Here is a 66,855-nt window from a genome sequence, read left to right on the forward strand (position 1 = left end):
TTGCCGGTGCCAATTAAACTTAATTTGGATGCAGAAAAAAAGGCAAAGCAGCTGATGAATTGTTAAATAGGGAGAAAGGTTCTATTGTATCTAATGTGCAACGAAGCTAAAATAACGTACACAGTTAAACATAATATTAATTTTAGAAGGTTGAAAATTTACCAAATTTTTCATGTTATTTTACCTTAATTTATTTGAAATAAGTAAGTTACAGTTACAAAATGAGATGTCTGGAATAATAAAGATTCAGGTTGGCCATACAACAAAACCATTTACAGTCCAGACTCGATTATCCATGGGACTTCGGATAATCGAATCACGAGCAAAGAAATTTTGTTTTCCTATTTTTTTTTATTTTCTTTCTTTAACATCAAATTCCGGTTTTGCGTTTCCATTTTAGTAAAATTTGAAGAGTGAATGCCTATTAAATTTAAAAATGCATTTTTTCGATATTTCATCATCGCCATTGTGGCCGCCATCTTGGGTTTGATAATTCTAAAAACACTTTAGAGATGTTTAGGGGTCATGCTTAAGATGGTAATTCGATGATGGGTCATTCTCCGCCAACTCACACAGCAGTTGCTCGACCCCTCTTGAATTTGCGTGAAACTTTGACCTAAGGGTTAACTTTTGTCCCTGATCACGAATCTGCAGTTTGTTTTTTGATTTCTTGAACATGCGAAAAAAGACGTGTTTTTCAACAATTTGCAGCCTGAATAGGTGATAAGATAGAAATTTGGTGTCAAAGGGACTTTTATGTATTATTGGACGCCCGATTTGATGGCGTTTTCAAAATTCAAAATTCAAAAAACGTATATTTTATCAAAAACACGATTTTTTTTTTAAACTCTGCCATTTTCCGTTACTCAACTGTACAAATGTTTGGAACATGTAATTTTAAGGCAAATTTAATGAACTTTTTGAATCTTCAATAACGCAGAAGGGTCATTTTTTTCATTCCGAACAAAATTACAAGAACAATTACAAAAAAAATGAAACATAAACATAAGGGGTTTATGGCGATTTTACGAAAGAAAAGTTTTAAACACAATTATAATGCATTTTCCTGCGTTGATATTAAGTATGTTTGAAGTCGTTTAAAAATATTTCGATTTTTTGGAAAATTACGATGCGCAGATTTTTTTCGTAGAAAAAAATGGCAATGTTAAAAACATTGAATTGGAAAACAACTGGACTAGTATTCAATGCGTTTTAAACCCATTTTTTCACTCAAGTATTGAAATTGTGGCTAATAATTTGTAAAAAATGTGTGCAAACCTAACTTTTCAAATTTTCTTCAATTGTGATTTGAAATTTCACAAAAAAAATAAAATGAGTTTTTTTATTACACATTATTTTTTGCATGCACTCGGTTCATTTTGGTTTGTTTTTGTTTACGTTTGTCTGCTTTTTAAGTAGGCTACAGCCCAGTTATCGAGGGCCCAGTTACCGAACAAGTACTGTACTGCCCATGTTCGCATAAATGTCCCATATGCAAAAACAGCAACTTGAGAAAAACGCATTTGAAGTTTGTCCCACACATAAGGCTACGTGTTAAGTTTTCACGAAAAAACTGGATTTCCTCCCGATTTCTAGAACAAAGTACTGGATGTTATAGGCTCTTTAGAAAGAGCACACGATTTTGAACCAAACTGCATCAATAACTCAAAAGTGATGAAAATGCATATGGGACATTTATGCGATCATGGGCAGTGTATTAATTAGATTTATAAGCGATTTTGTACGATTTTTCAGTAGCACAAATTACTTCAAATTTGGTCGATTTTTCTCGTGGGCCAAAGAACTCTAGGAAAACTCCATTAAGGTGTTACATACATGTAGAAAATCAAAAAAAAACATATTACATAAAATTTACTAAATCCACTAAAAGATGATTTCAATCACTCTCGAAAGTTTCATGAAGATATTTCGTGACTAAACTGAGTAAAAGACGATTTATGTTCACAATTTTGCCATGCGCAAAGCGAACTGTCAAACTTTGTGAACGTTTTTCTCTAAACACCGAGTTGATTTACGGGTGCCACGATATTTGAGATGTGATGGACCAAATTGGCTGAAATTTGGGGTGAAGACTCCCAAGACATATCCCGTGTGCATGACGAAGCCCGATTTCGAAATTTTGATTTTAAAAAAATACAAAAATCAAATACTAACGATTTTTTATATATGGGTGCAAATTTTAAAATTACCCTCTCCGATCCTCCTCAAATTTGGCAGTGCTGTTGATACTATCGAAACATGCAAGAATCCCGAATTTCATCCAAATCGGACCACCCCCTCCATTTTTGTACCTCCCCAAAAAATCGACTTTTTGGCGATTTTTGAGCGAAACCCTTATCTTCAAACGACGATAACTCAGTAACCACATATCTTAGAAGGATGGTCTTAGACTCAATTTTGAAGGAAATTGGACGTAGAATCCATTTCCGAGATCAAAATTTTGAAAAATTTATTTTTTCTACCTGTATTGCGCAATTGAAAACTTTAAACGGCCGTATCTCAAAACACCCCATCTTATTTTTTTTATTTGACCTCACCATCGTGTTCCCCGGCCAATTTTACATAAGAATCACTTATCGACAAAAAGGAATATGTTTCGTTCCAGAGATATCGAATTTTAAAGTTTTGAGTATTTGAGATTACCTACATTAGCTTTATTCGCCGCATATACTAGAAGCACTCAGGAACGCTTTTCAATATTTACTACCTGGTGTTGTGGAAAATGATTATTTTTTTTTATAATTTCACGCAATTTTCAAATAGCTAATATCTTACCTTAATCAATCATTTTTTGTTCAAGGAATATTTATTGGGTTATTTTGTATGTACCGTTTTTTACGAGTTGCTAACCGTTTTAGAGTACCCCCGAGGCCATGACTAGGGCCTTTGTCATGAGCGGTAGCAAAATAGTGCCATTCAGCAAAAACCCCAAAATCTGCTTTATGTTTCAAAAGATGGATCATATTAAATTGATTTTTATATTGTTGCTCCATTTTATCAATGGATGATTTTGGTCAAGGTACATTTGGCAGCCGTATTGTGTTCCAAGAATCCGAAATGATAGAAGAAAAAAAGGTGCAGGTGGTTATGTTACACATGACCAGTATGACAAAGAACTTTGAAAGATGATTGTTGAAATTTCGATTAGAATGTCCGGTCCAAATTTCCCCATGATTCTCTTATAATTAACGTCCTATCGAACTAAGGGGACGGAAATTGCAAGTGGAGCTTAAATAGAAATCGAGGTGAAATCAATTGACTTTCCTTCACCACTCGAAAGTTACCAAGATGCGGGAATGTTTTTGCAAGGCTGTTGCAAGCAATCGGCGACAGTAAAGGAAATTTGAACAGCAGACATTAAAACTGCCCTTTACAGGGCTCTAATTGATTACGAGATAGTTATTCTAAATTTCCAGAACAGATTTTCGCAGTGGCACAAAAAAAATGTGCGTCGCAGTAATCTATTTATTACTTCCTGCCTAATAAGCAATTTATTTTAACTGCTTAACTTCAGATAATGGCCAAATGCAACTTTTTATGTCCAGTATCAAAAATCATAAAGTTTGATACCCATATTGCCCCAACTCTTACGGTTCGGCAAATGTCCCCCCCATCGGAACATCCCCGGGGCCTCCGGCAACTTCGGATTGTGGCCACTACTGCCGAAATGTCAAATTTCATGTCCAGTATCAAAAATCATAAAGTTTGATACCCATATTGCCCTAACTCTTACGGTCCGGCAAATGTCCCCCCTTCGGAACATCCGCGGGGCCTCCGGCCACTCCGGATTGTGGACACTACTGCCGAAATATCAAATTTCATGTCCAGTATCAAAAACCATAAAGTTTGATACCCATATTGCCCTAACTCTTACGGTCCGGCAAATGTCCCCCCATCGGAACATCCGCGGGGCCTCCGGCCACTCTGGATTGTGGCCACTACTGCCGAAATGTCAAATTGCATGTCCAGTATCAAAAATCATAAAGTTTGATACCCATATTGCCCTAACTCTTACGGTCCGGCAAATGTCCCCCCATCGGAACATCCGCGGGGCCTCCGGCCACTCTGGATTGTGGCCACTGCTGCCGAAATGTCAAATTGCATGTCCAGTATCAAAAATCATAAAGTTTGATACCCATATTGCCCTAACTCTTACGGTCCGGCAAATGTCCCCCCATCGGAACATCCGCGGGGCCTCCGGCCACTCTGGATTGTGGCCACTGCTGCCGAAATGTCAAATTGCATGTCCAGTATCAAAAATCATAAAGTTTGATACCCATATTGCCCTAACTCTTACGGTCCGGCAAATGTCCCCCCTTTGGAACATCCGCGGGGCCTCCGGCCACTCCGGATTGTGGACACTACTGCCGAAATGTCAAATTTCATGTCCAGTATCAAAAATCATAAAGTTTGATACCCATATTGCCCTAACTCTTACGGTCCGGCAAATGTCCCCCCATCGGAACATCCGCGGGGCCTCCGGCCACTCTGGATTGTGGCCACTACTGCCGAAATGTCAAATTTCATGTCCAGTATCAAAAACCATAAAGTTTGATACCCATATTGCCCTAACTCTTACGGTCCGGCAAATGTCCCCCCATCGGAACATCCGCGGGGCCTCCGGCCACTCTGGATTGTGGCCACTGCTGCCGAAATGTCAAATTGCATGTCCAGTATCAAAAATCATAAAGTTTGATACCCATATTGCCCTAACTCTTACGGTCCGGCAAATGTCCCCCCATCGGAACATCCGCGGGGCCTCCGGCCACTCCAGTCCAGGTGGTGGCCAGTTCCAATGATCGACTCCCGCGACTGGCATGTCTTAGCTGGTCCTTGCCTCCAAGCCATCTGCTCCCGGACCTCCAGGCCGTCTGCTACCGGGCCACCAGGCCATCTGCTTCTGATGTGTTCTCGTCGACGTCCAGCAATAGAATGAATTTTCGGGACCGACCGAGCCGAGTTTTGTTGGCTCGTCGACGATCCGAAAATTATGAGGTGGAGTGGGGGTGATTTTAGATACATCAATCTCACGTCTCTCGATTGACTGATTGGGAAACGTTCGCTCATCCAACCAGCGTGCACCAAAAAGAGGGGAAATTTGCCGAAAGGGGAATTCGTCACGTAACGTTTTCGCTTCGCGAAAATTTTGGATTGACACCACGTATAGAAACCTTAGGACAAAGTTCTTTGTCAAAAAACATTATTGTTCGGACGGTGTCTAAATCATCGCTAATAAATTTTGGGAACTAGCTGAACTTTGTGATTTGCTTACATTTTTTAGTTTTATACCTTCCAGAAATCCTTTTCCTACTCCTCGTGATCGTTCTTCACGAGAATACAACGTATACGTATACAGTGTTATACAGTTAATTTTGCCCAATTTGCTAATGATTATTTGGGATGAAATCTTATTCCAATAAATTATCAGGTAGCAGTTATTGAACAGCGCTCATGAGTGCTTCTAGCAGATGCGGCGAATGAAGCTAATGTAGGTAGGTAATCTCAAATTCTCAAAACTTTAAAATTCGATATCTCTGGAACGAAACATATTCCTTTCTGTCGATAAGTCGATGTAAAATTGGCCGGGGAACACGATGGTGAGGTCAAATAAAAAAAATAAGATGGGGTGTTTTGAGATACGGCCGTTTAAAGTTTTCAATTGGGCAATACAGGTAGAAAAAATAAATTATTCAAAATTTTGATCTCGGAAATGGATTCTACGTCCAATTTCCTTCAAAATTGAGTCTAAGACCAACCTTCTAAGATATGTGGTTCCTGAGTTATCGTCGTTTGAAGATAGGGGTTTCGCTCAAAAATCGCCAAAAAGTCGTTTTTTTGGGGAGGTACAAAAATGGAGGGGGTGGTCCGATTTGGATGAAATTCGGGATTCTTGCATGTTTCGATAGTATCAACAGCCCTGTAAAATTTGAGCAGGATCGGAGAGGGTAATTTTCAAATGCTGTTCCGCTTCAGCTGGAATGACCCATATGAAAAACGTAAAAATATTTTTATCTTTTTCATTAAATTAAGTTTTTTTGAAAATCAGCCTTCGTCATGCACACAGGACTGGTTTAACGAGTCTTCACCAAAATTTTGAGCCGATTTGTTCAAAGCAGTGTTGAGATACCGTGGCACCCGTTTTTTTTTTAAAATTCTTACTTTATATAGCTAGGTATATGTATCTCAGCAACGATGCAACCAAATGTCTTTAAATTTATTTTGTTAACAGATGAAAATGTATATTTCAATACCCTGAAAACCGATTTAAAAAAAAAAGTTTAAATTTGTGCATTTTTGCCGATTCACATGTATGTAACTCCTTAAGGAAGAATTAATCAAGTTTTTGTAATTATCACCAGATATTTTTAAAAATTTTGATTCATTTTATCATATTTACGTTTAGTTTTACCGGAAACTTTTTTAACCTAAGGGTTGTACATAAACCTAATAGCCCTCAATGACATGGTGTTACAAATTTTTACTGTTTGTGGTTTATGGATGAACCTTAATAAGCATTACAGTGCCATCCCGTTTTTGGCATATTAACCTTTCATTATGTGTGTGGTTTAAGGGAATATTCATAAATCACGTAATGAACGAAATAGATGTTTTTTGTACCTTTAAAAAAATTAATTGATTTATGATAAAATATATTATTTGCACTACAAATAATTATATTTTGAGTAATAATTAATTGATTTATGTTTTAAAAGTATTACGAGACCAAACATATAAAATTAATATGGGAGTTGCAAAATCGGGAATTGTTGCAGAAATGTTTGCCAACTATTAGCAAATATATTTAAAATAAGCATTGATCTGGGACTATTTAGGGAACATTGACAATACCATTAAACAATTTTAGCTGTTTTCTCTTGCTTCTAACAACTTTCAAAAACCACTTTGGCCCAATGTCACCCCTTTGACTGTCGAGTTTCCTTTTGCCTGCATTTTAAAAATAAAATGAAGGAGAAAGAAAAGTAAGCAATCAACTGTGATAAAATGTTGTCAACTGTGGAACTGCCACACATCGCTGAATTGCGCCTGCAGATAGGCTACTGTGGCAGCATCAGAGTTTCTGATGCAGCCCAGGTTTCGATTGCCTATTTGCAATCATTGTAATTTTATTTGAAATTGCAAGACTACAGATAAATTGGGAGTTTTTAAAGATGGATTGAATAGAAATTTCCGGATAAAAATAAAACACGCCATTGTTATTTCTTGCTTCACACAAGGACAGGGACTAAAGCTAGAAATTTTATTTCAACAAAGCACAAAAGTTCACTGTTATGTGTACTGAATCAAATTCATCGCCATGCACAATTAAAAAAACGTAACGCACTTTTTTCACTTCAACTTCAAGTTCTTAATGTCGGGCAGCACGCTCTGCACGACGCGGGCCACGTCCAGCTTCACTCCGACGGGGTTCTCCTCGAGCAGCGTCGTTTTCGCTCCCCGGTACTCGACGTTGCGGAACGCGCTGAGCGGCGCCTTCGGTGGCTTCCACCCTCCGGGAGTTGGCGGCAGGGTCGTTCCACGGGTGATGAACAGGGTTCGCTGGTTGAGGGCGGCGGCGTTTATGGTGGTCAGGGGTTTTCCGTCGTCGGTTAGGATGTTGTAGGTTTGGTCGTTGAGGCCGAACAGGGTGTGGATTTCCTGGTGCAGACGTTCGAGGGTGAGCTGTTGGTTTGAGGGGGAGGTGAGGAGGATGGTGGCGGAGCGGGAGGGGGTTTGCTGGTAGCGCGGGGTGATTTTGTCGTCTAGGACGAGGTTGATCCAGGGGGAGGCGGGGATGGGGCGGTCTTCGGGGGTGCAGATTACGAGGTTCAGTTGGATGCCTTTGAGCTCTTGGGATTCTTCGATGAGGACGCGCTTGGCGGCCGCTTCGGGGCTGTACGGTAAGAAGGGGGACTTGACGGTGTTGACGATGAACTCCTGGTGGCTTTCGGCGACGCTCTTGATCTCACCGGGCTTGCTGACGGTGTAGTAGATGAGAACGGGGTCGGTTGGGATGAGTTTGGCCTTCTTTTTGAGCTTTTGGATGCGGTTGATGATTTCGCGGGCGACGCCCTCCTTCATGAGTTCCTCGTTGGGGGTCATGTCGAGCAGGACGAGCACGTCGTTGTCGCTGTGCGCTTCGTAGTTTTGGCCGCCGGCCTGTTGCTCGTCAAACTGGTAGATGAGGCGAAGTTCGTTCAGCTCGATGCGATGGCCGAGCACGGTGAAGAAGCCCGCCTTGAGCTGTTCGGCGATTTGGGCGTCGGTGAGGGCTTTTACCGCTTGGATGACCTGCTTGAAGTCGTTCTTGAGGCGCATTCCGAGGACTTTGTGGTCCGGTTCGGCCCGCAGCTTGACGCCGTACTTTTGCTTGTCCGAGCTGAGTGTGATGCTGCGCACGTTCAGCTCGCCGAGGATAAAGTTCTCGAGGGACTTGATGTCGTCGAGGTATTCCTTGCTCTGGTGGATGACGATGACCTCCGTCAACGGGTACTTGATGGGGACGGTTCTACGATCGCGCATGACGCGGCCCAACTCGACGACGGCCTGCATCCGAGAAACGGCACGCTCGATCGGCAGATTGATGTACTTCCTATTTGAAGTAGGCATCATCTGGAAGTGCACACTTCCCTCGATCTTCTCCACGTTCAACAGACGCAACCGCTGGAACATAAACTCCGTCAAGTACGGCGTAAACGGCGCCATCATCTGCACCATCGCCATCAGCACGTCGTACAGCGTGTCCAGCGCGTGGTAGCAATCCTCCACGCCAAACTCGCCCTTGATGCGCTTCCGGTTCATGCGCACGTACCAGTTGGTCAGCTGATCGATGAACTTGGTCAACCGCGGCACCACCGTGTACAAATGGTACGCCTTCATCTCCTTCGCCACAAACTCCAGCAGCGACTCCTTGAACGACGTTATCCACACGTCCATCACGTTCGTCGAGCGCTTGCTGGCGTGACGAGCCGCGTCGTACCGATAAACAACCTTGTCCTCCTTCTCGAACCGATCAATGTTCTGCAGCAGGAAGCGGAACGCGTTGAACCACGGCAGAAACACGTCCTTGATGATGTCCTTGACGCCGTCCTCCTTGAAGCTGAAACAGAACGAGACATCATTATTAGCAACGACTTCTAAGTGCATCTCCAGCGCTGGTGGCAAACATCGAAGCAATAAACTATTGTGTTTCATATGTTTATAGAACCTAATCAAAAAAATTCTGGATTTGCTCTCAGTTCTTCGAGATTTCACTTTGCTACCCGGAATTCAGCCTGTTTGCTACCGCATTAAATAGGGGGATGGCGTCGCTATTTTTAGACCACGTTTTCCAATTTTTCTCATCGAAACCGACTACTTTATCGACTTCATTTTGCTGGGCGAGATAGGACGCCGTCTATTTTTAGACGATGACTCAGCACTTTTCCACTCTGGCACGAAAAATCGAATCAAGCACGGAAAAAAAATCTAAATAAAAAAAATTGAAATTAAAATTTAAAAAAATAAAATTTTAAAAAAATAAAATTAAAAAAAATTTAAAAAAATATATTTTTTTTATTTTAAAAATCCATAAGATTTAAAAATTAAAAAAATAAATTAAATAACACATTTTCAAAACAATTAAAATGATTAAAAAAAATTAAAAACTAAAATAATCACAAAATTTAAAAAAAATAACAAAATTACAATAATAACAACATTTCAAAAAAAATTAAAAAGAATAAGAAATTAAGAAATCTAGATAAATTATCAAAAGGTCCTATATGCATTGGAAACTTATGACTCATAGGTTGTTTTGAGAATTTACTCTAAAATTATAAAAAAATAAAAAAAAACTTTAAAAAAATTAAATAATTACATTTTTTTATAGGACCTAGACTGCCCATGTTCGCATAAATGTCCCATATGCAAAAACAACAAGCTGAGAAAAACGCATTTGAAGTTTGTCCCACACATAAGGCTACGTGTTAAGTTTTCACGAAAAAACTGGATTTTCTCTTGATTTCTAGAACAAAGTACTGGATGTTATAGGCTCTTTTGAAAGAGCACACAATTTCGAACCAAACTGCATCAATAACTCAAAAAAATATGGGACATATATGCGATCAGGGGCAGTAGAAGTCTATAAATCGATAAATTAAATAAAAAACAAAAAAAAAATAGATTTTTAAAAATAAAAACAATAAATCCAAAATAAAAAAAGACAGCATTAAAAATAAATTTTCATCAAATTTAAACAGATTGAAAATCTATCATTTTAAAATCTAAGAGTTTCAGAAGTTTGATTTTTTTTTATTTTGAAGTTTCATATTTGTGAATTTTTTGATTTTTTTAATTTTTGGATTTCTAAAATTTAAATCTTTAAATTTTTTAAATTTTCGATTTTATGAATTTTTGACATTTCCAATTACTGAATTTTTGAATTTTTATTTTAAATTTTTAAATTTCTGATTTTTTTATTTTTAAATCTTTAGATTTTGGAATTTTTGGATTTCTGAATTTTTGAATTTCTGAATTTCTAAATTTTTGATTTGTTGACATTTTGAACTGCTGAATTTTTGAATTTTCATTTCAAATTTTTAAATTTTAGAATTTCTGAATTTTATTTTTTTTAATTTTTTGAATTTTTAAAATTTTAGAATTTTTCAATTTATGAATTTTTAAATTTTTTATTTTTGAATTTTTTACATTTTGAATTACAAATTTTTTGAATTTTTATTTTAAATTTGAAAATTTCTGAATTTTTGTCATTTTGAATTATTAAATTTTAGATTTTTTGAATTTTCATAATTTTTTTTTAAATTTTTATTAAAAAATTTAAAATTTCTGAATTTTATTTTTTTTAATTTCTTGGTTTTTAAATTTTAGGATTTCTGAATTTTTAATTTTTGAATTCATGAATTTCTGAATTTTTTAATTTTTAATTTAAGATTTTTGATTTTAGACATTTTGAATAACTGAATTTTTGACAAGCCTTAATTTCAACATTTCAATGGAAAAAGTTTTTCAAATGCATTATACACCTGCCCAAATGTTTTGCAATTATTAGTTTCCAAAATATCTATATATGTACTAACGAAATTTTCTTTTTGTCCGAAAAAAATTTTTTCGCGGTACTGTACATCGGAATTTCACAAAAATTCAAAATATTTTCATTTGATCCCAAACATGCTTAATATGATTTTAAACCCAGGAAAATGCATTTTAAATTGTTTTCAGTCGATTACACCTATATTTTTATTTAAATTTTGAAGTTTTTGGAAAAAAAATATTTTTTTGCCCCCTGATTTTTCGGGCCGATTTTAAAGGGGGGTGGAGGGGGGAGGGGGGCGACATAAACTTTAAAAAATATTTGCAACGGCCTTACTGAATTTTAAAATTTCTAAGTTTTTAAATTTTTTAAATTTTTCAATTTCTGAATTTTTAATTTTTGAATTTCTGGATTTTTCTATTTCTTAATTTTTGATTTTTTAACATTTTGAATTACTGAATTTTTGAATTTTCATTTTAAATTATAATTTTTTTGAATTTCTGAACTTTTAAATTTTAAATTTTTTGAATTTTTTTTAATTTTTTTTTAATTTATGATTTTTTTTAAGTTTAGTTTTTTTGAATTTTTTACATTTTGAATTACTAAATTTTTGAATTTCCATTAAAACTTTTAAAAATTTTATTAATTTTTTTTTTCAATTTTTTTTTTTGGATTTTTGGATTTCTGAATTTTTGAATTTATGAATTTCTGAATTTTTGAATTTTTTCAAATTCAAATTCGGTTTTATTGGTGAATAATCAGATACAATAAGTTCTTTTCAGGTACAAAACAGAGTTTTGGAGTTCCTTTCAGCTGTGTGCTACATCATAATCCATTTTGGAACAGTTATTGCTTGTAAATAAAGGTGTTGCCAAGAGTAAGAAAAATTAAGAAAAAAAACTTACTAAACAATTTTTGAATTTTTAAATTTTAGATTTTTAAATTTTTGAATTCCTATTTGAAATTTAAATTTTTTTGAATTTTTAATTTTTTTGAATTTTGTTCACTAACCAGAGCAGACATCCAAAAATCTCCGAAACACGCATTCAAAACTTTGCTCCCGGCTTGACGGTACTTGTCGGGTATCAGAAAATGCTTTGCTACGCGCGGTGTGAGACTCGATGGGCAAACTCGGGAGCAAATTTGGTAGGAATCAAATCAGGTAGCACATTGTTGAACTCCGGCCTTTTTCGAAAAATGAAATTCTTTTGAATTTTCAATAGGATTAAAAAGTTTTATAAACTTTTAGCATTTCTAGGCATGAATCGACGCATAATTATTGATTTTGCTCTCGGTATTCATAAGCCGAGTGCAATTTTGCACCCCGGCGCTGCAGATGCCCTAAAGAAACGCTCAAGATATCCAACTCACCGCAAATTCTCCGCGCGCACAACCGGCGAATTGATGAGGTACAGCCGCAGCGCGTCCGCCCCGTACTTGTGCACCACCTCCATCGGGTCCGGGTAGTTTTTCTTGCGCTTGCTCATCTTCTGCCCGTCGGCGGCCAGCACCAGTCCGGTGCAGTTCAGGTTCTTGAACGGGGGCTTGTTGAACAGGGCCGTCGAGATGACGAGCAGCGTGTAGAACCAACCGCGCGTCTGATCGATGCCCTCGGCGATAAAGTCCGCCGGGAAGTTGTTGGTCAGGAAGTCGGCGGCGTTCTCGAACGGGTAGTGATTCTGGGCGAACGGCATCGAGCCGGACTCGAACCAGCAGTCAAACACCTCGGAAATGCGCTTCAACGGGGGATTTCCCGGCACGGCCGACGGAATTTCGATGTGGTCGATGCTTTCGCGGTGCAGGTCTTCCACCTTGACGCCGGACAGCCGCTCGAGCTCCTCGATGCTGCCGATGCAGACCAGCTCCTGGCCGTCGGCGGACATCCACAGCGGAATCGGAGTTCCCCAGTACCGGTTACGGCTGATGGCCCAATCGCGGGCGTCGCGAAGCCAATTTCCGAACCGCTTCTCCTTGACGTACTCCGGAACCCAGTACGTCTGCGAACTGCACGCCAGCAGCTGCTTGGTCATGTGCTCGACCCGCACGAACCACGACGGAACGGCACGGTAAATCAACGGCGTATCCGACCGCCAGCAGAACGGATAGTTGTGCTTCACCTGGCTCACCAGCACCAGCCGACCCTTCTCCTTCAACATCTTGATGATGTTCTTGTCGGCATCCTTGACGTACTGGCCCTGGAAATCGCTCACCGGATCGACAAACTTGCCGCTCGGATCAACCGGGCAAACAATCTCCTGATCCCGCGTAATAACGCCATTCGCCAAACAAACGCGGTAATCGTCCTCTCCAAAGTACGGCGCCTGGTGAACCACTCCCGTACCGGAATCCTCCGTAACGTACCCATCAACCAACACCCGGAACGCGACCTGCTCATACTTGCGGAAGTAATCAAACAGCGGCTCATACTTAACCCCAGCCAACTTGCTTCCCGCAAACCGCTCCAAAATCTCGTAATTCTCCGGCCCCTTCAGCATCGACTCAATGCGGCACTCCATCATCACGTACACCTTCCCCGTCTTCAGCTCCTTCACCTTGGCGTACCCAAGATCCGGATGCACGCAGCACGCCATATTCGACGGCAGCGTCCACGGCGTCGTCGTCCACCCAACCAACGCCGCCCCGTCCTTATCCCCCACAATCGGAAACGAAACAAAAACCGCCGGATCCGTCACCTCCTTATAGTTCTGCCCCGATTCAAAGTTACTCAGCGCCGTCGTACACGCCGTCGAGTACGGCATCACCTTTACCCCCTGATAAACCAACCCCTTCACGTACAGCTGCTTAAACACCCACCAGATCGACTCCATGTACCACGGATACAGCGTCTTGTAGTCGTTCTTAAAGTCGATCCACCGTCCCATCCGCCCAATGATCTCCTCCCACTCGTTCGCGTACCGCATCACAATCTTCCGGCACTCCCCATTGTACGCCTTGATGCCCATCCGGGCGACGTCCTCCGGCCCGCGGATGTTCAGCGTCTTGTCGATCTCGTACTCGACCGGCAGCCCGTGGCAGTCCCAGCCGAAGCGGCGCTCCACGTGGTAACCCTGCTGGTGGGCGTACCGCGTCACAATGTCCTTGACCGTCCCGGCCAGGATGTGGCCGTAGTGGGGCAGCCCGGTCGCGAACGGCGGACCATCGTAGAAGGTGTACCTGGGAGGGGAAGAAGGGAGAGTTTCACACGTTAATCAAGTGATTATTTGTTACGTTCTCTCGATTGCGAGATTCGTACTTGAAACTAACTGTCCGAAGGCTTGATTGTTGAGGCAATTGCAAACCTCTTTTTAACACCTTCGCTTCCATCCACCCCGGGGTTCGAACTGACGACCTTTGGGTTGTGAGTCGACCTAACCTCTAAGATTAGACCGGGGCCAACATTTACTTCCCCGTCCGACGGAAGGCGTGATCAAACAAAGCTCGTCGCGAACAATGCCACCGGGACCGTCTGAGATCGAACCCAGCCCGACTGGGTAAGAGGCAACCACGTTTAGCCCCTACACCACCGTTTCTGGTGGTGTTAATGTTTTTAGTGGATTTTTTTTAAGTTTTTTGCTTTTTTAGTATTTCAGTTTAATTTTTTAAGTTTTTTAAAAGTTTTTTAGTTTTTTTTTTTATTTTTCAAGTTTAAAATCTTGAAAAAAAATTAATTTTTCAAGTTTTTTAAGTTTTTCAAGTTTTTCAAGTTTTTCAAGCAATTCAAGTTTTTCAAGTTTTTCAAGTTTTTCAAGTTTTTCAAGTTTTTCAAGTTTTTCAAATTTTTCAAGTTTTTCAAGTTTTTCAAGTTTTTCAAGTTTTTCAAATTTTTCAAGTTTTTCAAGTTTTTCATGTTTTTCAAGTTTTTCAAGTCTATGAAGTTTTTTAAGTTTTTTTATGTTTTAAAAGCTTTTCAAGTTTATCATTTTTTTCAAATTTTTCAAGGTTATCAAGTTTTTCAAGTTTTTCAAGCATTTCAAGTTTTTCAAGTTTTTCAAGTTTTTCAAGTTTTTCAAGTTTTATAAGTTTTTCAAGTTTTTCAAGTTTTCCAAGTTTTTCAAGTTTTTCAAGTTTTGCAAGTTTTTCAAGTTTTTCAAGTTTTTCAAGTTTTTTAAGTTTTTCAAGTTTTTCAAGTTCTTCAAGCTTTTTAAATTTTTCATGTTTTTCAAGTTTTTCAAGTTTTTCAAGTTTTGCAAGTTTTTCAAGTTTTTCAAGTTTTTCAAGTTTTTCAAGCTTTTCAAGTTTTTCAAGTTTTTCAAGTTTTTCAAGTTTTTCAAGTTTTTCAAGTTTTTCAAGTTTTTCAAGTTTTTCAAGTTTTTCAAGTTTTTCGAGTTTTTCAAGTTTTTCAAGTTCTTCAAGTTTTTCAAGTTTTTCAAGTTTTTCAAGTTTTTCAAGTTTTTCAAGTTTTTTCAAGTTTTCAAGATTTCAAATTTTTCAAGATTATCAAGTTTTTCAAGGTCTTTAAGGTTTTTCAAGTTTTTCAAGTTTTTCAAGTTTTTCAAGTTATTCAAGTTTTTCAAGTTTTTCAAGTTTTTCAAGTTTTTCAAGTTTTTCAAGTTTTTCAAGTTTTTCAAGTTTTTCAAGTTTTTTCAAGTTTTCAAGATTTCAAATTTTTCAAGATTATCAAGTTTTTCAAGGTCTTTAAAGTTTTTCAAGTTTTTCAAGTTTTTCAAGTTTTTCAAGTTTTTCAAGTTTTTCAAGTTTTTCAAGTTTTTCAAGTTTTTCAAGTTTTTCAAGTTTTTCAAGTTTTTCAAGTTTTTCAAGTTTTCATTTTTTTTCAAGTTTTTCAAGTTTTTCAAGTTTTTCAAGTTTTTCGAGTTTTTCAAGTTTTTCAAGTTTTTCAAGTTTTTCAAGTTTTTCAAGTTTTTCAAGTTTTTCAAGTTTTTCGAGTTTTTCAAGTTTTTCAAGTTTTTCAAGTTTTTCAAGTTTTTCAAGTTTTTCAAGTTTTTCAAGTTTTTCAAGTTTTTCAAGTTTTTCAAGTTTTTCAAGTTTTTCAAGTTTTTCAAGTTTTTCAAGTTTTTCAAGTTTTTCAAGTTTTTCAAGTTTTTCAAGTTTTTCAAATTTTTCAAGTTTTTCAAGTTTTTCAAGTTTTTCAAATTTTTCAAGTTTTTCAAGTTTTTCATGTTTTTCAAGTTTTTCAAGTCTATGAAGTTTTTTAAGTTTTTTTATGTTTTAAAAGCTTTTCAAGTTTATCATTTTTTTCAAATTTTTCAAGGTTATCAAGTTTTTCAAGTTTTTCAAGCATTTCAAGTTTTTCAAGTTTTTCAAGTTTTTCAAGTTTTTCAAGTTTTATAAGTTTTTCAAGTTTTTCAAGTTTTTCAAGTTTTTCAAGTTTTGCAAGTTTTTCAAGTTTTTCAAGTTTTTCAAGTTTTTTAAGTTTTTCAAGTTTTTCAAGTTTTTTAAGTTTTTCAAGTTTTTCAAGTTCTTCAAGCTTTTTAAATTTTTCATGTTTTTCAAGTTTTTCAAGTTTTTCAAGTTTTGCAAGTTTTTCAAGTTTTTCAAGTTTTTCAAGTTTTTCAAGCTTTTCAAGTTTTTCAAGTTTTTCAAGTTTTTCAAGTTTTTCAAGTTTTTCAAGTTTTTCAAGTTTTTCAAGTTTTTCAAGTTTTTCAAGTTTTTCAAGTTTTTCAAGTTTTTCGAGTTTTTCAAGTTTTTCAAGTTCTTCAAGTTTTTCAAGTTTTTCAAGTTTTTCAAGTTTTTCAAGTTTTTCAAGTTTTTCAAGTTTTTTCAAGTTTTCAAGATTTCAAATTTTTCAAGATTATCAAGTTTTTCAAGGTCTTTAAGGTTTTTCAAGTTTTTCAAGTTTTTCAAGTTATTCAAGTTTTTCAAGTTTTTCAAGTTTTTCAAGTTTTTCAAGTTTTTCAAGTTTTTCAAGTTTTTCAAGTTTTTCAAGTTTTTCAAGTTTTTTCAAGTTTTCAAGATTTCAAATTTTTCAAGATTATCAAGTTTTTCAAGGTCTTTAAAGTTTTTCAAGTTTTTCAAGTTTTTCAAGTTTTTCAAGTTTTTCAAGTTTTTCAAGTTTTTCAAGTTTTTCAAGTTTTTCAAGTTTTTCAAGTTTTTCAAGTTTTTCAAGTTTTTCAAGTTTTTCAAGTTTTTCAAGTTTTCATTTTTTTTCAAGTTTTTCAAGTTTTTCAAGTTTTTCAAGTTTTTCAAGTTTTTCGAGTTTTTCAAGTTTTTCAAGTTTTTCAAGTTTTTCAAGTTTTTCAAGTTTTTCAAGTTTTTCAAGTTTTTCAAGTTTTTCAAGTTTTTCGAGTTTTTCAAGTTTTTCAAGTTTTTCAAGTTTTTCAAGTTTTTCAAGTTTTTCAAGTTTTTCAAGTTTTTCAAGTTTTTCAAGTTTTTCAAGTTTTTCAAGTTTTTCAAGTTTTTCAAGTTTTTCAAGTTTTTCAAGTTTTTCAAGTTTTTCAAGTTTTTCAAGTTTTTCAAGTTTTTCAAGTTTTTCAAGTTTTTCAAGTTTCTCAAGTTTTTCAAATTTTTCAAGTTTTTCAAGTTTTTTAAGTTTTTCAAGTTTTTCAAGTTTTTCAAGTTTTTCAAGTTTTTCAAGTTTTTCAAGTTTTTCATGTTTTATATGTTTTTTTAGTTATTTTTTTTATTTTTTTCAGTTTAGGCCGTTGCAAATATTTTTCAAAGTTTATGTCGCCCCCCCTTCAAAATCGGTTCGAAAAATCAGGGGGCAAAAAAATATTTTTTCAAAAAACTTCAAAATTTTAAAGGAAATAGAAGTCTAACCAACTGAAAACAATTAGAAATGCATTTTCCTGCGTTTAAAATCATATTTAGCATGTCTGGGATCGATCAAAAATATTTTCAATTTTTGTGGAATTCCAATGTACAGCACCGAAAAAAAAATCGGCGAAAAAAAATCTCTTCAATACTTGGATATTTTGAAAACTAATGATTGCAAAACAACTGGGCAGGTGTAAAATGCACTTTAAAACACTTTTTTCATTCAAATGTTGAGACCATGGCTTGTTATTTCAATTTTTATATTTTTTTTATTTTTTTGCCCCCCCTCCCCCCTCGACCCCGACCAGAGTCGAGGGACATAAACTTCAAAAAATATTTGCAACGGCCTTATTTTAAAAAAAAAATCAGTTTTTTTTCATTTTTTATGTATTTACAGTAAGTTTTTTTTAGTTTTCAAGTTTTTATGTTATTTTTTTAATATTTTATGCTTTCTAGTTTTTAATTTTTTTCAGTTTTTTTTATATTTTTTTTTTGTTTTTTAAGTAAGTTTTTTTTTACAGTTTTTATGTTATTTTTTTAATATTTTATGCTTTCTAGTTTAGTAGTTTAGATTTTTTTAATTTTATGTTTTGAGTTTGAAAATCCCAAATAGTAGTAGAGGAACAGCATCTAATTCCTGCGTGCCTCTAATGTTGCCATCAGAACTTAGGCATTTTAAACTGAAATCGAGTAATAAATAGCTCAATATGATTTGAGCAAGCAAGATTCTATCGAAAGTTTTGAAAAATTATTTGCTTAGTATTTTTTCAATTTTTTAGTTTTTAGATTTATAGATTTTCAGTTTGAATTTTATTTTATTTTTATTTTTAAGTTTTGATTCAGAAATCAAAAAAATTTCGCTACGTAAATTTTATGAAGTTTTTTTTTATTCTTTCAGTTTCAGCTTTTATTTGTTTTTTAGTTTTTTAGATTATTAGTTTTTTATGGTTTTTTTAAGGTTTTCAGTTTTAAGTTTGTTTTGTCTGTTGTCAGATTGTTCGACGCTTAAATTTGGGAAGTTTTTATTTTAAATTTTTAGTTTTGAAGTATAAAAGTAATTTAGTTTTTTAGCTGGCTGGATAATAAAAGTTTTTATTTTTTAAGTTTTTAAGTTATTTAAAATTTTATTTTTTAGTATTTCAGTATAAAAAGATTGTTAAAAAATAATACAAAGTTTACGAATTTCGAGTTTTTATGTTTTGAATAGTCCTGATCTATTCGAATCACAAATGAAGCACATTTCAAAGGGGCGGTACGACATTGCACTTACGATTATTCTCATTTAAACGCGCGTATGAGCAATGTCGTACCGCCACTTTCAAATGTTGCTCCAGAACTAGTTAAAATTTGGCTCTTTCTAAATCTACGCTAAGGTTTACCGAGTTGGATAGATACGACAAGTGCTGAAAAAAACAAGTTTTGCAACGAGTTGCTTACAACATTTTTGACAATTCCGAAAAACGCTTTTTGAATGAAATTTTATGTCATTGTGTTAAGTAAATTCACCGTTCAAAACAAAAAAAAAAATATTGAAAAATGTTACTTTTCGATACTAGTCCTGGCTTTTCAGCACCCATTGGTTGTGTGTTTGACCTAAAACATTAAAAATTTTAAGCCAAATGCAGTTTTTTATGCCTTGTTTTATTTAACTATTTATTTTTCAATACAATTTGTTGCAATTAAGAGCAAATGATTCAATTTGCTGTGAACTAAAACAAAGGAAATAATCAAAATAATAGATATCTAGGAACAATACTTCAACTTTTAACAAAAGAATCGATCCTGAAACTAGTAGCCATTCTGAATCCGGATGAAATAACTCGAAACTCATCCGCCCCAAAATGTTGTCCCTCAAAAAACAATCCAAAACTCACCTCGGCTTCCCCTTGGACTGCTTCAGGCACGCCTCGAACACCTTCTCGTCCTTCCAGTACTTGAGGACCTTTTCCTCTTCCGCCGGAAAGTTGATGGTCTCCGGCAGCCGGTGCAAATCCTCCGCCGTAATGTTTTCCATCGTCGCACTCACTCACCCACTGAACTGCGCCAAACTAAACTCACGAATTCCACTTCCAGCTGGTTAACGGGACGGGCCGCAAACTGATTCACCGGCAGCAAACACTCGACGCGTAATATTTACCGGGTAAATTCCAGATTACGATGGCTGGCCAAATCCACCATGCACATTTCATCAGCAAAACGAATGCACGAAGAGAACCGCAAAAAGTGACAGTTCTCGAGCCGTCTTTGCGCAAAGTGCCAGCGTTTACATTCCTGCCAGCCATGTGTTCGTTTTGGCCAGTGTTGGCAGATTTGCAGAAAAATAAACTATGCGTCGTATGCGTCAACATCATTCATAGTATGTAAACATTCACTGACACATCGGCCCATTTGCATTGTTTTGCTTAGTATGATTTGGCCTGAAGTTGAAATAGCATTTTAAATTCATGAAAGTATTTCATTCAGCTCAAGGAAAACAAGATTCATGTTTTTCTTCTTCTGCACGAAATGCAACAGCAAATAAATTAGCAGCCCTGCTTGGAGCCGGCAAACGAGCAAAAAGAGTGTGCGTGAAAGACGGGCGAAATTGACACGAACACAACTACACTGCAGCAGGGGAACCGTGTAAAAGGGAAGTGTCGTTTTTCAAAATGACGTATGAAAGTATTGTAAACGAGAATGCGAATAAAAGTTCCAAGTCTTTTTCATGAACGAATGGGAAATAATGAAAGGAACGAAAAATTAACCATTATTTGTCAATTCGACGCTAACCCTTCAAATAGCGCCATGTACATGATAGCCTTTGCGTGAGACATAGCCCAGAATATAACGCTATTTGAAACGATAGCGGTAAATTGTCAATGAACTTCATGTAATGAATGAGTGCGTGCGATTTCATTGCTTACAAGCACAAAAATAAGGCATATTTGAATCAAAAATTGTTAAATTGTTAAATTTGATGAATTTAAAAATAAGATTTATGTTGAATCGACCTAACTTCAAAGTATGTTTTTCTTACATGCAAACAAATCAAGCATGTTAGAATAAAAAAATATTACGAAAGAAAATTTTCGTCAATACTTAGATATTTAGGAAACTAATGATTGCAAAACAACTGGACAGGTGTATAATGAATTTCAAAACTCTTTTTCATTCAAATGTGAAAACCATGGCTCGTAAATTCAATTTTTAAACTTTTTTATTTTTTTTGGCCCTGCCCCTCGACTTTGGTCTGGTTTTTGCTTTTTGGTTGTTTTTAAATATCACTGACTCAATGCGGTTTAAAAAAAAACCCAAAAAGCAAAAAACTGGAAATTTGGTTTATTGGACCATTTCAAAAAAAAAAAAACTCCAGAAATGTGATCAGAAAAGGTTTTTCTTTGTCGTTGTACATAAATATTGAAATAGAGCTTTAGGACCATATTCTCTACAAAATCGGCCGAATTCGACCATTTTTTTTTATTTAGCTCACATTTTGTGGGGGCCATCCCTATGACCAAAGATGCTATTTTGTGTCATTGGTTCACCCACGCAAGTCGCCATACAATTTAGGCAGCTGCTCATACAAAAATGGCACGTAAATGTTCGAAAATCTGTAACTATTGAAGGAATTTTCTGATCAATTTAGTGTCTTCGGCGAAGTTGTAGGTATTGATGAGGACTATGCAGAAAAAAGCTAAACGGAGAAAAATGCTGATTTTTAAATACAGACCGATAAAGACTAAATTTCACAAAATCCGTTTTTTTTTTCGAGATTTTTTTTATATGTTTTAGGGGACAACAAAAACCCGCAACTTTTGAGTCATTGAAAAGTATGGTATAAATGTTGACGCCGAGTTATGATTTTTTCAAAAAATAGTGGTTTTTGGGAAAAAATCTAAATTTTATGCAAAACCAAATTTGACTCAATTTTTTTCATGTAAAATTGAATTTGCAATCGAAAAGTATTTTACAGATTTTTGATATCGTGCCTTGTTTTTAAGATAAAGCCACCGAATGATTAATTTCAGCGAAATATTTGCAGTTTGTCGATTTTTTAAAATAGTGACCAGGAGTGACCATTTCTGAAAATGTTTTTTTTTAAGTTCAGATTTTTTTTTATAAAATTGTCTAAAAGACCTTGGAGATTGGACCTCTGGTTGCTGAGATACAGCGGCTAAAAAAAACAAAAATATCTTAGCAAGTATTGACTCTTGCACTGTAACTTGGATTTGGCCCGCACTTTTCTCTCGCACTTTTGACAACAAGAGTTTGAAAAACTAGGCAACCAGTTGTTGTTTATTCACATTTCCAGTCGCATTTTCCACCAAACTGGACTTCCACACTTCAAAATTGCGATTGACAGCTGAAAAACAAACGAGTAACCTCGGCTCGCTTTGATCATTTTCAAGGTAATTTAAAAATTTCCAGGCCGGTTTCACAAATCGCAATACACTCAACCCCCGGTGGTTGGTCACTTTTTCGTTTGACACTTTTTTGTACCCCGTTGGTTGGTCAAAGTCAAACTAAAACGTGACAAACTGTCACTTTTTACACGGCGCTAACGCACACTATCAAAACAAACGTTTGAAAGTGTGTGTGAACTTCGCGTAAAAGGGGTGTCAAACTAAAAAGTGACCCCGTTCGTTTGACAACAGTTGGTGTCAAACCATCGGGGTTTGAGTGTAATGGTTCAATTTTCAATGTAGAAAAATTAAACATTAGGAAAATTTTATGATATTTTCGAAAAAAATATGTCGAACTTACATTTCAAATGGGCGTAATATTGAATGTATTGGGATTTTTTTGCAAAATTAAGCTAATTTTCCTCCTTTTTTATGTTTGTTTCCTCTTGGTTAAAATAACCAGAACATTATCAATGGAGATGGGGGCTTGTAATGAAGTTGTTAAATTTATGACAATGTTGGGCGGATATTTATCTCACCCATATTTGCGCCTGAATGTATGTCGTGTCTCGCTGGTGTTGCGATGAACGGAAAAAAGATGTGCTCTTATTTATTTGAATATTTTCAGCACGCCTTCAAACTTTACCGACGGGAACATGTTGACTGACTGGATATTATTTGTGCACTTTTTCGAGTAACGACGAACTGTTTGCGATGTGAGATTAAATACAAGCAAAAATAAATCTGAACAATGATGAATGATTCTCACGGTTGATAAGCGACTTTTGAACGAAGTTTGTTATCACTCAATGAGAAATCTTTAATAATGATGGTAAATTTTCTCAATTTTGTTGCTTTCGACTTCGTAAAATATATTGCAAAATTTCTTAATGTTTTTTTTTATTGATTGATTTTCTTTTTTTAAATACTGACACTTGAAAAATCCTCACAATCACGCAACAACCATCAACCACCTGGCTGATGATGAAGTGAAACTTCCGACTAATTAGAAACTTTCCCCACCCAAGGCGGCACAGTTTGCACTGTTTGCCCAAAAATTCTAATCAATTCATTGTTTGCCAGAGTCTGAAACACACTTCATCCGAACTCAAGAGCGGGCGAGCCGGCCTACCACACCGCCGATGTTTATTTAGCATAATTTTAATAGTTAAAATAAACAAGACAAAAGTTTCGTCCTTCATCCTTTCTTGCAACTCTTTTGTGTGGTGCCAGTAGGATTACAAATCTCGGGGTTCCATTTCACACGGAGTCGCTTCCTGTTGGAATTTCGAATGTTGTGGAGGTTGTGGTGTAGTATCCTAGTTTTGTTTTGGTACTGAAAGTTTTGTTAAAATAAAAAAAAAAGTTTCTAAATGAGTAAACATTCAAATTTGTAAAACATAATTTGTGTATAGTTTTATATTGAATTACTTAAAAAAAAAAAACAAAATGAAGCCAGTTACCCAACAAATAAGTCTATCTATAAGTAATGCATTTTAAATGGGGTTGCACCGGAATATTCATTGTATTTTTGGTTGTTGTTTAATTAAGTTTTTCAGTTGAATCTGAACTGTAGCAAAGTCTCACTTTCCTTCCCCCTTTTCAAGCCATTGTTTAATTGTGAAAAACTCACTCCACAGACAAACAGACGGAATAAAATAAAAAAAAAATTAGTCATCGTTTCACAAGAGCCATCTAGTTGTGAACGCGCACATCTGTGGTGAATTCAAGATTGCCGTGGTGAGTTTCTGACCCTTTTTCCCGTTAAATTGAAGGTTGATGAAGTTGGATATAGATTCACGTCTGTGCGCCTTTGTCCTCTCCCAATTTCCCAACCTTTTTCCCAAGGACTTGCTTTATTCGAGGACTGTGTCAAAAGCCATATTCATAATGGGCACCCAAACTACAAAATAAACATGCTGCGAAGAAAAACCAACCTTTGGATTCGTGTTTTTACACCGCATTTCCCGGTGTTTCTTCCGGAAAAAAGGGACGGGAAATTTCTGGAATTTGCGCCCTTTTGCTCAAAACTGGGGATGGGAGGGTTGAAGCGCAGATTATGAATAAATTATCACCTCAAGATTTACGGCAGCCAAGTGACGGTGTTGGCGGCGCAGTGCCGTTTATTTTAGTAAAGTTTTGTTGTTTTTTTTTTTCACGCTAGAAGCAGTTTGTAAGAAAAGTTACATGTCTTTAGTTGCACAAGGGCTTAAATTTTGAAAAACCGTGTATTTTTCAAGAGTGCCATTTCTGAATGAAAAACACTTTTTTAGTAGAATAAAACATCACAAAAATGACAAAAGTTAAACGACATCGCCAAAATACCACCGCAAAAAAACAACGACTGCCACGTCAATCAATGTTCATCAACCCCGGGGCGCGCGGAGAAGGTGGTTTCATCCAGAGCGCCCAGATTTGGGATTTCCCATCAATCCATGTTCCTCCCACCTAATCTGAAGGTTATAACGCGAAAGCAGACGAAGAACGGTGACGAAAAATTTTGGGCCATTTCGGTGGGAGTTTTGGGGCGTTATTTATGGAAAAATAAAAGCATTTTCACTAATGAAAATATCGATGGGTTTTATATGGGTGAAAAAGCGTACAGATTGATGGGGTCGATTTTTTGCTGAGTATTTTAATGTTTTGTCGTCTTTTCAGCGAACTTCTGTAAACTTTTCCTCAATAATTGATCAATAGCTTGAGAAATAAGTGAATTTAAATTCACAATTCACAATTCAGAAAAAAATAGAACTAGGAAAAACTTGGTTTTAAGAAAGAAAAGCATGCCTCAAAAATTTTCAACTATTTAAATTAATTCTGTTCTGGTCAAGTAATGAACAACTAAAAACACCAGTTGCCCAAATATTAAGCAAAAACCGCTAAAACGTCGTGTTTGTTAGAATTAAGTACCGATCAGATCGGAACGGAATCGACGTAACACCTTATAATGTGGCCCTCTTAAACCTTGCGGTTTCGTCAACGGATCCACAGGCGTGTATCGTTCTTTTTGCGACAAGACTCCGCCTCCCGGGTCTCCTAAGTGTGAAGGTATGGGCACGGGGAGAGGGCACCGAATACCTATATTTACACTTAGAATTTTTTTTTTGCGTCCGCCCCGGGATTCGAACCGGCGACCTCTGGATTGTGAGTCCAGTGCGCGGTCCGATTGATCCACACAGGCCGATCAGATCGTACTATCTTGCAAATGCGGCAAATTTCCAAAGGGAATTTTAGTCAGAGCCCGTTTTTTCACTCATGCATGCCCATCTAATGTTTACATTTTTGATACTAACTCGGAAACCTGGCAATCAAATTTAACCAAATGTTGGGACAATGCACAGAACGGTCAGCCAACAAAACATGTTTGTTATTGTTTACTTTGTGTGCTCTATTGATTGTTTATTCAAGGTCAAGCATTGAAACGTGTTTTTCGCAAAACGTCAAAAAGCTTAACGTTCACGTCGATTTGTCAGAAACAAAATTATTTAAAATAACTCTAAATTATTTTCGTTCGTCCAAACTCTTAAAAGCCATTTTGACCGTTATCTAGAGTGACATTGATATGTTTATGACTTTTTGCAAATTGAATTGAAAAATTTGAATTACATACAAAGTGACAGCTTAGAATCATTCTGAGCTAGGTAGAGAAGTGTTCAAAGTACTATAATAAGAAGTTTTAAATATTTTTATAATATTTATAAAGTTAGTTATTGACGAAGAACTTCATCTTAGGGCTCTATACAGGGTAGCAATCCAAAATTTCGCGAAGCAAAATGAAACGCTTTGGTTTCATCTTCCCCTCTCGGCAAATTTCCCCTCTGTGCGCTAACACGCTGGTTGGATGAACGAACGTTTCCCAATCAGTCAATATAGAGACGTGAGATTGATGTATCTAAAATCACCCCCACTCTACCTCATAATTTTCGGATCGTCGACGGGCAACAAGCGAATAAGGGGGTATAGGAGAATGGGTGAAAAAAGGCGGGGCATACGTCCCCGACCTAAATCAACAAAAAGCGGCTCGGTCAGTCCCGAAAATTCATTCTGTTGCTGGACGTCGACGAGTCAACATCAGGAGCAGATGGCCTGGAGGCATTGACACGCCAAGATATGCCAGCCGGGGACATTTGCGGAACCTTAAGAGTTGGGGCAATATGGGTATCAAACATTAGGGATTTTGAAACTGGACATGAAATTTGATATTTTACATGTACATGTTTTAAAAATATCAATCTTGAAACATAATTTACCAGTTAATAAATATTTTGTAAATAAATTTAAATCATTGCAATGTCACCCCAATTTAAAGTATGACTTCAAAAAATGAATGAACATAACAAATTTGTTATTTTTGTGAAACCATGTGGTCATTTTTCTAAATTTAGATATTTTTAATTGTAAAAATAATATTTTTTGAGTAATTGAAATCTTAGGAACAATAGCAGTTTGAAATTATCCATTCTAAAAATATTTCAATTGAAATCTAAATTTAAGCTCAAATATTTAAAGGGGTTACATACACGTAAAAAAATCTAAAAAAAAAAATCACAATTCAGAATATTTACTAAACTGCCCATGTTCGCATAAATGTCCCATATGCAAAAACAGCAAGCTGAGAAAAACGCATTTGAAGTTTGTCCCATACATAAGGCTACGTGTTAAGTTTTTGCGAAAAAACTGGATTTCCTCCTGATTTCTAGAACAAAGTACTGGATGTTATAGGCTCTTTTGAAAGAGCACACAATTTTGAACCAAACTGCATCAATAACTCGAAATCGATGAAAATGCATATGGGACATTTATGCGATCAGGGGCAGTAAAGCCTTTAAAAAAAAGATTCCATTTACTTCTAAATATTTCATGAAAATATTTCATGATTGAAGTGAGTGACAGACGAGTTAAGTTTGAAATTTTGCTTTGCGAAAAGCGGACTGTCTAACTTTATGAGTCCTAAGAGGTCACTTTTTCAAAACTTTATTTTCGTAAAATCGCGATAACTCGTGATGTTTATAAGCAAACCCCTTATGTTTACATATCAAAATTTTTTGTGATTGTCTGCTCTACAACTTTGTACAACATTGTTACACTCTAAAAAATAACCCTGCAAAGTTTGAAAAAATACAAAATTTTAAAATGAAAAATTTTGTTCTAAATGAAAAAATGACCCTTCTGGGTCAATAAAGATTCGAAAAGTACATTAAATTTCCCATTAAATGACATGTTCAAAAAAATGTGACAGTCGAGTAACGGAAAACGGCAGAGTTTAAAAAAAAAATTTAGTGTTTTATTCGATGAAAAATACGTTTTTTTTTTTCGGAATTCTCAGTACGCCATCAAATTGCCCGTCTAATTTTACATAAAATTCCCTTTGACACCAAATTTCTATCTCATCACCGTTTCAGGCTGCAAATTATTGAAAAACACCTCTTTTTCCGCATGTTCAAAAATAGAAGGGGTCGTACCGCCCCTCCGTCACGAGATATCGAAAAACGGACCTCGGATTCGTGATCAGGTACAAAAGTTACCCCTTAGGACAAAGGTTCACGCAAATCGAAGAGGGGTCGGGGCAACTGCTGTGTGAGTTGGCGGAAAATTACCCATAGGCAATCAACCATTCAAATTTGACTATAATTTGGTATTAGATCTCGAATTTGATGTTAAAAGTTAAAAGTAAGATGGTAAAAAATGCGATTTTTTTTTCGTGATTCGTGTATCCGAAGGGTTGTTGGTCCTTCGGAAAATCGAAACTTCGAATAATCAAGGCTTCGGATAATCGAGTCTGGACTGTATTTGAGCTGTACTATCTTTCAAAGATCAAAATAGATCAAAAAGGGAAAAATAATATCATCTGAAGATAGCTTACCTCATTTCACCAACAATCGCGAAACGGTTAAATCCTCAACAGGGCAGGAAAATTAAATTATTCCAATTTCTCGCTTATCTCGCACGACAACACGTCTTTCATCACACACCGCAAAACTTGTGATGATAAACAAGACTTTTGCTTACTTGAGGGAATCCACTTCCCCTCCCCTGAATCCTCCTGAAAGGGGTGGTTGGTGCCGTTGTTTATGTTTTACCATACAAAGGATCACAACCCCAATCCCCTTTGTTTTCCACCAAATTCAAATTGGCGTCTGTTTAGCAACCTGTCGAACATTTACCACCCTTTCTCTTTGCCTCTGAAGATGCTTGCCAGAAGAAACGAAACGCAACTCATATCCTTAATGTGCCTCTGGAGACGCAACTGCACGCCAAATTTGATAGGGTGACTAATTTCTAAATAAAAGAAAATTAAAAGAACATAAATAATAAATCACTTAAGTATTCTAATAACATGTTGTCTTAAATTCAAAAAGAATAGTGAAAAAAAGTTTGACTTGTAGCAACATCAGTTCTGACGAAATTATTATTATTTTTTTAAATAAAAATAAGTAACCCTACAGTCTTTAATATGTGGGTAGGGTTTCCCTCAAGGTTTCCCTGTTGTTTGTCCTTAAGAAAATCCCCGTTGACATTCACCTTGTCCCACCCTTTGAGATAATCAGAAATCGGAGCCTCTACCGCAGCAGCAGCACCTGCGAAGCCTTCCACATCTCACTCAACCGGAAATACTCATCAACGAAACGTATCCACACACAGTCACACACGCGAAAGGTGTGCGTTGCCACCGTTACCGGATGACACCGTTTCCGGCTGAAGGGGGAAAACACACGTGCACGACCGTTCGCTTTGCTCCTTGGAAGTTGTTTGTCAATTTTGTGTGAAACGCCTTTCCGGAACGCGCTTCATGATGTCCGGAAGAAACTTGGTTGTGAGTTAACTTACATGAAACATGATAAATTATGGGGAATTTCACCAAACTTTGATTATTTCAATTTTATCATCGGATCATTTTTTTTTACAAATTATCGAAACTTGAAAAACAAGAGTTAATCTGAATATAATTGCATATTAGGGTGACAATCAAAAATGGCCTCAGGGATACCCCCTGATACGATTCCTTAGACAAAAATAAGCAGTCTTCCCGAAACGCACTGTACGTTTACACGCCGCACAAGTTTTCAGTGCACACCAGGCTACCATGTTCGAGTTCTACACGAACGGCACACTCAAGGTTTACCACGCGGTGCAAACCTCGGGTACAACGTCGTGCGAGCGAAGAGCGTATAAAGAGACGAAAAAAAATGACTGCTTCTCACTCTCTCTCTGCGGCAAACCGTTTAGTGTGACCGCAGCGGAGAATGAAACACCACTTTACAGCAGAGGGAGCGAGAGGGAACTATTTTTGTCTCTTTTGTGCGTCGGCGCCTGCACGGCATTCTGTACCTGAGGTGCAAGGTAGGGTTTTAAACTCGAGGTTCAAGTGCGCATTAGGGTGCCCAGAAAAAATGACCTCCTGCTCCACAAGCGGAAAACAGTTTTTTGGGTTATTTTAGGCATCTGTGCAAATTTTGAGCGAAATCGGTTGAGATTAACCCATTGATACCCGAGCCTGATGTTGGTGAAAAAAACGTTTTTCATACAAAAATGACATTTTTAAATCGCTAATAACTTTTTAGGTTCGAGTTTTACAGCTTTGGTATGTTCTACAAAGTTGTAGAGCATTAAATTTCCAATAAGAATCTCACTTTTGGGAATATTTGGATGAAAGTAGCGTACCGTGCAGACCAAACCGTAAGAAACTTGGATTTTCCATACATTTTTTCGATTTTTTTCCATACAAACTTCACTTTCGAGTATCAATGGGTAAATGATGACCGATTTTGCTCATATTTGGCCCAGAGTCCAAAAATAGGTCAAGGAACAATATTCAGCTTGTGGAGCGAGGTTTTGAAAAATAGTTCCATATTCTGGGCACCCTAGTGCGCATACAGCCTGTACAGCAGTGGCGCCGACTAGTCCAAAATGTTGGGGGGGAGGCACGGTGGGTTCCCAAAATCAACGGGTAGGCGTGGAGTTTAAATGTTAAAGTTTCTCTTATATGAAGAATTTTACTAATTTGCATGTTTATGCAAAAATAAATAACGATATGATATGATTTTATTTTATTATTATTATCTGGAATCATTTTTGGTTGGAATAGATAATTTATCTCCAAACTATGTAGAATGTTAATTAGGGAAATTCTTGTATGCTTGGATAGTCTTTAACTCAAATTAAATTCCGTCTAATTTGAAAAAAATCCACATTTTAACAAATTATTGTAAAAGTTTCGATAGAAACATGCTAGGTCACTTCCCATCAGCTATTTATTACCTGATATTGAATAAAATTACAGTTACTGAATAAAAATAAAAATTTAAATTAGTTGCCAGAATTTTAGCGTTTCAGTAAAAAAAAACCATTGGAAAAATGCATTACACACTTATATAGCAATCATTATTCTCAAAAAAAAATGTAATACTTGACCAAAAAATTGTTAAAATAAAAGCATTTGTGGTTTTGTACATTGAAAATTTAACAAAATTCCAAAGATTTGTGAATTGATCCAAACATGCCAAAAATGAGTGAAACGCATTTTAAATTGATTTCATTTGATTGCACTTATAATTCCAATTCAAATTTGAAATAATTTTTTTTGCCCCCTCAAGAACCCTTAAAATTTAAGAATATTCAAAAATCAAGAAATTGAAATGAATGAGAAATGTATGAGAAATTGATGAAACTTAAGAATATTGAATGTTCAAGAAATTTAAGAAATTCGAATAATTTAGTAAAATTTGATAAATAAAAATCAGAAAATAACACTAATGAAACAATTATTGAAAAAAAAAGAAACCCACTAAATTAAAATTATTAAAAGAAGGAATTCTAGCGTTTATTATCGAAAAACTTATTTTTGCTTGAAAACAGTGGCATAAAACTTAAAAAACTTATAAATTGTAGGAATTAAAAGAATTAAGAAATTTAAATAATTTAATGAAGGTTAAGAAATTTTAAATTATCAGGAATTGTCAAAATTTGAGAAAAATAAATATTTTCATAAAATACAAATCATTCATAAAACTCAAAAAAAAATCAAGAAATTTAAAAACCAGCTTGAAAAATTCATGAAAATTTTAAAAAAGGTAATTTAAGCGTACGTTATAAAGTAGTATTGTCTTTGTTTTTTTATTTCGGAAAATTCTAATAATTTAATCAAATTTAAAAAATTAAAAATAAAACATTAAAAAAAACTCTAAGTATCCAAGAAATTCAGGAAATTTCTACAAAAAGTAATTAAAGCGTACTTATCAAAAGGTCTAATTTTTGTTTGCTAGCAATGACAAGAAACATTAGAAGCAAATCCCGTAATTTAAAAATAACATTAAGTTTCATAGAGTTTCATTAAAAAAAATTAGACAATAAGATTATAAAGCTTACTGCAAAAAAAAATGTCTGATAAAATAAACAACTTTCATGAAACCCAAGAATTTCAGGATGCTATGAAGTAAAATTTTAAATAATCCAAGAAGCAAACAAATTTAAATAATGAAATTCAAATAATTCAATTAAGTTTAAGAAGTTTGAAGAAATCAAGAAATTTTAAAAAAAAAGTTCAATTCTGAAAACTATAGAAATTATAGAAATTTTAAATATCTAGCAAATTAAGAAATTTTAATAATTCAACAAAATTTCAAATAAATGCAAAATTCAACAAATAAAATAAAAATGCATGCTCAATGCAATTGTCAAATGCAACTCTCAATGCTTAGCAACCAAAGAACAAAAAATTCTGAAAATTTTCTAGTTTTAGTATAATTATTTGTCCCCTGATTGTTTGCTGAAATTTTGAAGGGAGGAGTTAAAATTTGCAATGGCCTTTTTTATGTTTTTAAATCTTATCAAAAATTGAAGAAGGCGATACACTAGTGTTTTTTTAGATTATTATGTGGAATTGTTTTACAAAATAATACAAAAACGTCTTCTTTAAATCGCTAATAACTCGTCAGGGTTAACTCGGATCGTTTTGCGGTCTTGCACAAAGTTGTTTGTCATTAATTTTTCTTAAGAAACTTTTGTGATTTTTTTGCTTTTCCCCATACATTTTTGCAAATTTCAACGACCAATTGGCAACAGTTTGGCACAGTTTCTTAGTTTTACCTATAGAATCGAGCCAGTTAATGATATTCTACTTCCTAGCAGCATGCACCCTTCCTTTGGAACAAATCTCGTGACGGCGAAAAAAGCAGCTGCACGATCCCGTTCAACTAATTCATCGAGTTTATATTGATTTCCATTAGCTTTTATGAGCGTGTCATAACGAGGACGACTGACTGACTGACTGGCTGTCATCATGACGAAGCGTCAAAGTGTATCCTGCAGAATCACAAAACAACCCCCCAAAATTCCACCCTCCCCTCTTTTTCATGCAGACATGGTTTGATGCTGCTACCAAGCAACACCTCCCACCACCCCCCTTTTCGATGATGATGGGAGGCTGCCTTCCGCGAAACGAGAGAGACCTTTTCGCATCGTTATCGAGTAAAAGCTTAATTTATTTGCCAATCAAACTCTTTTGTTTGGAAATTAATTTGCTACGACTAATCCCGTTTGACGGCGTCGTCCGCGTCATCATCGCCGACGACGACCCACTCAAAGTGTGTGTGTTTTGGATGGCATCAGCGTGAGTTAAAAGGGGGGTGGTGTTGATCTTCATCACCAATTTCGCCCCTGGAAGGCAGTTCGATCGTGAAATTCGATTTTTGACGCGTTCGCTCGGAAGAGTGACAACATTTTGTAGAACAACGCGTTAGGCACCATTCACAATTGAAGTGTTTTTTTGTCTGAATTTGAAAAAAATATTGTATGATGCCTTCCATAAAACAAATAAAAATTAGAAATGTGATATAATTAAATGACAAATTGCTTCTCAGTGTATTTAATCTTTGGTTTTTAAAATCAAACACTTCACATGAGTTCAAATAACATTTTGAGGGCTGTTTCCAAAAACAAATTGCATTGCAAATTTAGAAATATTTTCCAGATAGATATTGTTTGTGATGAACGACTACGATATACTACGATATTCAGCCCCAAGCCCCTGAATGCCTGCCAAAAAAGATTTTTTTGTAATATCCTAATATCTAATCAATTGAAAACAATATAAAACACATTTTTTTTTTTTTTTTTGAAAAACATATTTGGCATGCTTGGGTTCGTTGTATATTTAGTACCACAAAAAAAAAATCTTGGTCGGATTCAATGAGCAAAAATTTCAAACAAATATTTGCAACGGCTCTTTTGAAATTTGGCCTAGACTTCTATTCAAATAGGGAAAGGTGGGGCAAGACGACCATATGGGGCAAATGGAACGATCGCTCGTATAGCCGTAATTTTTACAATTTTGATTATTTCCAGTATGAGGAATTGTTGCTAGCATAAGCGCCACGGGGCATAAGATTTAATGAAGTTTTTTTCAAAACCTTTGTTTTCTTATAATATTTGGATAGTACAAAATAAGACTTAGGGTTCGTTTTAAGGCTCATTTTATCAAACTGCTATTTTTCCTAGATCAGTAGTGTCCCTACCAATGACTTGAACCTTTTATAAAGTATAATTTAACTTTTGGTTATTTTTGTTGAGAGCTTTTAAAAGAAATATTGTTCAGGTGGGGCAAGTGTATGATATGGATCTTTAGTATGGAAAAAATTACGAATTGCTACAACAACATATTTTATTGGGAAATAAATACATAAAAGTACTTAAAAACTGATAAACAATTGTTAAAAAAAATTGTCCATGCAAAATAAAGTGATGTTATGAAAATTTCCTTTTTTTCATCTAAGTTATAATTTTATTTCGTAAAAACGATCAAATTTTTAGTAAAATATTATTATTTAATCTAAAAGTGAAAGAAACGTTTCAAATACATTCTAATCTGATGTATCTAAGTGGTAACAGTTCAATTGTTAGCAAATTAACATGTTGTTTCATGCATTTTTCCTCTTGCCCCACTAGCTGAGAAAAACGTACGGAAAATCAAAAAAATTAAAATCAAATTTTTACATTAAAAAACAGGATTTTTTAAAAACTTGTTCTATCAAAGTCTTAGTCAAGACCTGGGATAAGATGATTGTTAAAAAAATCCGACAGATTTTTTAACGTTTTTAATGGGTTATAACGAGCATTTCCTTAGCTTGTTACACTTGCCCCCTACTCAAATTTCCCCCCCAACACTGAAAATCCCAAGCTTGACAAAAAGGGGGAATTTTCTTACCTTTCTCGAGCTTGGGTATTTAGGTTCTAAAATGGCGCTCAAGATAATCTTCATTTTGTAGATATTTTTTAGCAAATTAAATTTATGAAATCATAGTAAAACTAAAAAAGCTGACTCATAAATTCGGCTAACGAAAATTCTGTAAAAATTCTCAAAATTGAACCAAAACAATTTTTCTAATAAATAATTTGTGTAAGAGGGTTTTATTTTGTAGCTTGAACTACTGTTAACTCTCTAGGCAGTTTTCAGTAATTATTTGTGATATAATAACCAAGATTGTTAATCGATAAAATTATCGTAGATAACATTATTTTCTAACAAAAACGATAATTTGTCGTTATCGTTATCGTTGTTTCGATAATTCCATCGGCAATGATCTTATCGCTGATAACAGACGATAACCCAATTTAAAGAAAATCTAAAATAGATTAATTCATCATTTTTCGAAAATGTAGTAAGTTTTTGAGTTTATATTTATACTTTGATAAAAACTCAAAAAACACAAAATACCGTCTTTTTTCGAAAGTGCTTAAATTTCCATAATTTCCAATATGCGTATCAAACGATGCAAAATTATTAGAATTTTCTTGAAAAATGATTTCTTGTAACAAAATACCGTATTTCTCAAAAATACTAAAAAAATTGCAATATGGGTTAGCCCGGGTCAAAAAAATTAAAGTTGCTCAAATCAAAAATTATATGAGATTGCCCGAAAGAGTATTCAAAATGGAGGCCCAGGCCAAAATTTCAGCCCATTTGGTTGAAAACTGACTTGCCTTGAGCAGGAACAAGTTTAAATGGATATTAACCCGTAAAACTGGAGCATTTAGGTTAATTGCTCTGTACAAGTCAGCCGTTAACAAATGACGACTTTTGCATACCATGGGGTCCTAGGGGATGGTCTGGGGAACAATTCCTCCGAAGGGTGCAAGACGATCCGAGGCCCCTGGTCTTGCCTTGAACCGGATTTATTCCGGCGTCGCAGAAATTCTCATGGTCCCAGCTAAATGTATAGCGAAAAATCAAAGCACACTAAGAAGGCTGTCTCGATCAGAGGACAGCACATGGCAATCAGCAAACACGTGGCCGAAAAATAACTTCAAATTCGGCTTCAAAATTACATTTAGAGTTTTTAAGGTGTTTTTGATCAAATATCTGGCTGAATAAAGTGTTCAAGAAATAACAAAACTACTTTAAAAGCCAAAATTGATGATACCCTCCTGCCACGTGTTTGCTGATTGCCATGTGGCGTCCTCTGATCGAGGCAGCCTTCTTAGTGTGCTTTGATTTTTCCCTATACATTTAGCTGGGACATGAGAATTTCTGCGACGCCGGAATGAATCCGGTTCAAGGCAAGACCAGGGGCCTCGGATCGTCTTGCACCCTTCGGAGGAATTGTTCCCCAGACCATCCCCTAGGACCCCATGGTATGCAAAAGTCGTCATTTGTTAACGGCTGACTTGTACAGAGCAATTTACCTAAATGCTCCAGTTTTACGGGTTAATTCCCATTTAAACTTGTTCCTGCTCAAGGCAAGCCAGTTTTCAACCAAATGGGCTGAAATTTTGGCCTTGGCCTCCATTTTGAGTACTCTTTCGGGCAATCTCATATAATTTTTGATTTGAGCAACTTTAATTTTTTTGACCCGGGCTAATGGGTATCAAACGAATTTTGTTTGCTTTTTCACTTTATTAGATTTTTTTAAATAATTAGATTTTTTATAATAATACCGTACTTCTCAAAAATACTATTTTTTTTTAATTTGCAATATGGTTCGCCAAAAGTCGGGAACAGTCGGGAATCCCAAGCATACATGTTTAGAAATAATTTTCTAACTCTTGCATAATTTTGTATTATTTTGTACAATTTTAAAATTCACTCAATTCTTCTGTAGTAACTCACTTTAAATTTGACGTTCCTTTGAAGAATACACTTTATTTCAGAATGAAAAGTCTATTTAGGACATTATAAATCCTGATAAATACTAGATCGATTTGACACATATTTTCAGAATATTTTCTATGAATCAAAAGTTAATGAAAAACTTATTCAAACATAGAGCTCAATTTCAACTATTGTGTCCATCGTAAAGTTTTATTTTTGTCACAATGATTGAATATTTGATAAAAAAAAACTTTAATTTGGCAATGGTTTTTAAGGGTATTTTTTTTATGTTTTACTATATTCATTAAGTCTATTAAAAAATTATATATTTTTTAATGTTTCCTTTGAACTTTTTTGTGAGTATAATTTACTATAAATAAAGCATAGTTTTCAGTTAATGGAACACTTAAATATTTAATAAATAACGATTTGATTTGTTCGTTCTGAATGAACGAATTGAAAAACTTTTTTGAAATCATATAAAAAATGCACAACATTTTGTCCATAATTAGTGGTAAAACATGGAATCTTATCAAACTGAGTTTTTCATTTAAAAAAAATAATAATAATTCTGCCATTTCCAGTTGAAATAAACATTGAAATTATAAGTATAGTTAGGCTCTCAATTTTTTTTTCAAAGACTACTCTGAATCAAAATTAAGAGTGCTTCCATCTTTGAATTATTTTTTTTTGAGGATTTTGTGATAAGTTTCTTTTTTAAGAAAATTTTCAATACTTTGATTATATTAATTTGAACTAGATTCTTTTCCATGGTTAATAAAGATTTTTTTTATAAAGAGTTTTATATAATAAATCATTCTTCAGATAAAAAAATCGGGAATTTGTAGATGGGATCTGAGTGGTCACCCCGCAAATTGTTATTTTGAAAACCCTCATTTCAAAAGGAGTTTAATCGATCAAATTTGTAGCAGTACCGTATCTGTGATGATGGTGTGAAACATTTTGCCTAACATTTATGAAAATGAGGCTTGAAATCTAAAGATATTTTTTTTCTAAATTTTACAAAAAAAAAACATAAGGTGTAGTTACTTGCTTTTATAAAATGTTGTATTTTGCGGTATGCTTTTTTTTAATCTATAAAATAATTGTTGTTTAAAGTCGTAGAATTGAATAAAACACCCAGGCAAACAAGAATATTTTCAGACCTTTAAAAAGGGTTTTCTGCTCAAACATGGTCATAACTTATACAAAAAATACTTATAGGTTGATATGAAAATGTTTCAAATAGTTCTCAAAGTGTATCATCTGGCTTGAATGCCTCCATGCACTTCAAACATCACACATGACACCGGAAACGAACTCGCGCGTGAATTCTGCGTCAACGGTCAATGTTGCGTGTCCGTCGTCACGACCATTGAAGGGCACCATCCGCAATGGCACTTGAATATCCAGGGCAGACTCCCGGAGGTACAAATAGGCACTTCATCAAGGGGTCAATTTGAAGTGTGCACACACACACAAGCTCGCAACACACCCTGCAGTAACCGTCTACTTGCTGGACGCCGGAGTATAACTTCCGGCCAATTGAGAACCAATCGAGCATGGTGCTATGGCTTCGGCCGGGTGTCAAACGGATGAGGTGCCAATGGATGGCGGCCCGCTCGTGTTCCATGGAATTTCCAACGTGTCGGAGCTTCGTCACGCCACGCGGATGTGGTCGATCTGGGCTCGCGATTATTGGGTTACCTAAAATTATTTATTTTTAAATAATTTCAAAATATGTTCAATTTAAAAATCAATTGAATTCAAGTCCGAAAATCCCATTTCGGTCAACAATTTTCAATTTTCCATCGCTTCCGAGAAGCCGGTGGTTCCACAGCATTCACGCTCTTCTCGGAACAGAACATGAAACTGCTTTGTAGTACGGCATAACCCTTTCGTTTCGTACGAAGCTCCGAGAGACACCACATTCATGTCACAGATCTGCATATGTTAGAAATTAAACATTAAAACTTGCCCAGCATAGAAACCATAAACCCATTCTCAAAATCTTAAAATTGTCAAAATAAAAAAAAACTTTAGCGATATGTCCACTTGTCTGTGCCTTACAACAATTTTCACATCGTCTTTTTCGAACCATTTTGCCACTCGAGCGTGCCCTCCTAAAAAACCGCTTTTCACAGTTGGCCATAGCGACGCTCGCGGTGAGTGAAAATGGTGCGGAAAAATGCAAATGAGAGAAAAACGTCGTCGTCGTCGTCGTCGCTCGTCACAGCAAGCTTTGGCTGAATTCTGCCAGCACTGCTGCAGTGTTGCCACATCAACAGCAGTAGCATGATTTTCGTTTAGCAAATTTGCGTTGCAGTTTTCTGTCACCGTGCCGTTGTTGACATTGACTGACAAGCTGTGTGCAGCAGTGTGGAACGACTGCTGTTTTGGCTTAATTAACCCAACTGTGCAAACACATTAACACTAGAGGAAATTGTTTTAATTAATGTGCAACCATGTGCAACATTACATTACCAAACCCAACTAACGAGCATCTCTCCGACATAGAATAAAAATCAATACCAAAAAAGGATAAACAGAGAGCCCCTTGACCCCGGTGCGTGTGAGAAATTCATCCCCGATACAAAGTGTCAAAGTGTCAGATTTTCGCTTATTCGTCCACCCGCCCGCAAGTAACAACAGCTGATTGGGGATGGTGGCAAAAGTTAACGGGGAATCGCTTCCCGTAGCGGTTCCAACGGAGAGAGCATGCGCGCTGGAAAGCCGACCAGCTTCCCCTTAATTAAGGGAACTCACCGTTTGGGGATGAATTTGAGTTTCGTTTGGCGATGTACAAGGAAGTTTCTCGTGGGGTAGATAAGTTATAGGATGCTTGGGTGAAAGCCAAATATAACAGAAATTACACATCAATAACACATTTGGCAAAAAACTGTTTATTTAAAATAAGAAAGCATATTCGTATTAGTAAATATTTGAAAATCTGTATTTTGAAAATGGGACTTTATGATCGATTTGGTGTTTTTTTTTTTTTTTTTGTTGCAGTTAATGATAAGGACAATACAGAAATAATAGTTTATGCAACAAGTTGCAAAAAGAAGATTTTTTCAGCACGAGTCGTACATTTACCCATCGAGGTTTATTGATGTATTTATGTCTCACATATTTGTATGTAAACCATGCCCGGATCCGACAGTCGAAATGTTATTCACATTTTTCCGAAAACTCCACAGTTTTCAAATAGTGACCACTTGAATAAAATTATTTTATTAATTCTTTTCAAGATTTAAAGTTTACACTTTTACTGTTTTCAAATATATTTCTGAATGAAAGAATTTATTTTTTTTTTTTAATCAACAAGCACAAAGCACAAATATATTATAATTTGTTGAAATAAATGAGAAAATTTTCTACAATTAAATTTTTCGACTTTGAAAATCGTAAAATAGTTAATGTGATATAGCATTAAAATGGAATTCAGTAAAAATAATAGTGAAAGCTCGACAACTATCAGTCCTTTTTTTATCTTATAAAATTAGGTCGGTGAAAGATTTACTAATCTTTCAATTACAAAAACATATTTTCAAAAAAAAAATCAGTCATAACATTTCAAAACAGCTTACTAACTGATCACATTTTTTTTCTCGGAAATGCACAAAATGTTTAATTTGATAAACATTTCAACAGTTTTAATAAATTTAAAAAAAAAACCTCAATTTGAAATAAAATACCAGGCAAATAAATGCAAATTAAATTTTAAAAATATCACCATCATAACACCATTTCTATTTTTTTTCATGCAACAAATTTTTAATGCAAAAATCTAAACACTTCTTGGTTTTTGCTTTGAGTCGGGGTGAAATGACAAACAGTGTTCACATAGATTTATTTCTCAGAAATTCAAACCATCCGAATTGGTTACACAAATGTGCAACACACTTTTTTTTTTGTTAGAAACTAAAATTTTCGCAAAATGCCGTATTTTTTCGAAAATAGTCAAATTTCCAAAATTCACAATATGGGTATCAAACAAAGTGAAATTTTGTGTTCTTTTTCACTTTATTAGAGTATTTTGAAAAATACTAAATTTTTCACAAAAAACCGTACATCTTGTAAAATACTCAAATTTTTAAAATTCGCAATATGGATATCAAACGAAGCAAAATGTTGTATGCTTTTCTACCTTATTTATGTTTTTTTTTGGGAAAATACAAAATTTTTGACAAAATACCATATTTTTTTCGAAAGTACTCATTTTTTTTAAATTTGCAATTTGGGTATCAAACGAAGCGAAATTTTGTATACATTTTCACTTTTTTTATGAAAAATACTATAATTTTTACAAAATACTGTATTTTTTCGAAAATACTCAAATTTTCAAATTTGCAATGTGAAATTTTATATGCTTCAAAAATGCATTCAAAATTTGAATGCTTCCTAAACAATTTGCTTCGTTTGATACCCAGACATATTACAAACTGATAAAAAAAAAATTCAAAAAAAGATTTTTTCAAAATACTTAAAAAAATTAATGAAAACAGAAGTCAAATCAACTTAAAACAATCTAAAACGCATTTTTCTGCATTGATAATCATATTTAGCATGTTTGGGCTGGATTAAAAATATTTATAATTTTTATGAAATTCCATAAATAAATTTTAGTTAATACTTAGGTATTTTGGAAACTAATTATTTCAAAACAACTGGACAGGTGTATAATGCATTAGGGTGTAATATCAAAATCGATTTTCCAGCACAGCACATTTTCAGTTCCTTTTGGGGTCCTAAACAACTTCCCAAAGTTTGGAAACGATTGGTTTAGTATGGGAAAAACCATTTTTTTGGATTTTGATTTTTATAAAATTTACATTTCACGCTTAGTACAGGGTGTGCATTTCCGAGACTTATATTCGGATGCTCTGGAAGGTGCTCTACAACTTTCCCGAAGAGAGTATGGTGCTAGCTTGCTCCTGAAAGAAGATACAGCGTGTTCAAAACTCGTCTAAAACGTGATTTTCGAGCAAAAAACACGTTTTAGACGAGTTTTAAACACGCTGTAATTCTTTATAGGAGCAAGTTAGCACCATACTCTCTTAGGGAAAGTTGTAGAGTACATTCCAGAGCAACCGAATATGAATCTGATTTTAATATAGCGTGAAACGTGGATTTTTGAAATATCAAAATCAAAAAAAAAAGTTTTTCCCATACAGACTTATATGCAAAATTGAATCGCTTTGCGCAAAGTGAAGACTTAACCAATCGTTCCCAAACTTTAGGGAGTTGTTTAGGACCCCACAAGAAACTGAAAAGTTGCTGTGCTCACTAAATTTGGACAACTTTATTTTTTTTCCATACAACCATATTACACCCTAATAATGCATATCAAAACACTTTTTACAATTAAATGTTGAAACCATGGCTAGTAATTTCAATATTGAAACCTTTTTTTGTCAGAGTTGAGGGACATAAACTTCAAAAAATATTTGCAACGGCCTAACTACATTTTCACAAAATTAATTCATAGTGAAAGCATGGAAAATTTAACATGATTTGGTTGAATTAAGTCGCTTTTAGAAAGATTTAAAAAATAAGTTAACGTCCATTATCGGGGATAAGATTATCGCCGATAGAATTATCAAAATAATGATAAAGATAGATTATCTTTAACAACTTTGATTTTAAGGTTGAAATAAAGGGAAATGTTGTTAAAAAGAAAATTTACTGTTGTCTTTAAATTTAGAAGATAAATTCAATGACAGTTATGCGATGTTATTTTCAAATGGGTTAAGTCGCCAAACTTGTCAAAAAAAATTTCGGGTTTTTATTAAGACATGGATTATCGATAACATGAATTTTTGACTTATAAAATTATTAATCTATTTACGTTAGTTGTTAACAAAATGGATTACATTTGAAAGACTAAAATGACAGAAATTTATTACTGAAATCTGTCATTGAAGAAATTTATTCCCATTTATAAAATAATCAAATATAGTTTAAAATAAAAAAAAGGAATTTACCAAGAGTTACTTATAAAGAAGTGTTATCTATATCGTTCAAAATGAACAAAAAACAATAAAAACCTCTGACACTAAGCACGATCGAGCGAACTACCCAGACGAACAGTCAAAACAAATTTTGATGTAATTTATCATTTTCATAAGGCGACAAGTTTTTTGCAACTTCATAGACGACAACCGCAGACGCACAGACATCGTCACCAGCTCCGGTTAATAAGTGGGGAAAGGGTGCCTTTGGCGGTATATGAAAGAGATCAGCAGATGATGGAAGCTCAAAAAACAGAAACAGAATCCAGAAGGCCCTCGAATAAGGGAAAAACTCGCTGGAGATAAAAGGTCTCATAATTAAAGAATGAGCAAATCAAGTTCAGCCAAAAAGAAGGAGAACATTTTGAAATCATGTTTCTCAGCTTCAATTGTGTATTATTTCATTCCCTTTAGCAAACTTCAACAATATATGTATTGTCCAATCAAAAGATTACAAAACACTCAATCGAAAAAAATGTTTTTCGAATTGTCGAATTCGCTTACAAATTATTTTTTTTAAACTTTAGAAAGCCTTTTTCCACAAATTGACCTGTTTTCAGCGTCAATCATTACCAGCCCTTGGACATGATCCCCCCGTGGGATGGGAATCACTTTGATTTTTTAACACCATTAAAATCCTTTGAAGTGCACACAACCCTGGATCAAAATGCACTGCATCGTCAATTGCCCTCCGATTCCCGTGAGAGTGAGTGGTTTATTTTGTTCCCGTGATTTTTTGACAATGCAGCCTTTTGTACTTTTATTAATTTTCCCAATGATGGATTGCGCACACTTTTCCGACAGACCAAGGTAGGGTTCCCCCTGGAAAAAGGGCTTTTTTCGCAAATGTTCACGCCATAAAGTGCTCGCATGCAAGCGCACTTGTACGTACGCACACACACTCGCACTCCATTATGAACAGTGTGCGCTGGTTAATCGAAGAATAATAAAAATCAAGGGAAATTGTTTTATGCACTCGCGATTTTCGGTCTTTCCTGGACTGGTGGGAATAACAATTTTTGTAGGCCGTCAACACAAAATTTTCATTTGCAATTTTTTATATATTATATATTCAAAAACAACATTCAAAAACATTTTTTTTTTTGGGTTAATGTTTTGCTTCCTATATTTTAGTTTGATATGCACTTAACTTGTTCAATTTTATGATTTACGGTTTAAGGACTTTTTACTTGTTCTATTCGTAATTCATGTGGTAACAAAGAAATAGATATGAACTCATAGAAAAATTTCCAAAGGTCCATAACAAAATTTGGAATTATTTTTTTATTATTTTGATAAAGATGGAGAAGGATTAATCAAGCAAAATAATGTAATTGGGACAATGTCAAAGTGTAAACAAAAGGTCTATCATGCTCTCGTCAGTTGAAGTTTACATTACGAAAAAAGTTAAATTCGAAGTGTCATAAAATGTGATTTTGAAATAAACAATTATAAAAATATTATTTTTTTATAATGTGCTCATAACAGAAATAGATATAATTCATTTTCTGAAATACCGTACCCAATTCGCTGTTTTTGTTAAGATTTAGGGTAAGTTTACCATTCGATAAAGTCGTTATTTTTGATACAAAATCTTTAAAATAATATAATTTTTTTTATTTGGTTAGTTGTATAAAGCTTTGTTCAATTCATAGGATTTCTGGCGTTATCATATATTTTACCCTATTTTTTGATTTTTCTTCTAAGAATATTCAAAAAATAGATATTATTTTTATTGTGTCTAATGTTTCTTTTTTTTAACGGGTCTTAACGAGTAGAATTTTATTTGGTCGGAGGTGGAAAAAGCAGTATTTTTTTAATTTTAATTTAAAATAGTAATTTTAATGTAAAATAATAATTTTAATTTGAAATAAAATTTAATGAGAACATCATACAAAAAGTAAAATAATTCAAAAACAGTCATTTTAATATAAATGTCAGAAAATACACGTTATTTGTTAAATAAATTATAGAATATTTTGTTTCGAACTTTTAAAGTATTTTTTAATACATTTCAAAAAATCTTTATTTACTTAAATTCATCTGTTTATTTTTAGTTAGTTTTATTTATTTATTTATTTATTTATTTATTTTTTACATTGTGCTAGTTTAGTTTGTTAGCTTAAGTTTGATTGTATATATCCTCTATGTCATTTGGATTGTAAAATCTGTTGATAATAAAAAAAAGTAAGAGGTTTTGTGCCTATTTGAGAAGGACCCATCGGTAGGCGTTCCACTCAAACGGGCTTTTCCCTCATATAAAACAAAACATAAACATCTGTTAAACACAACAGCATAAAAGTATGTGTCCACTTAGACATCAAAATATTTAAAAAAATATATATAATAAGTTTATTAAAATTGATTTCTGTAATATAATGTTCGAAAAAAAACATACTTTCAGAGAGTAACAATTTTTCTTAATAATCCATAAAACACCAAATTGATCCGAAATCTTTACTCAAGAAAAAAACGTCAAGGCAATTTTCTAAGGACAGCCTCAAAATTTGTTAGGAAACTTGGTTGGTTCGATTGTTAATGTTAACAAATGAAACTGTTGTGAAATTTTTTTTTTTTGCTAGACCAAATTTTAAAATTTTGAAATTATTTTTATTGAAAAGACCAGAAAATTTCACATAAGCTTTGTTTTTTAACTTTAAAAATCAAACCAAAACATCATCTGTTGAAAATTACAGACTAAATTAGTGACACTTGAAATACCCATTTTAATCAATTCGAATTCTTTGTGAGGCTGTATCTCGGAAACTAATTGTCCGATTTTCAAATTTTTAAAGAGAAATTTGTAGCAAATTTCCTCAGCTATTCAAAAATATTTTTTCAGTGGCCTTCTCTCACAATTTATTTTTTTTAAATGAAAATTTTGAAAATTTCTGAAAATTATAATTTGGAATTGACGATAGCTCCAAAACGATGCACTTTATGAAATTTTCTGTAAATAACTTTTCAGTTGTGAATTTTATTAAGCTCCTAATTTTTTTTTTTTTGACCACATTAACACTTTAAATAAATCTCTGGAACAGATTCACAATCGTTTCCCAAATTTTTTTTAGTGAAATAAATAAATTTGCTATTTTATTTACAGTGCAACAATATATTAATGCAACATATATTAATGTACCTATTTTGTATGACCAGCCCTAGAAATTGTATGGAGACTTGCATGAAATAACTATTTATCCAAAACTGCTTCTTTTGGCATAGGGAATTAGGACAAAGTTTCATCCAAATGAAAAAAATACAAATTTTAAAAATTAAAATTCGTATATTTTTGTTTCTGAAATATGGCCTGGCTTTTCAAAAAGTTAATAAGTTTTAAAATTGTCAAATAAATTCAGGTGTTTTTCATGAAAATAAGCCAATTTTTTAACTTTTTATTTTATTTTGCAATACAACGAACAAGGAAAAACAAAAATTTAAAAAAATATTTGTAATGGACTTATGGGATTTTCTTGAAATAACTTTTCAGTTTAAATTTAATTTAGCTCAAAAAATACCAGATTTTAAACATTTGCAGTTATTTCCTTCCACTCGGGTTGTAGATGTGTATGGGCTGAGTGAAAGGACAATTTTCACTAATTTTTATTACGTTTTAATTCAATTGCCTGCATGTTTCAGGTCCAATATTCAAAATTATTTTTTAAATAATATTGATCAATTAGCAAATTAAAAAAAACAATTACAGCATGATGAAAACTAATACAAATATTCAAAGATATCTGAAATTTAATAATTTTTTACTGTGCCCACTTTTCACCAAGTAAATTGAAAACTGATTTAATTTAACGCAAATTACCGCGTCCGTCAATTTTTCAACGACCAAGGATCAAACGAAGCAAAAGTACTCGCACTGGGTCCAGCGTTTTATTATCCCACACACACACACAATGGAGTGCCGTTTAACATGCACATCAGTAAAAAAAGAATATATTTGCACCAATAAAACGCAGAAACGACGCCACGCGGTGCGTTCTTTGGCCATGCTCAGTATTGTGTGTGTTTGTGCAAAAAGATATTGCGGCAATCAAGTGCGATTTCGAGTGAATAGAAAATCGCGTCAACTACACGTACTTTTTTGCGTATGTGTAGGGTAAGGTTACCTGTTATTTGTTATTATTTTAATTTTATTTAAAAATCCATAAAAAATACTAAAATTTTGCTGTAATTTTACACAAATTGCAATATAATTTATTTTTCGTTCAAAATTACCTACACAAACTCTTGACAACTGATGCAGCTATAACTATGCATGTTTTTGGACACGACAATTCCGCTGGAACCCAAAACTGCGGAAATATCGTTACGATTGGGGCGTTTTTTCCTCCCTCGGGTGGCTCCACACGGGAAAAAAAGCTTTCCCCTTCCGGCTGTCAACGTCAAATTTGATATCCCGGAAATTTTATGATCGCACTTTAGTGTAGTATACGCAGGCACCACTACACCCCACCATGGAGAGTGTGTCCCTTGAGTGTTTTTGAGTGACAATAATGTATTGCGTGTGTGTGTGTGTCTGTTGGCAGAGAAAATCGTGTTTTATTATTTAGTGCGCCGTTGTGGTTCATTATCGGAATGGATGTGACTTTTGACAATGGGAGCAAAAGAAAAGGGAAATTGAGTGCAGCAGCAGTGCTGCAGCAGCAACGTGGTCGTTTTAAAATTGAGAAATTGCGCGCACAATTTTCGTGATTGGTCGTAAAACCGTTAAATGGATCTCTCTGGTGGGGAATTGGCTGAATTATGGCGTGTCGTTTTTTTTTTTTTGCTCGATAAACAATTCATTTTCTTAAAATGCCACAAGAGATTTGGGTGTGTGACTTACCGTCATCTGAGGCAAATCGGAAAATTTAGAAATCGATGCACTATTTTCATTAACCTGTGTCTGTTCTATCCGAAACCAATAAAAAAATATCCAGATATTTTGAAGTAACAAGGTTTAAACAGCTGTCCCATTTGCGGTACTCCATATCACTTGAAATAACCCATACAAACATCAACGATCAATAGCGAAGCCTAAACCTTAACCGATTTGGCTCAAAATTGGCTCAGTTACTTATTTTTACCTAAAAAATCATTTTTTCTTGTCACCCTAATGTACACCCAAATGGTCATATAGTGTAAGTTATATTAGTAAAATAATTTATTTGAAAATTGCACATTTCGAAATCGATGTCCGTTTGTGAATTAAATACGGTTTTTTTCAAAGATTAATAAAACATTAATTTTGCCTGAAAAGCCATGTTAAGGCATTGAAAAAAAAGTATTAATCAATAATTTCCGATATTTAGCAAGAAACTGTAGTGCAGGGTGGCAACATCGGGAAAGAAACAGGGAAAAGGTCAGAAGTTTGACTGACAAACCGAGAAAATACGATAAGTTAGTTAAAATTAGACAAATTTCTCCTACCATTTGATAGAGCTTGGCCAAATATGTTTCTATGTCTTTTAAAAGTGCAAAATAAATCAGATTTGAGTGTATTTTGTTACTATAAGATTGTTTAACATATTTGGTATATGAAATATACTTCAACTTTAAACAGTTAAATACCTGTAAAAACGTGTTAAGCATCTTGATTTCAATTTCAAGACATTAAATAACAGTAAAATTTACTTGTGTAAGTAAAAAAGTAATTTATTTTATATTTTAATTTTTATACATTTTTTCGATATTTTCGAAAAAAGGATATTACTAGATATGGCCAAACATGATCTTAACTTCTACTACCATAAAATTAAATAACTTATAATAAAAAAAACTCGATTACAACGTAAAAACATGTCAATGTTTTAAGACTGAAACATTTTTTTCTAAAATTCTTCCAATCATTACGCAGATATTGTGATGACAGATATTTGTGTCAAAAAAGTGTAATATAGCATCAGAAACTTGTGAATTTACATCAATTTTTGGTGCATTTTCATCAGCGTCACATTTTACACATTTTTTATGTAATATTACAAAAACATTCCAAAATTCAACTCTTTGTGTACCAACAATTTTCTTTTTATATTTTGTATCGACTGCGGCCAAAATTGTATATAGATTGATATTGATGAACTAATCATTGAAAATGGCTTTTTCGTCAAAGAAAAAGTATTCACAAAATTTCAGGCAATTAAAAAAAGGACAAGAAAACCTTTGATCTGTACGTACTTTTGTCCCGTTCTACTCTACACAGTAAAAAAAATCATGGTATTAAAAATGTGTAATTTTACCTCTAAAAATATGTAATTTTACCACTCTACTGGTGTTATGTCACTTTTTCAGTGGTAAAATTGCATAATAAAAGAGGTAGTTTTCAACCATCCAAATTTACACAATTTTTAACTGCGTACTACCCCATTTGACGAAAACTGAACAGTAAAAAATGTTGAATTTCGAAAGGTTGAAAAAATGCATGAATATCACCTGTGTTTTGTGTAATTTTGCCTAAAATAATGTGTATAATTGTGAAGTTCAACAGAAACTGGTGAAATTCTGTTTTGAAATTACATATTTTTATACAAAATATGTCATCATTCCTATTCTATAGGATTATATTGAAGTAATATTACCATCATTCAGCATTTGGCTGAGAGCGAATACTCATTTACTGTGTTCCTCTCTTACTTTCTTGCTCTATTTGACAGCTCTGTAGTTCGCTCGAAACCCGTGGGTGGCGCTCGAGTTTTGATGCCAGTTTTTGTCAGGCCAAGTTGACGGCATGTGGCAATAGGGTCCTAAAGCCACGATTCAAGTCCATTTGTGATGACTTTTTTCTTTTCAATGCAAATTTTTTAATTGAATTAGAAAACCTAGGCTTAATTGAATTAGAAAACCTAGGCTTAATTTTAAACTGCCACATCTTTATGATCTGGAAGGAAATCATACTTTTTAAAGAAAATTAAAAATGTCTTTAATTAAGGTTTAAACTCTTTAAAGTCAAGGTTTTCGAGGTCTTTGTAAAAACCCAAAAATACTCAAATTAGAATGCAAGTAAATTCCAAAAAAATATATTTTGTTCTGACTCAAAAGTGCACACAACATTTAAAATCTTGAAGTAAACAAGGTTAGGCTGTCAACAAACTTCGTTGTTCGATGTCTGAAGCATAAACGTTCACGCGTCATTGTTATCCGAGCATTCGTTGGAGAAGGTTGTCTGATTCAACATGACTCGTCGCGTCCCGGCGCAAAACGCCGGCAATATCGCCCTACCTGCGGCTCAAGCAGGCAAAAAAGTGGGAATTTCCAAAAGGAAGGTTGAGGCCTCAACTGATGGCCAAAAACCGGGGATTTCCAAGAGGAAGGTGCTTTTGGAAGTGACATCGAACAGCAAAAAGACGAAAAAGAGCGACGGTACTGTACCGATGGATGAGGAGGAGGAGAACTCTTCGTCGCACGAGGAGCAGCTTTTGAAGAACAACAAGTTCGCTGGACTGCCTGACGAGGACCAGGTAGCGAAAGCAAAGGAGAATGAAGTGAAACAGCGAAAGGAGAAACTGCCTCCTTTTTATGTGCGGCAATCAGCAGCAACGATCGACTTTCGAGCGGGGCTGGTTGAACTCATCAAGTCTGGGAAAGTCCTAGGCAACATTCGTCTGTGTCAGGACGGATTTAAGGTGCTGGTGCAATCCAGGCAGCACTATCAACTGGTCAAGGAATACTTGACCGAAAACGAGGCGGAGTACTTTACCCATGATGTCGCCATGGATAAGCCGTACAAAATCGTCGTCAGAGGTCTGTACGACATGCCAGTGGAGGAATTAGCTGCCGAGCTAAAAGTTTTGAAACTGGATGTGTTGGCCGTGCACAAAATGAGCCGACGCAACAAAGACATCAAGTACCGTGACCAGCTCTACCTGCTGCATTTGGCTAAGGGATCGACGACGCTTTCTGAGCTGAAGGCAATCCGAGCGGTTTTCAACATTATCGTGTCGTGGGAGCGATACCGACCAGTGCACCGTGACGTCACACAATGCTTCAACTGCCTGGGCTTCGGGCATGGAGGTAAGAACTGCCACCTAAAGCGTCGTTGCGCCAAATGTGGTACCGATGCGCACATCACATCCCAGTGCATCCAAGATTCGCTGGTGAAGTGCCTCAACTGCAACGGTGAGCACTCGTCAACCGACCGAAAGTGCCCCAAGAGAGCTGAGTTCGTGAAAATTCGGCAGCAAGCATCGACGAAGAATCAGCCTCAGCGTCGTAGAACTCCTCCAGCCCTGGTGGAGCAAAACTTTCCACCTCTTCAACCGCGACGCCAGGTCCCGAACTTGGCACCGTTGCCGTTGGATCCCAGGAAGAGAGCTGAGATGAATCAACCGCGGCCGGGTTCCAGCCAGGAGCCGAGACCGCCACCACCGGGCTTCAGCCAGGAGCCAAGACCAACCCAAGAACCAGCAGTTGAGGAAAATGGTAATGATCTTTACACCTCAACCGAACTCCTCAATATTTTCAAACAGATGTCCGCTGCACTGCGTGGATGCAAAACCAAGACCCAGCAGATTGAAGTGCTGACCTCGTTCGTCATCCAGTATGGATCGTAGGTCCCTCAAGCTGCTGAATTGGAACGCTTGCTCCATTAGGAGGAAGAACTTAGAGCTGGTGGATTTTCTTCGCGAGAAGGAGATCGACGTAGCTGCCATCACGGAAACTCATCTGAAGCCCGGTGAAAAAGTTTATCTGCAAAACTACAAGATCGCGACGCAGCTCGACAGGACCACCTCTGGAGGAGGAGGTGTGCTTGTCGCTGTTCATCGTGATCTCAAGCCACGCCGGCTGCCACACTTCAAGCTGGATATCATCGAGGCCGTTGGGGTGGAAATTTCCACTTCGGTTGGCCCAGTACTCTTCATTGCTGCATACTGCCCACGTCAGGTGAATGCCAGAGATGGTTCAGCAGCAAAACTGAAGAGCGATATCCAGAAGCTGACACGGCGGAGCGCAAAGTACATCATCGCTGGTGACCTCAACGCGAAGCATGAAGTTTGGGGCAACAGCAGGAGGAATCGGAACGGAGTGATTCTGCACAACGATCTGCAAAACGGATACTACAACGTTGTGAGTCCAGATCGTCCAACGAGGGTGGCTCGGTCTGGGAATCACTCAATCATCGACTTCTTCATTACCAATATGGCTGAGAACGTGGCTCATCCTGAGGTGTTTGAAGAGTTGAGTTCTGATCACTATCCGGTGGTTGTGGAGGTTGGAGCTTCCGTTACTCCGCAGCGGCAACCAACCCGGAAAGATTACCACAACGTTGACTGGCAGCAGTTTCAGCAAGTGGTAGACAGCAACATCGACTATGATCAACACCCGGAAACTTCTGCTGATATTGATCGTTCGCTGGAGGTGATCCAGCAGGCTATCAACCAAGCAGAGGCTGCCAACGTTCGGGAGGTTCCTGTTAATTTTAAGGTAACTGATATTGACGTAGATACTAAACACTTGATTAGACTTAGGAATGTTTATAGGAGACAATATCAACGGACTGGGGACTATGACAAAAAGATTTCAGTGAACAATTTGAACAAAATCATACAAGACCGACTTGACAATATCAGAAATCAAGAATTTTCAAAACATGTAAGCCAGCTTGGGAATTATTCAAAACCATTTTGGAAACTTTCAAAAGTTCTTAAAAACAAACCAAAGCCTATTCCTCCTCTTATTGTTGAGGATTCTCCTTTGATTACATCCGAGGAAAAGGCAAATGCACTTGGACTTCATTTTGTTAGTTCACATAATCTTGGCGCTTCCATGACCAGCCGTAAAGAAACATCAGTTGCCAATAGTATTTCAACAATCAATGACTCTACCTTTGAATTTCCTGCAGATTCCCATGTTTCTGGTGAGGAAGTCAAAGTTGCAGTTAAACAAATGAAAAATATGAAAGCTCCTGGCTTTGATAACATTTTTAATCTAGTGTTGAAAAAACAGAGTGATCAGTTCTTCCAACATCTAGCCAATATTTTCAATAAATGTTTGCAACTTGGTTACTTCCCCACCAATTGGAAACTGGGCAAAGTCATACCAATTTTGAAGCCTCAAAAAGATCCAACATCGCCAACAAGTTATCGTCCCATTAGTCTTTTGAGTAGTCTGTCCAAACTCTTTGAGAAGGTCATCTATTCAAGGCTTTTGGATTTTACCAACGATAATAATATAATTTTGAATGAGCAGTTTGGCTTCCGAAAGGGGCATAATACTGCTCATCAGCTTACGAGAGTAACTAAAATCATCAAGCAGAACAAGCTTGAGTCTAAATCAACTGCTATGGCTTTGTTGGATGTTGAGAAGGCTTTTGACAATGTTTGGCATGATGGTTTGATACATAAACTGTATTTATACGGTTTTCCAATGTATCTTATCAAAATTATCCAGCACTATCTTTCGGAGAGATCGTTCAGGGTTTTCCTGAATGGGATTGCTTCTGGATTATTCAACATTGATGCTGGGGTTCCCCAAGGAAGTATTCTTGGCCCACTTCTGTACAATATTTTTACATCTGATTTGCCTACTCTTCCTGGTAATGGTGTCTTGTCACTTTTTGCTGATGACACTGCCGTTATTTATAAGGGTAAAATAACCAGATATTTAGTTGGCCGTCTTCAGAAGGGTCTTGACGTTCTTTCCGAATACTTTGGCGACTGGAAAATTCGCATAAATGCAGCCAAAACTCAAACCATCATTTTTCCACTTTCCAAATTGACCCGATTTGTCCCAAAGGATGATGTTTTGATTAAAATGAATGATGTTTCAATACCCTGGTCAAAGGAAGTTGTCTATTTAGGTCTCATACTTGACTCGAAACTATTGTTTCGGCAGCATGTAGACAAAATATTGAACAAGTGCAGCATTCTCATCAGGTGTTTGTATCCTTTAATTAACAGAAAATCAAAGCTATCTTTGAAAAATAAGCTAGCAGTTTACAAACAAATAATTTACCCCGTTATTGAGTATGCAGTACCTGTTTGGGAGTGTTGCGCTAGAACTCATAAATTGAAGCTCCAGCGTGTCCAAAACAAGGTACTCAAAATGGTTTTGAATGTTCCTGGCTGGACAAGATCAAGTGAGGTTCATGAATTAGCAGAAGTAAAAATGTTGGATCAGAAGATTCAAGAAAAATGTTTGAAATTCAGGGAAAAATGTGCTATTTCTGAATACCCCTTGATTCAAGGATTGGTTTAGTTTATTGTAAGTTTAAGTTAGTTTTAGGTTAGGTTATGTTTTCTTAACATTTTTTTTTTCCTCATTGTACCTAGTGTTACAAAAATGATAAATCATATATTTTTAAAGTTATGGAAATGAACAGTGTTTAAATCACGAAAAGCAAATTAAAGCTGAAGAGCCACAGCTGACCACTTATTATGTAAACCAAATGTAATTATTATAAGAAAGATTCAATAAAGTATATTTAATTCAAAAAAAAAAAAAAAAAAAACGTTCACGCGATAAAGAACCTAGCGTGGACATAAAAACATACCTAAGCAACAAAGCACCAACCGCCCTCCCTACAGGGTGTCGGTTGACCTCCGCCAAAGACAATAAATATCTCGTTATTTATGTCGAAACGTCGAGAATTAATGCGGACATATTGAATGGCAAATAAAAAAAATAATTGGAATTTATATTGCCACTTTATGGCGCGCTGAGTAGTAGCAGCGGCAGGACCGCCAAATCGTTGTCGCGGGCTAGAAAACGGGAACCCGGATCCGGAAACCAACCGCTCATACTGTGAGCGCGACGGGATTTTGGTTTTTGCGTTGGAATTTCTGGGCACACGTCAGTCCGGATTAGGACACTCACGTTGGCCGCCACCAGATTGGAATAAAATTGAATTCGATTAACGTGTGCGTCCACGATGACAGCTTTGAGGAACCACCGGGTGGACGGAAAACTCCGTGGGGTGGTCACTTTATGGCCGTCGCCGGGCGATTTGGTATCGGGCCCTGTCAACCGCGTTCCGCGAACCGATGGTTGATAGCACTTTGGGGAGGGTGGTTCTGCTGCTGTTTAGATTCCGGGTCGTAACGGTTCTGGTGTGGCTGGTGGCCACATATGTTTTGATTTGTTCCACAGAGGGGCCCGCTGCGGGCTGGTGCCACGGGATTTGGACAATGCGGTAGTCGATTCGGAATGATATATTCCGTTTGAAAATCTCCCCGCGGACAATTCCTGTGGCGGCGCGGTAGTATGGATTTGCTAATATGTTTAAGCAAATAAATTATTGACGATGGTTTACAGTAGAAAAAAGTGATTCTAAATAAGGCTGTGATTTTAAACGCCAGAATTGAATTTAAGTGAATTCGTGAAAATTTCACGAATGTTTCATATTTTAACATTGAAAATCGGACCATTGCTGAGATATCGACATTAGAAAATGGTGGGTTGTTTGGGTGAGACTTAGAAAACATCAATTTTCCTGTTTTTAAATCTTTGCATCACCTCCGTGTACGCACGAGCAACGATGCCAGATTATTTTATGGGAGATCTGTATTTTCTTAAAAATAAATCTGTATTTTATCTGTATCATGTCAAATTCATAGCCATACGAGATTGTTTTAGACTTTTAACAACAGATTTAAGCGTTTTAATCATATTTAAGCTTAATTCAATTACTAAATTGTTGAAATTTTTAAATAAAAGCATTTTTAGAAAAATCTGTATGTACAGATTTTTGTGATTTTTGGGATCGAAAAATCTGTATAATACAGATTTATCTGTATATCTGGCATGGCTGCGCACGAGAGCAAGCAGCAGTCAAGTGCTCAGTGCTCCATCGTTTTTTTGATTTTTTTCGCCGTAGTTTACCGTGATTAGCCGCGAGTTTGCTCCACCAGCATGCCAAGGGCCGGTCGTGGCCGTGGCAGTTCAAGTGCGGCCTCGAAAAACCCGCGAAGTTCGTCTACCGGCCGTGTGCAAAAAGGTAAACAAACCAACGCCGTGTCGACCGCCATCGCGCAGGGGAGAGTGAGCGCAGAAGGAATCGACAAAAAGTTACTACATCCCGGATATGTTCCGAGATCACCAGTTCGAACCCGTTCAGGTACTTCCGGTGCCACGACCAACACGTCAACATCCGCCAACATTCCCATCAGGAACGAGTTCCAGATGCTGAGCGACGACGAAGAAAACAACAACAACACCGACGGTAGCAGCACTACCGACGACGACGACGACGATCGTCGTGCACGGAAAAAAGTGCCGACGTCAAAAAAGAACAATTCTACAACGGAACGAATACCACCTCCAATTTTTGTTTTGGACACGTTGGCGGACGATGTTGACGAGTTGCTGGAAGGCCTCGGATATTGTCTGAAAATCGGTAAGTCGGCAGTGCAAGTGATCACACTGAACAGAAAAGATTTCGACCTGGTGCTTGAAGAACTGAAGCGTAGCAACTTCAACTTCTACTCATACGACCCAGAGAAGCCCCCTGTTAAGGTCGTCTTGCAGGGTTACCAAGACCGTCCGATTGCCGACCTGAAGCGACACCTCTCGAACGCCGGAATAGAGCCACGGGAGATAAAAGTGCTCTCGCGAAAGACAACAGTCACGGGTACGCATACCCTGTACCTGTTGTACTTCGACCGTGGCACCGTCAAGATCCAAGATCTGCGGCGGACTAAGACGTTGGACGGTTTTTGGGTAAACTGGCGGTTTTACACCAAGAACCCAACGGACGTAGCGCAATGCCACCGTTGCCAGAAATTCGGCCACGGCTCGCGGAACTGCAACCTCCGGCCCCGCTGCGTGAAGTGCGGTGAGTCACACCTCTCGGAGGCGTGCGCACTGCCACGAAAGGCGGACTTGGGGGAAAACGCAGAACAAACTAAGCCGCGCGTAAAGTGCGCGAACTGTGACGGCAACCATACCGGCAATTACCGCGGATGCGTCGCGCGCAAGTCCTACCTCGAGGAGCAGGAAAAGAGGAAGAAGAAAGCAGCAGCGTTCCACTCTCCTCAGCGGAGTACGAGCGCAGCCGTTCCTGCATTTGGGCAGCGTACGGTTCCATCGGACAACCCAGCGATCCCTCCTGGATGGGGGCGTTCGTTTGCCAGCGTGGTCGCTGCCGGTAGCGGCGATGCGGCCCAGCAAGGAGTCACCGGGGAAGATCTCTTTACCCTGCCGGAGTTCTTTGCTCTCGCGGGGGAGATGATGACGCGGTTTCGGAGCTGCCGTAACAAGGCGGAGCAATTTCTGGCCCTCGGGGAGCTGATGATCAAGCACATCTATAATTGATTATTTTTGTCTGTGATATAGTTTTAAGCTTTCTCTCTATCTATCCTTTTTCCATTGCACTTTCTGTAAGTTTTTTGAAAACTTTTTCTTACTCTTGTCAATTCCATAGTTATAAGTAATAATTTTTCAATTGAATTACGATGTAACACAGCTGAAAGGAACACCAAAACTCTGTTGTGCACCTAAATGAACTCATTGTAACTTGATTATTCACAAATAAAACCGAATTGAACCGAATTGAATTGAATAAATCTTTGCATCGCAATATCTCAGCAACTAAGGATCGTATCAACAAAGTTCAAAAAAGCAAAATATAGAGAATCTCAGCTTTTCAAAAATTTTTTTTTTTTTTTCAAGAGTGAGCAAACATAGGAATAAATTTTAAAAAATGAATAGCTGCGACTATTTTCAAAAAAGTTACCTAAAAATGGCTATAACTTGAAAACTGTGCACTTTATCAAAAATTTCACTAAAGTACTTTTTGATTGGAAATTCGATTTAACATTGAAAAATGAAATGCGACCAATACCTCGATTTTTTTTAAATCAGTATTGATTAAAAAAATCATAACTCGGTCAAAGATTTTTTGCCCGTTCTGGAAATTTCTGAAAAGTTGACATTTGATGTCCCCTAAAACAAAAAAAAACAAAAGTGTTTTTGCAAATCAAGTTTTAGTGACAAAAATGGGAATAAAAAATCAACATTTTTTTACCGTGTATCATTTTTTTTTCAGTGTAGTTCTTACAGCAGCCAAATTTGTATGGAAAATTATATGGACAAAATAATGGTGCAAAATGGCTTCTTTGGGCATACCGAAGGCACCAAAAATGTTGCAGCCGGATTAAAAAACAAAAAAAAACGGATGACCGAAATCTTACAAAATTCCTTATATATATTCTTCATATTTGCCCTCTTAATATAACATCGAGATGCTCTTTATTATCAGATTGTACATTATTGTGTAAATAACGTTTACAAAATGTTCTGCTACCAGTGCAAGTTGAAAAAAGTAACTTTTTTGGGCACAAACGTAGACATTTGTTTTAAATTTGGAGTAACACAATTTTCTAAATTTCCCTAACAATTTTGAAATTAAAACGAACTTTTTTTTACGCATTTAGGAAAACTTTTTGCTTATGCATACCATTATATTAAAGCTAAATCTGATAAAATTCGGAAGGCTTAATTTTCTTTTTATTCTGTACATTTTTTTTATTAATCTAAAAATGCAAAACAAATCCAATATTCTGATATTATCGACATTAGAAAATCCTACAAATATTCCATGAACTTTATTCCTATAGTAAATTTTAATTCTAACCTATCTGCTTAGGAATATATATCCTATTTCAATGAGTAAATTTTTACATGGTGTTTATGAATATTTGAAACAAGAATGTATATTAACCCGGGTCAAAAAAATTAAAGTTGCTCAGTTCAAAAATTATATGAGATTGCCCGAAAGAATACTCAAAATGGAGGCTCAGGCTAAAATGTCAGCTCATTTGATTGAAAACTGGCTTGACTTGAGCAGGAACAAGTTTAAATGGGAATTAACCCGTAAAACTTGAGCATTTAGGTAAATTGCTTTGTACAGGTCAGCCGTTAATAAATGACGACTTTTGCATACCATGGGGTCCTAGGGGATGGTTTTTGGAACAATTCCGCTGAAGGGAGCAAGACGATCCGGGGCCCCTTGTCTTGCCTTGAACCGGATTCATTCCGGCGTCGCAAAAATTCTCATGGTCCGGGTAAAATGTATAGGGAAAAATCAAAGCACAATAAGAAGGCTGACTCGATCTGAGGACGCCACATGGCAATCGGCACCACGTGGCAGGAAAATTACTTCAAATTCGGTTTCATAATTACATTTAGTGTTTATTAAGTGTTTTTGTACGAATATCTGGTTGAATAAAGTGTCCTATAGGAACATCGATGGAATAATCATCATCAAAAGAAAATCTTTGGATGTTCATCAAGAGAAAAAATCCGAAGGGAGTATGGCTCTCCTCTCTCGCGCACGAAAGATCGGTAAAAAGAATCTAAAAAAAACATTATCTTGATTATTCGGCGGAACATCTTTTTCACTACTACACTTGCAAGTGTAACGCCACTCGTCGAAAAATGACCCGTCACATTTTGTAGATGGGCTGTGTGTGTAAACAAAGTGAAATAAATATTTTTGAGTGGTGCTGACAAGGAAATTCACCAAAAATGATCAGCAGATTGATTTTCTTGGAGAATTATGGAAGCGATTTTCTTTTGCGGGATTTGCCTCCTCTCTCTTTCGCGGGTGAAGAAAGTTCGCAAGCGAAATTGATTTTTTCGCGATTATTCCATCCCTGGCCCTGGCAAATTCGAAAAGCACAATCAACTTTTCATTATTTTAAAAAATTTCATAATTTTTGTCACAAGAGTTAAAGAGAAAATAAAAGGGGTTTTAAACAGTAGTTAATGTAACAAGTTGCAAAAAGATGTTTTTTGATCACAAGTGGATTCGCTAACTGGAACGACTGACACCTTTCAAATAACTTGACACAACGTGCTCGGAATTCGTCGAAAAATGGGGTTGAAGTTTCAACATCAGTTTGACAACTGGTTTTGACGTTTGAATTCTTTTTAATTCGATTACGTTCGAATTAGCGAGCATTCAAATAAACGGGCATTTGAAGTGACGAAATTCGAATTAACGAATCTTCTCTGTAATACATAAATTTTTCCAACGATGTTTACCCACTGAACCGCTTGAAAGTTATTGGCCGTCAAAGAAACTGTCAAACTCCAAAACACTATCAAAAAGTTTTACCTTCTGATACAAGTGTTGAAAAGTTGAAATTTTCAGCACTCGAATAGATGTGGGTGACGATGAAAAGTTGACTGTGTAAAAACTCGTTTTTAGGTTGTTTTCATTCAAAAAAGACGTATTTCACAAAAAAAACTCACAGGAGATCTTGAAGGTTAACTACTATCCCGATATTTTAGGTTTTGAATCAAAACAATTGTTACTTATAAATCAATATCGTTTGAAAAATAAACACTCTGTCTATCTGAATCCATCGACATCGAATTTGCCAAAATCAAACAATACATTTAATTTTGGCCTTTCCATTCGAAATCACACGTTTACTTTGCTCTTCGTGCCTAGAATATACCTAGAATAAAATATTTAATTTTGATTGGAGCCAGCTTGGCTGATATTCTCTACTGTTGATTCAAATAATGGAAAACTCTTGTCGATGATTTCTGGTGTTGCGTTCCCCAAGTTTGCCGTTTCTATAGGACCTAATTTTCATTGCCTTGGCGTTTTACACATATAGGACCTCTAGAAAAAGTGCTCAAAAATTGATGTTTGATCAAAATATCTATTTTTAAGGGAAACTAGTCGATTTTTGAAAAACGGAACGTGTATTTCTTTTGCATTTTTTCGCAAAAAAAGTTATCAATTATTTTAAATAAAATTTCCTTACGAGTACAATTATTCGCTAGCAGTGTCCACTTGAGGAGGAGTATGTTGAAAGTCTAAATCCATTAACTGGCAAATCCGGAAGCAGGGAAAATCTGAACCTAAACTACGATCATCGGCCCCAAAAACTTTCCTGCCGAGATTGAGCTGTTCCAAACGACATGGTCTCTACAATCTCTCCCTGGCAAGCAGACGGAAATGGATGATTACCACTATCGTGTGTCTGCCTTCCGATGAGTGGTTGAAACACAAGAGGCCACCACCACATCCAGCCACATCCATATCATGCAGATTTTGGCCGGAAAACTTTCGAGTACCACTTCCGAGAGGCGCCCCCACACACACACATACTTTTTGTTATCGAACCAGCAGCAGCAGACGCATTTCCGGGGTAAGGGTGGCATCTATAGAACTTTATACTTGGGGATGCAATTTTTGTCGGATGCAAACGATGATTACAGTATCAACATTTGTGTTTTGGAGTATCCTGCCGAGTGCTGCTCTTCAAACTTAACCTTATCCGATTGTGTCCTCTGAGCTCGGGTGCACATTGCACAATGATATGCAAATTTGAGTGCTTTACAAAGAAAGTTAATGGAAACCACTAAAAGTTAGACCAACATTCGAGTGATTCAACCATGTGAGTTGAGATTGCATCACTGCTTCAATTAATGTTTGATAGTACTCAATTCAATTTACGCCAACTAAAACATCAAATAAACTTCTAATGTTTATTCGTGCTTTTAACCACAGCCACTTTCTCAAGCAATTGTAAAAAAGAAGCAAACCATCAACACTTTACATAAATTTCCGTCTCGAAACCAGAGAATGAAAAACGCATTTTCTCTTTCCAGAGCAGAAAAATCTTTTCCACTTACTGGCTTCAATTTCCAGCTTCTCTTCTTCTTCTCTATTCAATTTCGTTCCCGAGGAGCCAGGAATTTCCTTATCGCTCCACCAAGAGTGGCAACGACGACTCTGGATGTGACCATTTTGTGGTCAAGCGCTTGTCGCCAACCCGAACGCCCAAAACCCGGAGACTAGCTCATTCCGGAGCACATCAGGCGCATATATCAGAAAGAAACTGTGTCTGGCTGCGGATTCGTATGATCTTGCTTAACGGGCGACGCAGAGAAATTTCGCGCTGCCAAATAGGGTTGGGTATAGTATCCAAAAAATTTAAAATCGAGGACAACTTTTTTCATTATTTCATACTTTAGACCAAATTTATTATTTTGAAACTATTTTAATTGAAAGTAAAAAAAAATCGCAAAAGTTTAATTTTTTAACCGAACCAATAGTTTCCGAGATATCGTCATTGAAATTTACAGGAAAATTATGTGGCACTTGAGCAATTCTCCACCGAATCCGGATATGGATTTTACTTAATGTTTTTGATTTGGCTCAAACTTTGTGGGGGCCTTCCCTATGACCAAAAAGCCATTTTGTGTCATTGGTTCACCCATACAAATCTCCATACAATTTTGGCAACTGTTCATAAAAAATGGTAAGTAAATTTTCGAAAATCTGTTATTTTTCAAAGAATTTTTTGATTGATTTGGTGTCTTTGGCAAAGTTGTAGGTATTGATGAGGACTATTCAGAAAAAATAGGTACAAGGAAAAAATTGATGATTTTTAACTAACCTATTTCACAAAAATGCAATTTCCCAAATCCATATTTTTTAATTTTTTTAAGTATTAAATATGTTTTAGGGGACAAAAACCCGCATCTTTTAAGCCATTCAGAAGTGTGCACCAAAATTTTGCCGACGAGCTATAAGTTTTTTTTTAAAGTGATTTAAAACAAATGAAATTTTGCACTTAAAATTTTTTGACCTAATTTTTTATGTAAAATTGACCTCCAATCCAAAAGTATGTACTTAACATTTTTTTTAATTAAGTGTACCGTTTTCAAAATACAGGGATAGTTAAATTTTGTCCGAAAAATTCCGGATTTCCGATTTTTTTTAAATAGTATTCATAACTGAAAATATTTTTTTTCGAGACGTTCAGGAAATTTCCTACAATTTCATCTAAGAAACATTGAGGATGGTCCAGATCGCAAAATTAAGTTTAAAATGGGTTTTCCGAACAATGGTGATGTTTTGGAGCTCCAAGTCTTGAGTTGATGCAAATGGTTGAAAATTAGGGCGATTCACGATTAGGGTGATTTCAAAAATCTAACTTTTCAGAAATATTTTTGGGATTCTTTTTTATCTTCTAGAAAGTTGTTAGACTTGCCAATCCAAGCATTTTTGTTGAAGGCACAACATTTTATCTCGTAATCTACGCATTCTACGATCAAATTTAGATAAAGCATGAGCAATTCTCCAAAAATCAGTTTTTTGGACGTTGACATCCAGGGTAAGTTTTAGAGAAAAGTGATGTTGGAGGAACTTTAAGAGCTCTAAAAATTCAACATTTTCATTTTTTGACAAGTCAATTTGGACTTAGGGGTCAAAAGTTACAGTCATTTTTAGGTTAAAAAGAGGCCAATTTAAAAATCAAACACAAGTTGCATTTTATAGAAAATTGTCCAAGGAATTCGATAAAAATAAAATTTTAACGATTAAATGCCCCCTAATGATATATTTTAACGTTTTAAGTATTAAAATTCTGTTTTGACCAACTCCTGTTCCCCGGACAGTTTTACATAATAATCAATGTAAACCTCAAACTAAAATGAACTATTGGTGAGATACAGCGATTTACTGAAAAAAGTACTTCCGAGTGCTGCGCAAAATCAATCTTTTTTCAGTAAAATCGCTGTATCTCGCCAATAGTTCATTTTAGTTTGAGGTTTACATTGATTATTATGTAAAATTTCCCGGGGAACACGATGGTGATAAAATAAAAAAATAAAAATATAAGGAATTGGTCAAAACTGAATTAAAATAAAATAAAATATAAGGGGGCATTTAAAGGTTAAAACTTTATTTTTATCGAATTCCTTGGACAATGTAATCTGTAGAAAGTCTTTTGCTCAAATAGTTGCAAAGTTGTGATTAAAAGAAAAAATATATAGAGGGATGGTCCAATCAGGACCAAACTTGGGATTTCTGTTAACTATTGATAGATGAACGTTCCCTCCAAGTTTGGTCCAAATCGGTCAAGGTCGAGTCCAAAAGTGTACCAAGTTGACATGGAATGACCCATATCTCGAAAAGGCACAGACCACATTCAACCGCCTTCGAAAGAGGACATCTCGCACTACAAACGCTGAAAAAATTCCAGGGTTGTTTTTCTTCAAACTTGAGATATCTTCATTGAAAAATGTCTAATTTTCAAGGGAAAAGTCCAACTATATGTTTTTCCATGTTATTTTGCCCACTTATTCTGAATCAGAATTGAGCCAAAGTGTAAAAAAACGATGTTTTGTCATATTTTAGGTTTATATGATAATTTCACACCCAAACTCCACTTTATCAAAAAATTCGGTAAAGTACTTTTCAATTGCAAATTTTATTTTGCCATAAAAAAATACCGCGTTTTCGATATTTTTCCCAAATCTCCTTTTTTCAAAAATTCATATCTTTGAAAACAAGTTTTGCACCATCCTGCACAATGACTCAAATGATGTCTTCTTGAGTCCCATAAATCATAGAATAAAAAATACAACAAAGTTAAATAAAAAAAAATAGGTTACATTTGCATTTTCACAACTTTTCCGAAGGCACCAAATCACATCTCAAGATACTGATTTTCATATATTTACATACCCTTTGGGCCCTTGGGGAGCTGATGATCAAGCACAAAGGATAAAATACTGTGATTTAGTTATAAGCCTTTTCTCTTTCTTAACCCTTTTCTTTGCAATTTTAGCATGTCTTTTTTTTATTTTTTTCGTGCTCTTTTTAATGCCTTAGTTATCGAAATAATCCAAAACTCTGTTATGAATTGCAAAAGAACTGATTGTATCTTGATTATTCACCAATAAAACCGAATTGAAATTGAAAAACTGCTTATTTTATGTCTGCTCAAATTGAGCTTCTTGAAACCGACAGTTTAAAATTCTTGTGAAAAACCAAGCGCCTCCATTAAATTTAATTTTCTTTGAATTAAACCATGGAGGCACTTTGTATCTAAGAATAATTAACTAGCAAGAGAATAGTTATTTTTTTGCCAGAATCAAATGTAAACTTAATTGTGTCGTTTGGAACGGCGTCAATGAGCCCGATTCTAACATACCATGACGAAAAATAAGCAGCTATTTAAGGTTATAGACGTTGAATATCAAAATAATTTATTGAATACAACAAACAAAACAGTTTGGAAAACGCTTAATACAGGCCTGCTCAACCTTTTTGGCTCAATTTTCACATTTTTGATCGTCAAAATTACAATTTTTCATTTTTTCATGGTTTTTTTTATGGAATCGGTTCACAGATGATCAGTGAACATAACTTTTCCAAAAGTTTGAAAAAAAAAATTATACAGGTCGTTTTTATCTACATTTTACGTCAAAAATCAATCCGGCCCGCGGGCCGGGCCAATTTTTCACATAAAACTTACATAAAAACGAATTGCGAAAATATTTTTCAAGTATTTGTCAAATTTATGTGTACTGGCTATCTGAGAACCGATCCCATCAAATAAACCATGAAAAAATGTGAAAATTGAGCCAAAAAGGTTGGGCAGGCCTGGTTTAATACACCTAAATTTAAGATAAATATTTTAGGGTTGAAAATATAACGTTTTTTCAATTGTAAAAATGTTGTATAATATTTTCAACCATCGAAAAGCCTTTTAGAAGTTAAATAGAATCTATAATCGATTAGTTTTGAAAAGTAATGTACTTTGTTATCATAACATAATGTGTTGTTATCTTTTTTTTAAATCACAAGGTAGTTTTATTCATATTTATTTGAAGAATAATAAAAAAGGTTAAACAAATTAGATTTAAATAACATTCAAAAAGACATGGAAAATTTTAACAACTTCTCCTACCAAAAATAAATACATTTTAAAACTTGTATCAAATCAAGTTAAACAACCGTATGATCGCACAAACCAAAATAAGAAATCCATTTGAAGTCTCTGGCATCAACAACGACATCAGCAGCACCAAGCAGATAGATTCAAATTGGTGAAAAACAAATAAACTTGGACGAACGTTTTGACCCCGGGGGACGATTGCAAACCGCAAGCCCGGAGTGGAGAAACCAAACAGAATGCACAATTTTTATCCTCACTTGGCCACTTTGGATTTTTATTTTCAGTTTTGGTTCGTTGGGTTGGCCCCTCCTTCTCTCCTCTCCTTAAGGACACTAATTTGTGACGATAGCACCGGAACAGCTAAGCTTATTGAGGGCCACACTCACACTTTTATCTTCCCTTCACCATCACTATTCTGTTTTTGTCCTGCAGCTGCTGGTGGAAAATCAAATTACGCTCTTTTTTTCAATTTAAATTTTTCCTTTCTGCATTTTATCGTCACTTTGTGAATGTGGGTGTGTGTGCGGAAATGTGGTTTTCATAAAAACCCATTCTCTACACATTTTCATCAGCACAAACACACGTGTGTGTGATCCTAACCGATGTTAATGGAAACCAATAAAACCTTCCACCTCGACTGTGCAGTGCACGTGGCCGTGCCATGTGAGTCAGTTGCACTTTGGCGTAACGTAACACGCCGTGATGTGTCATTTTCAACGCGTCACATCGCGGTTTTCGTGGGGAAAACAAACGCACACACACAGACCCCCTTTCAACCAAACATTTGATGGGTTTGAGAGTGGAAAAATTTAAACGGATTTTCCCGCACCCAAAATGACCGTTTGGTTTATTGTGAAATGTATCAAATTTGATTCCCTTTTTTTGCTGGTTAGTTGATGAATTGGACTAATGGGATTTTTTAATGGATCGTGACTTTTTGATGGAGGAGGCGAAATTCGATCAAATTATGGGGTGCAATCAATGATACTTAATGAAGCTCAATTTGGCAGAACCGTCGGTATCAATTTGATGCCTTTGTAAGTATATTTTTCATTGAATTATTTATTTAAATTTGTTTCAACGTACAAAAATATTTGAGTTTCATTAAGTAATTTTAATATTTTTGATTTTCAGGAAATTTTTCTTTAATATAGTATTATGAAGAAAATTCGAATTCATATTTCGCCAAATGGGAATTTCGGCAACATGATAAAACTTCAGAACGGGCTTCAATATGCAAAAGTTGGTTTTGATAATTTTATGTTAATTGTAACATAATATTCTAGGAACCATTTTTTGTGACTTTTGCGTTATTTAAACAATAGACAGTTCATTGGCAAGGAAATCGAGAACAATTTCAAGTAAAGTTGACATGTAACACCGTTTTAATCTCTCGTTAGGGCTTAACCTTAGGAAAAAAACAAATAAAGTTAGACCGTTGCAAATATTTTTTGAAGATTATGTTCCTCGATTCTAAACAATGTCAAAGGGGGCAAAAAAATAAAAAAAAGAGTTAAAAATTTTAAATTACAGGCCACGGTTTCAACATTTGAATGAAACAAGTCCAGTCCAGTCCAGACAAACAAATTATTTTTGTGAGAAAAAAAATGTATTTGCGGTGGTGAACATTGTAATTTTATAACACAATATTTTTCAACAAGCCCAAATAAGCTATATATGATTATCAATGCAGAAAAAGGCGTTTAAGGTTGTTTTGAGTTGATTAGACTTCTATTTCCATTATAATTTCCCAGACTTATGAAAAAAAAATTTTTTTTTGTTCCCTGATTTTTCGAACCAATTTTGAAGGGGGGGGGGGGGGTTGACATAAACTCTGAAAAATATTTATTTCAAAAAAAGTTGTTTTGGAACAGATCGTTAAGAGTTTTTCAAGTTTTAAAATAATAATTAATTTAAACATCAACTAAATGGAAGCGCGACAAAAAACCGAAAGAACAAAAGGTCGAATGTG

At 35.5% G+C, this 66,855-nt stretch overlaps 1 protein-coding gene across 1 annotated transcript; it reads right to left on the reverse strand.

The window, feature by feature from the left end:
* Positions 1-7,232: 7,232 nt before the first annotated feature.
* On the reverse strand, positions 7,233-20,001 carry LOC120417045 (isoleucine--tRNA ligase, cytoplasmic). The gene is made up of 3 exons (XM_039578993.2): positions 19,639-20,001; positions 12,422-14,224; positions 7,233-9,118 (listed from the first exon to the last, which is right to left on the reverse strand). Exons 1-3 carry the CDS (start codon positions 19,776-19,778, stop codon positions 7,369-7,371), a joined length of 3,693 nt encoding a protein of 1,230 aa, XP_039434927.1. The 5' UTR covers positions 19,779-20,001; the 3' UTR covers positions 7,233-7,368.
* Positions 20,002-66,855: the final 46,854 nt, after the last annotated feature.

The sequence above is a fragment of the Culex pipiens genome, chromosome 3 (assembly GCF_016801865.2).
Source record: "Culex pipiens pallens isolate TS chromosome 3, TS_CPP_V2, whole genome shotgun sequence".
NCBI lineage: Eukaryota > Metazoa > Arthropoda > Insecta > Diptera > Culicidae > Culex > Culex pipiens.

What these genes read in the sequence shown, in the direction of transcription:
- LOC120417045 (XM_039578993.2), bottom strand. Translation starts at nt 19,778, where the DNA reads ATGGAAAACATTACGGCGGAGGATTTGCACCGGCTGCCGGAGACCATC. An exon ending in CAGTCCAAGGGGAAGCCGAG is followed by an intron (nt 14,225 to 19,638) that starts GTGAGTTTTGGA and finishes TTCCCCTCCCAG; the next exon opens with GTACACCTTCTACGATGGTC. An exon ending in GTGCGCGCGGAGAATTTGCG is followed by an intron (nt 9,119 to 12,421) that starts GTGAGTTGGATA and finishes GTTCTGTTTCAG; the next exon opens with CTTCAAGGAGGACGGCGTCA.